The following is a 72,089-nucleotide window of genomic DNA, read 5'->3' on the forward strand; positions in this document are numbered from 1 at the left end:
GACTACAGACCACACTGGGCTTTACAGTCACTGTAGAATGTGGTGTCAGCCAATCAGCATCCAGGATGGAAACAACCTGCAAAGCTAATTATAACTGCCTATGTATGTAAATGTATAGTTACATAAAAACACAGATTTGGGTGCTCTAACCTAGTTAGTCACTTAGTCTACCTTACTAACCAATAGGGTCCATTTGATAGATTTGGTGGTTTATAGCTAAACGTTTTAGTATAGAAAAAGCTAATGCTAACAGTTTCATGTATGTGAATGGGAAATGCTAACAAGATTAGCGCCATATCCATAATCTAGTTAAATATAGACTAGTTAAATAAAAACACATATTTGGGTGGTCTAATCTAGTTTGCCAGTTAGTTGCATAGTTTGTTGCTTGAGGTGACAGGGAGCTGTCAATCAAGTGTGATGTGACCATGCCCCCACAATCCAGAGAAATTGTCTGAGCAGCCAGATGAGCTGTTTTTGCAGTTACATTTTATAATGGTTATTAAAAAAATTTATTCATTCAAATTTGAGTAGTTAATAACACATTTTTCTGTGGTGTGACAAACTCAGAACACATATTCATTATTGCTTTACCTGGATTTAAGTCACTGACTGACCCAAGGGGGGAACTATATCACTGGTGGGTGACGACATGTTTACTTAAAGATTTTTTTTTTTTACATGTTTAATTGTTGTTTTTAATCTATGCCTATTTTATTATTGTGTAATTGTCTTACTCTTTCGATTTTTGATGAATATGTAAAAAAAAAAGAGGACGTACGAAATATACCGTATATCCACAATAACGGTATTGACCTTATTTTCTATGTAAGGGAATATATGTTGAATTTCCGTGCCTTCATGCATGCTGCTGTCACCTGAAGCCCTAATGTGTATAACAACAATGAACGTTTTCTCCACAAATGCATTTGAAGCCTAAATTAATTCAAATGACCCGCTGTGAGGATGCATTCATTAGTGGAATATCAAAGCGAAAATCTTCAAGTATCGGCATGATAGGCTACTAAATAACCTCATTTGATTTGGTGATATAATGTTCCGATATTTTCATAAGGTTGATGAGATGATGAGTCCACAATCCACAGTTTCATCGCTGCTCTGGTCTCATTTGTACCTTACATTTACCTTATTGTGTTACCGTTCACATGGTAACTGCAGTCGCATGTGTCTTGTCGATCCCAGCAGGGATAGAATTTCATCAGGGGGGAGTTCTGACTTGAACACGTCATGGATGGATGATGTTACCTGACGGGATTACCCCCCCCCCCCTCCCCCTCTAACATCTTACCTAGGGTTCACTCATACTCTATTAGGCCATAACTGACACCAGATCCTGTGTGTTGCTGGCAGATCATTAAGAACAGAAAAACATAGGCACACATACTGTTCAGCTACAGTGGTCACACTCATGGGTGAGAGAATCACAATAACAATAACAATTGCTTGAGCAGAGTTTAAAAACATTTATTAGCATTTATTATCCATATCGGTCCATTTTGCATCACTGTTGTTTGTTCAAAGCATGTCTCTGTCTTTGCTTTATTTCCTCTATTTGAAATGTATAATTTTTGGAATGAAAACCATTCAAAAATCAGTCCCAAAGCGGTCAGGTGGCGTAGCGGAGATTGTGCTCGTCACCAATGCAAGAGGCTGCGGTCTCGACTCCCGGAGTCAGCATTGCTTGAGGCTTGGGCTGATTGCTATACTAACTCGTTTGGCTGGGTTAGGGGGAGGGCAAGTCATGGGTGGGAATCTGGCGTTGTGGACAGCGACGCCTACAGGTCAGGTCTGGGCGCTTGCTCAGCGGAGGCAGGACTTGATGAAGGCAGCGTGACCTCCCACGCGTTACACTTCACCAATGAGAGTCCTCGCTGCCAGGTGAAAAGACGGAGGAAGCGTGCGGATGACTTCAGGGTTCCCTTGTACTGACCAGTGGGAGAACATGCGCACAGCAACCAGGTAGGGGAGGGGGGGGAATTGACCCAACGACTAAATTGGGACGGGGAGAAAACAGAGAAAAAAAAAGAGAAAGAGAGGATACATTTTTATTTTATTTAATAAAATCAGTCGGTTATTCCATTTGTACATGACAATCTACAGAAGCCCCCGTAACACACACACAAGATATATGAACAGCAAAGGCAATTAGAGAAAGACATCTTGGCTGAGGGGGAAGACAATTTCCCCTCAGATCTCACACCTGTGCTGCGCTCTGTACGAGGCTGAGGCAGAGGCACATTAGACACCTCCCATTGAGAGGAAGCTCAAATGGAGAGAAGGCGGTGTTAATTTCTTGTATGATACATATACATGTGCATATACAGTACATATACATATACATATATACAGATACAGATACAGATACAGATATACATATACAGGTATACAGATACATACTGGCTGCCAAAGTTAGGTTTCTCTCACTTGCCTCTGAGGTTATGTGGATATTGCCTGGACCTAGACCATGAATAGACCAATCATTAGTCCAGCCTACCTGAATGCAATTCAGTATGATTATCAGGCAAATGTGGACGACTAACATGAATATGATTTGTAGGAGCCTGAATCCTCACCTCCCTATATCACAGCTCGATGGATGGATTGATTGAAACCGTTATTTATCCTTGCAATGAACGTTGACGTTGCAAATGTGGTTTTACCCTCATTTGCAATGTCATCGAGATGACAAGTTCAAACAGTTCAAGTACATACAAAAGGGAAACAAATTTTCATAAATAGGACAACGTACAGGTGGAAAGAGAAAAAAACAAAGAGAGATCATATTAAATGAAAAACAGTTACGTACTGAGGTAAGGAGGTTTGTTGTTTTTAAATTCCCCATAGGATAGTGGGGTATTGCTTCTGTGTGTGAGTTGAAGATCATTCCAGGAAGCTGGTGCATCAAAACAAAAGGCAGACGTACCAAGTTCAGACTGGACTCATGGGACCTCAAGTGTAAGCCAATCATTTGAGCGGGTCAGATAAGGTCCATAATTCCAATCAAGCATCATTGTGATTTATTGGGGCAATTTTCAATCAAATGTCTATTTCATCTTTCTGATAGAGAAGACCAACCATCCTTATCATACAATTGTGTGCCGTAACTATCACAAGTTATGAATCTAAGAGCAGAATGATAGACCGTGTCTAGGGATAAAAGAGTGGACCAGGCAGCGTTTCTATACATTATATCACCATAATCCAAAACTGACATAAAGACTGCTTCATCTCATCAATCATCTTTCTGCAAATCATAGGGAAGCCTTGTTTCTGTATAATAACCCAATCTTTTGTCTCAGCTTTCTAAAAGTACATTTTTCATCAAGCCAAATGCCAAGATATTTACATTCAGTGACTCTTTCAATAGTGGATCCATTTAGAATAGAATAGAATAGAATAGAATAGAATAGAATAGAATAGAATAGAATAGAATAGAATAGAATAGAATAGAATAGAATAGAATACATAAGCAATTATGGCATCACCTGTTTTCACACACTGATCCCATAGAATAGTCATGAGCCACTCTATCAAGACCAATATTACATAGTTTTTGCAGGTGCAGATGATGGTCAACTGTGTTAAATTCTTTAGAAAGGTCAACAAAGAGGGCAGCACAGTGTTTTAATAATAATAATAATAATAATAATAATAATAATAATAATAATAATTTAATAACATTAAATAATTATTGACTAAGATGACACCTGCAATAGTATGTTTTGCTCTAAAACCAGATTGGTGTGGCTTGTTAAAACTGAATCAATTGAGAGAAAAAGCTTGAGTTTGTTGTTCACTAATGATTCCATGACTTTTGCTAAACAGGGCAATTTAGAAATTGGTTGATAGTTGTTTAGGTCCTCTCTGTCACCACCTTTATAAGGGGTCACACATGTGCTGTTTTCTAAACACTTGGGAAACTACCTTCTAAGATGGAAAGATTAAATATATGAGTTAATTGTTCCCGAAATAATTGGAGCAGAGATCTTTATAAAAAAGGAATACAATTTATCCTCCCCAGTTGAACTCCTGGTATCAATGGCTTGCAACGGTTCTAATACAACACTAGGGGTGAAGGGATTAAAGGAACATTTGGGGGCATGATCCATTGAGCACATACTCTACTATCATCAACAGCCAGGGCGGGCCCTGTATAGATCTTATCAAACAAATGCCCTACATCTCCTACATTGATTTGTTAAATGTTAAACAAATAAAATGTCGGTCTGAAATCACACAGTCGTACTTGATAAGCGTAAACAGAGATTTTGTGGGTTTGTTTTTATTCAAATTAGAATTAATTAGAAATTGGCTGAATTAAAGTAGGAGTTGGTGATAAGTTCTAAAAAATAGTGTGACTTGGCTTTTCTCACTGCAGAGGTGCATTGATTTCTAATCTGTTTGAATGACAGCCAATGTGAAGTGTTTTCCTCAGAGTCTGGCATATCAACGCTTGAGGTCCAGAGCCATTTTCACATCCAATAACTCACCTGCCAGGTGTATATCACTATGGTGAAGATCAGTTAAGAAAGTTTGTCCATTAAAGTGTCAAAAATGTATTTGAGTAACCGTAGGGGATTTTGTTTTTATTAGTTTTAGTATACTAAAACCCCGGGACAGTAGTAAAGAAGGCGAAACAGCGTCTCTACCACCTGAGACAGTTAAGGAAGTTCAGAGTATCGGGAAAGATACTCCAGTCCTTCTACTCAGGAGCGGTAGAGAGCATCCTGACCGGAAACATCACTGCCTGGTATGGAAACAGCACGGCACAGGACAAGAAGGCCCTACAGAGAGTGGTGCGCTCAGCCGAGCGTACCACGGGTATTGCACTACCCCCCCTGCAGGTTCTATACAACAAGAGGTGCAAATCCAGAGCCTGCAGGATAATGAAAGACCCTCACCACCCCAATAACAGCCTGTTTCAGCTGCTGAGGTCAGGCAGACGCCTGCGAACCCCAGCTACTAGGACAGAGCGGCTTAGGCTCAGCTTCTTCCCCCAGGCCATCAGAGCCATGAACAATGAACATTGAGTGCTCAGAACATTGAACTGTCCACACACAAGCACACATGAACACACACACGACACGCACACTGTGCACGCTCACACACGAGCAGCCACTTAACACTTTAACATGAGCGGGCACACACTCATGTCGCACACACGCACACTTATGGCCAAAGGAAACAACACTTTAAATTAGAATAACAGGAACAGTGTATTGCACTACCAAAGCTAACTAGCATGTCCCATATGCTCTGTAAATAACTATGTACAGATACCGAGATGTCACTCCATGTTACCTGTTACCTGTTACTGCACAATGTTGTCTTCTTCTTTGATTCTATTATATGTACCACTGTATTGCACATCGTTGCGGGCAAGACCACCCGCATTTCATTGTATACCTGTATGCCGTGACAATTAAAACTCTTGACTTGACTTGACTTGACTTGACATGCAGAGACCTATTAGCCAGAGATGTAGCTAGCGAAGACGGCTGATTCTCATGTCCCCATAAAAATAAATAACATGTTTATTTCCAGTGTTTTTGAGAGTCTCAAAGAGAACACAGTAGTCCCTCTTCAAAAGCTCAGATTGTTCAGCTTTGACATGGTTCGCTCCTACATGAATCACCAGAGTCTCAGCTAGAGTCCCAGGCAGCGTGCGTGGGAGCATGTCGTTAATTTATGTCAGCCACTGTAGCACCGGAGAGGCTCTTGGCTTTACAATGCCTCACATGCACATGACGGACATGACAACAATCAGGGCGGCGGTTGGGGGTAGCTGTTGCATCAACAACCACACGTGGAGTTGTATTTGACAGGGGTCACTCCATTCATCTCCGGCCGCCTTCTTTCCCTACCATTACAACCATTACAGCCAGATAATAGACCAGTTGGAAGAACGGTTTCCACAACTGGTTCACATACCCTGTAAAGGAAATATGTAAAACAGTAACACTTATAGGCCTAAGCCACACATCTATAATGTATTATATGATTGATTATTTATTTTTTATTATTATTATTATTATTATTATTATTATTATTATTATTATTATTATTATTATTATTATTATTATTATTATTATTATTATTATTATTATTATTATTATTATTATTATTATTATTATTATTATTATTATTATTATTATTATTATTATTATTATTATTATTATTATTATTATTATTATTATTATTATTATTATTATTATTATTATTATTATTATTATTATTATTATTATTATTATTATTATTATTATTATTATTATTATAATATTATCATCATCATCATCATCATCATTATTATAATCACAATTATTATTATCATTATTATTATTAATCAGATCAGAATAATAATACAAATAATACTAATAATACTAGGGGAGAACGGGGGACGTTGTCACACTTTTTACTCTAGTGTGAATTGCTCATTATCAAAACATCTTTCAATAGTCATTCCTTTTTTTTTTTTTTTTATCTTTTCCCCCCTCCATTTTCCTCCGATTTTCTCCCATCCCAATGTTAGTCGTTATGCCAATTCCCAATCCCCTTCCTGGTCGCTGCGCACTTACCCCCCACAGTCGGTCTGGGAGAGTGGAGGCTATCACGTGCTTCCTCCGACACACGTCCAGCCAATCAACCGCTTCTTTTCACCTGGCAGCGCGGATTCTCATTGAGAGGGCGTAGCGTGTGGAAGGATCACACTATCCCACTCAAGTCCTATCCGTGCTTAGCAGGCGCCCCGACCGAACTGTAGGAGTCGCTGTTTACAACGACCCGGACCCACCCCGCCAGCTTCTCCCACCCTCTAATACTGCCAATTGTATTAGTGTGAACGGCCAGCCAAGCTGGTGACAACCCCGGAGCTGTGAGCTGGATTCGAACAGGCGAATCCAGCCGCTCCGGGGTTTTCAATAGTCATTCCTACATTAAATTGAAGCTTAAGATGTTGGCTTGAAATGTGTATCCCTCTCATTTTCCAACGTATTGTAACAAAGAGTTAATCACCTATCAAAGACACTCTGACACATTGTGACAACCAACCCCATCATGGGGATGGTTGTCACACACTATGGGGTTGGTTGTCACCATGTGTTTTAATGAGAAAAAATCTTAAAAAGAAGACAAGAAGGCAGAACTAAAATTTTTAAAGTTTAATTGCATTGACAAGTTGACAAATACATAACTTAATGCATCTTAACATGAACATAAACAGGAACACATCATTAGGCCATCCTATATAAAAAAAAAAAATAAGAACACTCATTCACTTGTTACAGTGATGGCAAATGTAGGGTCTGGGCACTCCATGTGACAACCAACCCCAAAGAAAATGTGACGACCAACCCCAAGTGGAATGTCTTGATAGCATCAAGGCTAACAGCCATCTAACAACTAGTTAGCTAGCTAACAACAATCTAAACTATAGCTATCCCTTCACACTTTTTAAGGTTAATAATTGTTTCATTATAAACCAATTGTGTAAAAGCCTAGAAGAAAAATACAGAGGAGCGGAATATTTACAAATGGACATGAAAAACACAAAAAGCCCTCTCACCTCAAATTCAGCTGTTTCACTCCAAAGATGACAATGTAGGTGAACTCTGACCCCAATTCTGGACATTTAAATACCAAAGTATGGGAGACAGGACAGGTGGTGAAATATAATGAATGTGACAACCTACCCGTGTGACAACGTCCCCCGTTCTCCCCTACTACTAATAATAATAATGATAATGATAATAATAATAACAACTATAATGCATTATACATGTAGTTATTAATGAATATTGCTCCCAATGTCTTAATTTATAATGATGTAAATACTAATATATATTCAATTAAATACTATGTAAACAAACCCATAGTGTGGCCACATTGTTCAACAAGTGCCCTATTGCCATCACAGATTATGCCTTTAAGTTGAGTATTTCATGTGCATTTATGTTGAGTCATGTGTTTGACCCTCTCCCTCTTCTCCCACAGGTTTACAGAGGCAGTGTCAGACCCTATATCAACTTCAATGCAAAGGCGGATGCTGACCTTCTCCACAAGGCAATGAAAGGGATTGGTCAGTCTCTCACTTCTCTAACAGCCATGGGGCGTGCATACTCAGTGTCTAAGAAGGGAATACAGTAATTACTCAATTTAGGAATGTGCCTAAAAACCTTTCAGTTGTACGTTTTTATGGAATGTTTTCTCCATCTGAAAGGGTCGAGGCACAGCCTTAAAACTGAGTACAGTATAGAATGGAGCTGTTGACAATGAAGATGACTGACTGCAAAGTCATGCAAAGTCCGGCTGAATTTTTATATCCAAACCATTTCTATATTATAGCTGTCAGTTTGGAATAAGAAAATAAATGGGGTACTGCCACGGTTACTTTTTCCATCTTCTCTTATTTTTTCTCTATGAAGAGGTATATTGGTGTGAAATCACATATTGGAGTACTGGGACAAACTCCTCTCCCTTGTCTCTAGCCATGAGAGGCAGTAGTCAGTCAAACTCTAGAGTATAGAAATACCTCCAGCTAAAGTATTCAGCTGATATTCAGCGGCATTTCCCTTTAATTGGCTTTGTTACGGCTAGTTACTAATATTATTACTAATGTTCAGCCCCTGTGATGCTCTCGTAGTCCTACAGCTAAAATACATTTTATGTTTGGATTACTTTCACATCTGACCAAATTTTTCGTGGATGTTCATCACAGAGTTACGTAATGGCAAGTCCTACTCACAACTTCCTCCTGCCGTTCGTGTGAATCAGTTGGCCCACAGATGACGCATTTGATCGATGTAAGACCAAAAATATACCGCGCTTCATCAGGTACTTGCCCTCATCAGGGCAGCAAGGTGGGGGGGGGGTCATAGCCTGAAGATCCACCGGTCTTGGCTCACCATTGGAGCTCGTATCCATTTCGACCTGGCCCACTGAAGCGTGTCATATCAGTGGCCTTGCAGCATAATTACCTCCAGTTAACTCATCCATTTTGTCCTCCCGAGCAATGCCATTGTCTTTTTCCCCCCCATGCTTGATATGAATTGTTTGTTTACCGGTTTCCTCCTATCAAATGTTGACCTACTTCCCTGCCACGCTTCTATCCATCAATGTAGGATCACTGCCACCAGTCTAAGCATATGGAGATGTTCACCTTCTTTGCAGGGCTATAACTTTTTAAATTGTATTGCTAAATTGACATTACTATGGCCCATTCAACATCGATTATCTATCGTTCAGGATGTAGGAACGTTATACTTTTTCATTCATAGATTCTTCCAAAAATACCTTCTAGAATATAAGTATGTTTTTATCGTTTTCCGCAGTAATTCATAGAACGTGAGTTATAGGCATAAACGCATATATAGATTATCAACTGCCGTTTATTGCCGATACACGCTATATTTAAAAAATCAACTGTACATGATCGTATACGTTATGATTCATCATGCGCGGATGAAAGGCGGGGGGGGGGTCGTTTATAATTCTGTGATCGTCAGTAAATGCTTTATGTAGTATGGGTGATATATTGATCTGATCGGTTTGCAGTGAAAAGAATAAACAATCAAGCTGAAAGTAACGTTACTGTCCTCTTACCGTTCGCCGATGAGACTGGAGGAAAAAGATCCCACTTATTTGACGTCGATCGACTAGATCCATTTCCGGTTTGTATGGCGCAATAAACGCCCAAATCATATCGATTATTGAGTTATGGCAGCGATCCATATGCACGCCAGTGTGTGTCTGTAGTCCCGCAACGATATGTGACTGCCGGACGGATTTCCCAGATGCACCGAGATCACCAGATCCACTTCCGGTTGTAACTCGCCCGATCATCCACCAGGCGGCGGTATTGAGGCGTTGCACTGTTGTGCATGGTCCCACTGTATCACCAGAGGCTGGGTGGCAGAATTATGAATGCCATGGCGGAAAAATTAAATATGATCTCAATAACGTCGTACAGCGTGGTCTGGCAGAATTAGTATGGCCAGCAAACACGTCGTAAGCCATTTTTGGCGGTCAATGTGTTTTTTTATTTATTTTTATTTTTTTATTTCTCTGTTTTTCTCCCCGTCCCAATTTAGTCGTTGTGCCAATTCCCCCCCTCCCCTACCTGGTTGTTGTTCGCATGTTCTCCTACGAGTCGGTACAAGGGCGTCCCGAAGCCGATCGCACGCTTCCTCCGATACGTGCGGCGACAGCCAGTGACGTCTTTTCACTTGGCAGCGAGGACTCTCATTTGGTGAAGTGTAACGTGTGGGAGGGCACGCTATCTCCACCAAGTCCTGCCCCCGCTGAGCAAGCGCCGAGACCTGACCTGTAGGCGTCGCTGTCCACAACGCCAGATTCCCACCCACCAGCTTCCCCACCCCCTAATACTGCCAATTGCCAAGCTGGTAGCAACGCCGAGAGCTGGGCTCGAACCCAGCATCTCCTGCGTTGGTGACGAGCGCAATCTCCGCTACGCGACCTGACCGCCCCGATCAATGTGTGAGGTGGGTCATCGGTTTTTAATTGCATGGTGTCAGTCACTCTCAGTCACTCTCGTCTAGATGGGAAATACACTATCAGTCTTACTCCAGTGTTTGCAACAGCCACAAAATATAGAAAGTACAATAACAAAACTCATACTTACCCGTTCTAGTGTTAGTCCTTAATATCAAGAGCTCAGTCACTCAAATAGAGAATAGACAAGTGTCTCCATTGTTACTTCTGGTGGTGGGGCTGCCCATTTGTTTGCTCTTGGATCATCGATTGGGCCTTTAACCTCTTAAGCCTGAGGGATTCCACCCTTAGGTATGATTCCTTTGAGTCCTTGCCCTGCTGGCCTTAACCCTTTTACTACCACACTACTGATCGTGGATTTTAGGAGAATACAGCAGGGGACACACACGCCACTGTGGATAAATGGGGCTATCGTGGACAGGGTGAGCAGTTTTAAGTACCTGGGAGTCCACATCACAGAGGACCTGACATGGACAACACACATAGACTCTGTGATAAAAAAGGCGAAAGAGCGCCTCTATCACCTGAGACAATTAACACTATCAGTGTCGGCCGTGTTTTCCTTTTTACCCCCTTGAATGCCATCGTCCACTTCAATGTCAGCGTTAAAAACGCATAATTTATGTTTTAAATTATGGCTATGTATCTAATCTGCCCGTCGCTTATCAATGACTTGTTTGCAGTCAACATTGTCGAAACTGATTGTTTTTTAATCGGTTCATATCCTTTTTATAGCATTTCGAAAAGCTATCGTTCTCTCGAAAATGTCCGGAAAATAGAAAGATTCCCCCATAAACGGCATTTATTGGAATATTCTCGAATACACTAGACACGTTGTCATTTGTCGGCCTATTTATGAATAGTTTTCAAATAAACGCTAGATTATCGATAGTATATGTGTACTTATGCACGCTATAGAAGCGGGCTGAAAAATCTATTCTCTCATTTCCTCAACATCACACACAGGGCCGCCTGCGAGAAATGCGAGGCCCTGTGTGAGATTTAACGCGAGCCCCCCCCCCCCCCCAAAAGGTTAAAAAAAAAAAAATATATATATATATATATATATATATATATATATATATTTTTTTTTACAGTCAACATATTCTTAAATAATAGCGCTGCCCGAGGCGGGGCATGATACAGTCAACATATAGCAAAAGAGAAAGCGAGAGAGAGCTCCCGTTCTACAGTCAATATACAGTGTACAGAGAGAGAGAGAGAGAGACACACATTGGAAAGAAATTGAAATGCTATTTGGCCCTAAACAGAGAGTACACAGTGGCAGAATACCTGAGCACTGTGACTGAAGATCCTTGAGCACAGCCTAGCCATTGAGAAAGGCCGCCATAGGCAGACTGTGTGTGTTAGAAAGAGAGAGAGAGAGAGAGAGAGAACATGTGTGTTTGTCATGTGTGTGTGTGTTAGAGAGAGACTAGAGCATGTATGAGAGATTCAAAAGGACAAAGATCAACACTTAAATCCAAGAGAGAGAGAGAGAGAGAGAGAGAGAGAGAGAGAGAGACACATTGGAAAGAAATTGAAATGCTATTTGGCCCTAAACAGAGAGTACACAGTGGCAGAATACCTGAGCACTGTGACTGAAGATCCTTGAGCACAGCCTAGCCATCGAGAAAGGCCGCCATAGGCAGACTGTGTGTGAGAGAGAGAGAGAGAACATGTGTGTTTGTCATGTGTGTGTGTGTTAGAGAGAGACTAGAGCATGTATGAGAGATCCAAAAGGACAAAGATCAACACTTAAATCCAACAAGAAGAGGGTCTATACCAGAGAAACCAAAGCAGCAAGGAGCCAATGGCCGACATCAGCTAAATAGGCTAGCCAGGTACTGTGACACCAGGCCAAACGCTACCCAAGCTACACAAGCGACCAAGACATTCACACACAGCACATGTCGTATCTCCAAATGTTGTGAAGTAGCATATGTTTTGCCTGGAAAAAAACATCGTTATTAACAAAACATTCGGGAGGGGAAGGAAGGAAGAGTGGGGTAATGTCATGACATTTTCATTAATCTTACCTGCACAAAAGGAACGCAGGGCGAAAGGCCGCAACACAGGTCTCCACGTTGACGAAAGGCCTCTCGCTGGCGGGACAAAATAAGCCAGAACCCCCTGCTATTCTCACGGCTAATGTCAATGGTCGACTCGTAGCACAAGCTAACAGCTAACTCTAGCCTAGGCTAACTGATGGCATCAAAGTAACGTGCGCAGCCGGCAGCTAGCCGGCAGCTAGCTACGACGTTAGCTGCTGGCTGCGCACGTTACTTTGATGCTATCAGTTAGCCAGTTAGCTCAACCCGGCTATCGCTAACCATGAGCTAACGCACTACCACTGAAACTACAACATGAGAAAAGCAATACAGGCGCTGACACCAGGCACACACCGTTAGCTACTAGTAGTACTATATTAGCTAGTCGACCAGTTTGGCTCCAGAGAGAGAGAAAGAGAGCATAGGTCCACGGCGGGAATATAATCATAGGTTGACTCACCATAACGCAGTATCAATCCGGCGCCAATGGTAAAGTTGGAAGGAGACTTTCTTGGCCCACGGTGTAATTTCTTCTGATCCATGCGGCTTTTGAAAAGACATCCACTCGCCTCGCTCCTCTGAATAGCGCTGAATTATCTACCTTGTGTGTCTTCTTCTTCTATTTGGTATTACGGCGGACGGGCCGGAAACACTATCCTAAAATCTGTAGAGCAGCAAATCCGCAGAAACCGGAAAACTGCAGTCTGCAGAGCCGCAGAGGCAGGAAGTCAGACACATAATAATAATAATAATAACTTTATTTGTATAGCACTTTTCATACAGAGGTTGCAGTTCAAAGTGCTTCACAACAGTAAAAAATACAGGCATAAGCGAGCATAAAAAGATAGACAGGTAGAATCACAGTGTTTCACATTAGGATCTAGCATCCCAATAGGCTCTCCGCTTACAGTTTTCAGTAACACAAATAGTAAAAAATAGTTTAAAATGATTCAGTTTAAAAATAGTAAAATAAAAATAAAATAAAATAAAATAAAAATTATAAAATAGAACGGATATAAAAAATACAGGCATGAGCGAGCATAGCAAGATATGGCAAGTGACAACAATGCATAAAGTTTACAGACAATCCATGCTGATTGATCTGCCATAAGCAAGTGAAAGTTTACAGACAATCCATGCTGATTGATCTGCCATAAGCAAGTGAAGAAAGTTTACAGACAATCCATGCTGATTGATCTGCCATAAGCATAAGATTACAGTCTGTTCTAACAAACCAAACTGCCATGTATTAAAGTTTACAGACAATCCATGCTGATTGATCTGCCATAAGCTACAGCCAGGACACAGTTAACCTGGTTCTACTAACAGCCAGGACACAGTTAACCTGGTTCTACTACAGCCAGGACACAGTTAACCTGGTTCTACAACAGCCAGGACACAGTTAACCTGGTTCTACTACAGCCAGGACACAGTTAACCTGGTTCTACAATGCTACAGCCAGGACACAGTTAACCTGGTTCTACTACTACAGCCAGGACACAGTTAACCTGGTTCTACTACAGCCAGGACACAGTTAACCTGGTTCTACAATGCTACAGCCAGGACACAGTTAACCTGGTTCTACAGCCAGGACACAGTTAACCTGGTTCTACTAACAGCCAGGACACAGTTAACCTGGTTCTACTACAGCCAGGACACAGTTAACCTGGTTCTACTACAGCCAGGACACATTCTACAAACATGTCTAATGTGAAATATATAAGCATATAAGCAAAACTAGATTTTAGGTCTGTGATGAAAAAGGGCCTCGCGGGAAGGGGGGCCTCGCAAAAAAAAAAAAAAAAAAAAAAAAAATAATAATAAAAAAAAAAAAAAAAAAAATTTTTTTTTTTTTGCGAGGCCCCCCTTCCCGCGAGGCCCTGTGCGACCGCACTACTCGCACACCCCCTGAGGCGGCCCTGATCACACACACACACACACACACACACACACACACACACACATACACACATACGGAACACGCTGTTATCTCAGTGAATACAGCTCTGATTATCCTAAAACTGGTAACATAGACTCCTTACCTTAGATCAGATGTTCTCCAAAAAGATTATTCCAATTCTTGATCGCCATTCCAAATATCGATCGCGTTTATTGATTGATTATTTGCTGCTGTAAATATATATTCCACGCTGCTTTCCAACTCGCGATCACTTCCCTCATCATCAGATCCCTCGCCAGCACAATGGAGCCAGTCGGCTCCCCCCACACAGATCGGCCAGTATAATTGAATGGCCTGCAGTTACACAGGGATAGATGATAGGGGGCGGTATTTTCCCATCTGAGCTCCTAGAGGGTCTGCTGTACCAACGGGCAACTCGGTTGATGAAATATGAATTCAGATCGCTAATAAAAAAATCAAACGACAATTAGCGTCGTCGGCACTCAACAGGGGGCATGATAAGACGACAATACACGTCGCTGGCACTCAAAGTGTTAAGGAAGTTCAGAGTATCGGGGAAGATACTCCACTCCTTCTATTCCGGGGCGGTAGAGAGCATTCTGACTGGAAACATCACTGCCTGGTTTGGAAACAGTTGGGGTAACTGTACATTGGATTATCGACGAAACCTTAAACCTGTCACAACCTTCTGTAGTGTGGTAGTGAAAGGGTTAAGCCCCACCCACCCAACCCCTGCCATGGATGTGGGATGACACTTTGCATTTGTGTACCTGTGTAGCCTAAAGTACCTGTGTAGCCTATACCTGTGTAGCCTAGAGTAGCCTACCTGTGTAGCCTAGACTGAGTACCCGTGTAGCCCTGTAGCTCTCACCTCCATAGCCATGAAGTGCTTTGAGAAGCTAGTAAAGGGCTACATCTGCTCCTCCCTCCCCATCAACATGGACCCCCTGCAATTTGCATACCGCCCCAACAGGTCCACGGAGGACGCCATATCCCATGTGCTGCACACAGCAGCATCACACCTGGACAAGAGGCAGGGGAACTATGTGAGAATGCTATTCATCGACTACAGCTCGGCATTCAATACCATAGTCCCCTCCATACTCATAGCCAAGCTCAGGGACCTGGGCTTGGGCTATGACCTCTGCCAGTGGGTCTTGGACTTCCTGACTGGCAGACCCCAGGTGGTGAGAGCAGGCAACTGCACCTCCTCATCCATCACCCTCAACATAGGGGCCCCCCAGGGCTGTGTTCTGAGTCCCCTCCTCTACTCCCTGTACACACACGACTGTGTGGCTCAGCGGAGTAGCAATACAATCGTCAAATTTGCTGACGACACAGTGGTGGTGGGCCTGATCTCTGCCAACGACGAGAGGGCCTACCTGGAAGAGGTCAAGGTCCTGGCGGGATGGTGCCAGGAAAACAGCCTCTCCCTGAACGTCAGCAAAACAAAGGAGATGATTGTGGACTTCAGGAGGTCGGGGGTCAAGGACTACAGCCCCCTCAGCATCGACGGGGCACCGGTTGAGAGAGTCAACAGCTTCAAGTACCTCGGAGCCCACATATCCGAGGACTTGAAATGGACCATACACATTAACAGTGTGGTGAAGAAGGCACGACAACGCCTCTACTTCCTCAGGCGCCTAAGGAAGTTCCAAGTCAGCCAGAAGATCCTTAAGAACTTCTACTCATGTACAATAGAGAGCATCTTGACCGGCAACATCACCTCCTGGTTTGGGAATAGCACTGCAAAAGACCAAAGCAGACTACAAAGAGTGACACGTTCAGCCGAACGCACAATTGGAGGGGGGCTCCCCACTCTCCAGAACATTTACAACAAGCGTTGCAAGGGGAAGGCTAAGAGAATTATTAAGGACTCGAGCCACCCGAACAACTGCCTCTTTGAACTGCTGCCGTCAGGCAAGCGACACAGGAGTCTCAAGGCGAGCACAGAAAGACTCAGAAGTAGCTTCTATCCCCAGGCCATCAGGCTGCTAAACGAACAATGAATGAACACTACACAACAACAACCACCAAACACACATAGCACACACATCCACACGCACACACTCACTTTAAACAAACACACTGTAGCACCCACTACACACACTTTATAGCACACACCCACTTTAAACAAACACACTGTAGCACCCACTCCCCACACTTTATATTTATGGATGAAGGATTGCACTACAACTCGTACACCTTACTGTAAATTGTACCTAAAATTGTACCTCATCCCATTTCTGCTTTGCACTAGATAGTACTGTACATTAGTACACTGCATAGTATTGTGTATTGTATATTATATGGTAACTCAGAACATTGTACATATGTCTATACCGAACAACTGTGACCTCATTCTTCTTCTAAATTCATGCTATATTATGTTATTATGTTATTTGATACTATCTTGTCTAGCACAGTCTCTGGAGCGTAACAGTAAGAAGCATTTTGTATGAAAGTATTCTGTACTTCTGTATGACAACTATTAAAGAACTTGAACTTGAACTTGAACTTGAACTTGTAGCCTAAAGTACCTGTGTAGCCTATACCTGTGTAGCCTAGAGTAGCCTACCTATGTAGCCTAGACTGAGTACCTGTGTAGCCTAAAGTACCTGTGTAGCCTAAAGTTAAAATTCAGTATGGGATTTTCTGGAGTTATTCACCCTGTTGGAATGCATCAACAGGCACTGATGAAGACACCATCCTGATGCTCCTGTCAGGACGGAGCAACGATCAACGCCAGCAAATCAAGGCAGCGTATAAGAAGGCTTACGGAAAGGTGAGACGAGCCGCTGGGAAGGGAACAGAAAAGCAATGACAGACTACCATTCACTGACTGAGTGATGGCGATAGGCTCATGTCAACCACCTTGTCCTCCTCTCTCTCTCCCCCCGACTTGCCAGAAGGCAGAGCTCTCAGCTTTGCACAATGCATCCTCAGAAAGGCTGTTTACAACTACAGAGTCACTTCTGTAACAATGGTGTTAATGCCACGGAGATAATAGAAAGATGGATGAACACTTCTCAAAATGAGAGGACGTGGGGAAGTGAGCTGTTCTCACAAACAGTCGTCAGCAAGTGACAAATCGCTGGCTAATGGCTTAATTCAAAGCCACAAAGCCAAAGGGATACATTTCATATAATACCATCATGAAGGTTAATAATATGCAGAGGGCATAGAAAGAAAACTGAAAATGTTTACAGCTGGGACCTTGTGAAATTGAATCAATTCCCTGCTGATATGACATTTGAAAATGACACCAAACATCGCTGCACAGCTTCTCATTTCCCTGTGCGCAGCATATGGCTTTCGCTGTCAGTATTTCCCATGTGAAACAAAGATTTAGGAAAATATTAATATCAATAAAGATACTTTATTGGGCCCTTAAGGCGAGACACCCCAGGTGAATAGGCAAATATACTTTCTTTTGTTGATTTTGAGATTTTGTTATATTTTGCTTCCTAAACATGTCTTCTATGAAACTAGTGACAATAAAACGTCAATAACACACCTTTAGTTGTTTATTTACTTCATTTTGCCTTATTGCATCCATATGTGCACATATTTAATGGGGAAGTGCCTCATTTGCATATATAAACATAAAATTCAGAAAACTTGCAATATATTTTTTCTTAGTTTATATGTACAAATAACAAACTGGGAAAGTTTCATAGTGATATCTATTCAAATATTTCTTGTGGTTCTTGTGGTTTGATTAGGTATTGCGTTTGTAAATAGCTGTTTAAAAAAAAATTATGGCATTTTACAATACAGAACTTTGAAGGCATTTTCCCAAAAATGAGTTTTTATGCGTTTTTCTTACACGCAAGGGTAGATGTACCATTCCATAGCACCTACACACACCATACTTTCCACATTTCTTCCTATATATACCTTGCATCTTTTTACAGAGGGGTTTGTTGATATATCATTCATAGCCTGATTTATAGTACATTTAGACCAAAAGACATGGCGAAAATTTATTTTTTTATGACTGTAGTCAGCATTTCCTGATTCATGGGATGATAAAAAGACATATCCACAATCCCTTCTCTAAATAAGTTCACTGTGTTATGTGTCAACATAATCAAACCATTTAAAAAAATCTGGCATTGGTATTTATACCCAAACGTCATATGCAAATTAATGCATATTTAATGAGGTAATGCCTATTTTGCATATATAAACATAAGATCTCAGAAAACTTGCAATACATTTTTTCTAAGTTGTTATGTACATAACAAACTGGGAAAGTTTCATAGTGATATCTCTTCAAATATTTGTTTTGCCTATTCACCTGGGGTGTCTCACCTTAAAGCGACAATGTGTAATTTCCCTATTAATTAATTAAACAAATTTAACAGAATGTTCGTTGCCCCGAAGCTAAAGTGGTCGTCTCAGATACGATGTGCTGGAGCTGCCAAACAGGCATCAGTCCAACACCTCCAGTAAATTACAGCCTCTCCAAGGGGTTCTGAACACACCCACACAGGCTATAATCCATCCTCCCTCTCTTCTGATCCCACTCAAGTCATGCCCCCAAATATGCCTAAATCTGTGATTAACTGCAAATAGAAATCAATTTCCAATACAGCCGTCTTTGAATAATGTTTTGCGCTGTGTTCTGGCTCACAGCTTCCAATGGAAAACCAACGACTGGATTTAGCTATGAGTGTGTATGTGTGTGTGTGTGTGTGTGTGTGTGTGTGTGTGTGTGTGTGTGTGTGTGTGTGTGTGTGTGTGTGTGTGTGTGTGTGTGTGTGTGTGTGTGTGTGTGTGTGTGTGTGTGTGTGTGTGTGTGTGTGTGTAGGTAGGTGTGTGTGTGTGTGATTCAAGAGATTCAAAATTCAAGAGATTTATTCGTCACATACGAGACATGTAGTGAAATGAAGGTGGCCATGCCCGCCTTGATTGTGCAAAAATACAAATAATAAAATAGAATATTAAAATAGACATCATAAAAAGTTATAAGAATAAAAATACAATACAATGCTAAGCGTTAAAGGTCATGAGTACTTTATAATAATATACAAATATACAGTTATGTTTTCTAAAGTGATTGTTTTTTTTGTAGTGTATTGTAGTGTGTGAGAGAGTGCAAGTGAGGATGTGTGGTGTGTGTGTGTGTGTGTGTGTGTGTGTGTGTGTAGATGGTTTTCTATTGTTCCTTTTTACAGTCAGCTGCCAATTTCTTCCTCCACTTAAAATTGCCCGCACTCAAGTTTGGTTTTGATTATTGTCACTTATAAATGTGTAATTTTGAGAAGTGGTTTGAATTGGCCCAGCGTTTCTCACACCGAGGGCCAGAGAATGCGCCTGAGCCCTGGGATGTTGTCGAGTGGTCCCCCCTGGCCTGGTGGGATGTTGTCGAGTGGTCCCCCCTGGCCTGGTGGCTGGGATGTTGTTGAGTGGTTCCCCCTGGCCTGGTGGGATGTTGTCGAGTGGTCCCCCCTGGCCTGGTGGGCTTACATAGCCTTGGTTCATTTTCTAATTCTAGTGTATTTGTTTTAAAGTTAATCCATTTTAGTTTTGAAGCAAGCTGTCCCTGGAGGTAGTGACACCATTACTTGTTGCTCCCCGATACCAAAAGACAACCGTTTCCCTGTTCCCCGAGACCCAAGTGCTGAGGAACGCTGAATTTGTCCTTTGAGGTTCCTTCAAATCAACTGCAGGTATCATTTAATAATGATGTCTCTGCAGGATCTGGTCAGTGCTTTGAAATCAGAGCTCGGAGGACTGTTTGAAAGTCTCATCGTGGCCCTGATGACTCTGCCTAACACCTATGATGCAACTCAACTCCACAACGCTATAAAGGTACTGTTTTAAGGCTCTTCGACTGCTGTTTATGCCATAGAATACAGTAATGATTACTGTTTATGCCATGTAGAATACAGTAACGACTGCTGTTTATGCCATGTAGAATTCAGTAATGACTACTGTTTATGCCATGTAGAATACAGTAATGACTACTGTTTATGCCATGTAGAATACAATGACTACTGTTTATGCCATGTAGAATACAATAATGACTACTGTTTATGCCATGTAGAATACAATAATGACTACTGTTTATGCCATGTAGAATACAATAATGACTACTGTTTATGCCATGTAGAATACAATAATGACTACTGTTTATGCCATGTAGAATACAATAATGACTACTGTTTATGCCATGTAGAATACAGTAACGACTGCTGTTTATGCCATGTAGAATACAGTAACACATATTACCGTTTATGCCATGTAGAATACAATAATGACTACTGTTTATGCCATGTAGAATACAATAATGACTACTGTTTATGCCATGTAGAATACAATAATGACTACTGTTTATGCCATGTAGAATACAATAATGACTACTGTTTATGCCATGTAGAATACAATAATGACTACTGTTTATGCCATGTAGAATACAGTAACGACTGCTGTTTATGCCATGTAGAATACAGTAACACATATTACTGTTTATGCCATGTAGAATACAGTAACACATATTACTGTTCATGCCATGTAGAATACAGTAACACATATTACTGTTCATGCCATGTAGAATACAGTAACACATATTACTGTTCATGCCATGTAGAATACAGTAACACATATTACTGTTTATGCCATGTAGAATACAGTAACACATATTACTGTTCATGCCATGTAGAATACAGTAACACATATTACTGTTTATGCCATGTAGAATACAGTAACACATATTACTGTTCATGCCATGTAGAATACAGTAACACATATTACTGTTCATGCCATGTAGAATACAATAACACATATGACTGTTTATGCCATGTAGAATATAGTAACACATATTACTGTTTATGCCATGTAGAATACAGTAACACATATTGATCAGTGCAGAGAACAGATCCTGATGGAAATGAGTAAGAATATCCTTGAGATGCAAATAGGATTCTTTTGTGCACCAGTGGAACACATCACTAGTGTCCGAGTCGCCTCTCTCTGTGTGTAATTACCAAACATCATTCACGCTCTGTCATTTTCATAAAGCTTTTAACCTTGTTTTTGACCCTATGCATTTGTCCAATTGATTCATCTCCTTCAGGCACAGTGAAGGTCAGGGGTTAAGCCTGATGTACATATTATGAGTACTCTTGAGACACGCCCATTTATTGTCTCTGAATAGGTGGGACTGAGGGACCACTTCCCCACATGTGTGTTTCATATTGAATTATGTTGTGTCTTGTGGGTCCTGGATGGTCGATGCATTATTGTAACACTTGGGAGGTACTTAGAAGATAAGCCATTAAGCCATTTCCCTTTATTTATTTATTGTATACCTAATGGCCCAAGTGAACACTATGTAGGCTACTATCAAACTGAAGATGCAATTGGGATTTTATCATCTGGAAACAATGTGATCTTTACATTGTTAATGTAGCCTATAGCTATTCGTCCAATAATTCTCATTTTGGATGTGATTTTAGGCTGACGCCATATGGGCTGACGCTCTAATTAATCTGCAATTGATTTATATTCCTAACTCTAATATCTAGCTAATTAATTCATGTGCTTTTTTCCATCCCTTGTTTAACCACAACCTTCCTGTGCAGTTGCTTACTGCTTCCTACTAGCAACCTGTCAGTAAATGAGTAGTTTGTTACAGTAGCTATAGCTACAGCCTAACAGGTTGACAGGTTAGCAGGGTTCTAATCATCTTGTTGTGCTTGATGGTCAGGGAGCAGGGACAGATGATGCTGTGCTGATTGAGATCATGGCCTCCAGGACTGCTGTACAGATTAAGGACATTATCAAAATCTATAAGAAAGGTGAGGCAAAATGGAGTAAACTACTACTACAACAACATCATCATCATCAACAACAACAACAACTACAGCAAAAAGATTGGTACATCACATCCACATAGACTAGTTAATTGCTTTTTCTTACATAATAAGTAATTTATTAAAAGATAATATGATAGAAATTCTTCAGTTAAAGGAACACGCCAACATTATGGGAAATGCGCCTCCTGTCTTCTTCAGAGTCAGACAAGAAGATAGATACAAATGTCCTTTCTGTGTGTTCAGTAGAAAGCTATCCGGCTGCAAGCCAGCCTACCTTAGCACAAATTAATGGAAGTGGATATGGACCACTAGGAGAGGTGTTTTTAGCCAACAGCTAGACTAGCTGGTCCATATCTACTTCCATTCAATTTGTGCTAAGCTAGGCCAGCTTTCCACTGAACGCACAGAGAAGAAATTGGTATCTATCTTCTTGTCTGACTCTAGAGAAGACGGCAAGCGCATTTCACATAATGTTGGCGTGTCCCTTTAAGACACCAATCTGTCTCCACTAATGCATGCCAGCTTCATTGCCTTTCCAATGTGTTCAGTGATGATAAATCAGCTAAATCCAAGTCAAACTGGCAGGTTCCAGGCCCAGGTCATGGAACATTACCAATGTGACTGCTTCTCCCTATGGCTCAAGAGGATTTCCCTTTTTGAGCAATATAGACCAAGCAATAAAACAAGAAAATCAATGCATGTAGCAGATAAAATCCATGAACTGTATACACTAATAGACAGTATACCGCATGAATAGCCTGGACACACTATGTAAAGGTGATCCTATATTTCTTCCACACGGTACATATAAGTAGAGTCTAGTCATCTTTATAAATCTATGTCTCTTCAGCCAAGCGAGAGCCAAGGCAGGAGGAGCTAAAGGCGGGGAGGCTCGGCCATCCGAGACGGACACAAGAGAAGCACGAGCCATCATGTTAATCAAATCTGTGCCGTCGGAGGCCTTCTTCTGCGAAAAACAGGCCGTGTCCCATTTGACTTGAGTCGATCGCGACCACTAATGTGTGAGAGATGAGTGTAAACAATCTTCTCGTCTCCTCTTTCTCCCCCGAAGAGTTCGGTGGCAAGCTGGAGAAGGACGTCTGCAGTGACACCACGGGACACTACCAGAGGCTGCTGGTGATCCTGCTGCAGGTAAACGGAGGAAGAGAAACGAGCAGGAAGGTGGAAAGACGGATCTTTCATTTCCTGATAATGAGAGTGACATTATAAAGTCATGAGGAGAGACGGATAAATGTGAGGGAGGGGGGGGGGGGGAGGTGTGTAGGAGGAGGAGGAGGAGGAAATGTAATCTTCATGGGTTACTTAGGTTCTGAGAAGACAGTCGGCAGACGGGAGGTCACCATCCTTTCTCCTGCCATGATACTCTGGAACTAACACGTCACTGTGTGTTCCTCTGTTTTGTGATTGTGAAGGCGAGCAGAGACGAGGGAGTAGATGAGGAAGAGATCCAGAAAGATGCCAAGGTAAGAAACCTTAAAATAACAGCGGCCAAAAAAGTTAAACAACGCCAGAGGACAAAACCATTCCTCACTCTCAGGTTGGCATTTTCTTGATGGTAGTTCAATTCCCAGGTGGTTTCATTTTGACGAATGGCTCAAACTTATTGACGGTGCTTCCAAACCCCACGCGTGAAAGTTGTTTATCGGTTCCATAAATACATAAATCAATAAATGAAAAAAATAAAGACTGGAGGGGGGAACAAACAAAAAAAAAGCAAAGACATCAACCACAGGAAGGAGGAGGCGTTGTGCTAAAGATCAGAAGTGATTAGATTTTATCATCTTCTTGCAAATGTCAACATGTTAACAGTATGACCGTATGAAACCATTACACAAAGAGCTGGAGAGCTAAAGGGCAGAGAAGCCTTAAACCCACCACAGCTGTTTGATAAATGTGCCATGAGATAAATTGATTTAGGGACATCCACTTCCTGGCACGGAAAATCCTGTTTCTTCAGAACCGTTCCTCATTACACTGTAAATATTGAGTTTTGATTTGTGTGTACCAACATTGAAGGCCAGGTTTGATGATTATATATATGTATATATATATATATATATATATATATATATATATATATATATATATATATATATATATATATATATATATATATATATATATATATATATATATATATATATATATATATATATATATATATATATATATACATATATATAATCATCAAACCTGGCCTTCAATGTTGGTACACACAAATCAAAACTCAATATTTACAGTGTGTATATATATATATATATATATATATATATATATATATATTATATACATATATAGTTGTCTATCGTAATGATGACAATCTCTCTTGACAAGTTCATCAATAATAACATTATTGTAATTTGTGCACATTTAGCTGAAAAACATTTAGGGTAAAACTCGAGTGCTACAATCTTGAGTGCATAGTAGTAGAGACATATTAGCATAGTAGGTACAGTAGTAGGCAAGGTAGATTCCTTAGTAGCAGTGTATACTGGTAAAAGACAGTACAAAGGTTAGTCGCTTTTTTAGAGGTACTATATGAGCAATTAGAAAGATAGATAGATAGATAGATAGATAGATAGATAGATAGATAGATAGATAGATAGATAGATAGATAGATAGATAGATAGATAGATAGATAGATAGATAGATAGATAGATAGATAGATAGATAGATAGATAGATAGATAGATAGATAGATAGATAGATAGATAGATAGATAGATAGATAGAGCGTTTTAGGTTGGTTTTAATTGTAGGCACCAAGCAGACAGGTTTGACAGTACAGGAATGTACAAATAGAGGCGAGCAGGTGCACTCCTCGTGCAGCACAGGAGCGTCCAGGCAGGTGGTGTCTCGGGAGTGGTGGTCCTGGGCACAGGGAGAAATATTAGGACAAGGCAGGCAACAAGGACAGAGTAGCAAGGCTAGTGTGCGTCGTCGTACCTAGGTTGTTAGGTTAACACTGCGACGAGGAAGAGCAGGATCCGTGTGGGGGTTTGTTGATGAGGGAATCCCTCACAGCCGCGCTGATTGATCTCCCTCTGGCAGCGTGGGAATGCAGGGGTCGGATGCTGCCCATATAAGGGTGTGGAAGGATGAGGGGTGAGGAAGGCTCTCGCCGTGATTATGACATCTACTCTCTCCACCTGCTGAACAGAGGAGGGTTGACTGCCTCCCCGCGCCGGAAGTCAACTATAATTTCCTTTGTCTTAGAGATGTTTAAGAGCAGGTCATTCTCTCCCATCTATGTTTGAAAGTTTAGTTGTTAAGGATTTCCAAAAACAAGCTACTGGTGGGCAATCCCAAAACATGTGCATATAAGTGCCAGTGGTCCCCAGAGCACACAAAGTGCACCGAGAGTCGGCCACCAGTCCCATAGCATACAGCTTCCTAGGTGTGAGATACGTCCTATGAATATAATTAAAATGTATTTGCTGGTGATTAGGGTTGCGGGAGGCTAATGTAACAGTCTCCTCCCAGTCAAACTCAGAGTCTAATTCCGTGATGTCCCCTCGCCAGACTGTATCCAATAATACGATTTTATATGTGGATTTGATTAAGAGTGTATACAAATCTGAGACAAACCCTCTTGAGGTTGTTCTGTCCCTGATAAGCTTAATAAAAGGGTGTGGGTGTAGTGCTTGAGCCCACGGTACCCCATGCGCCCTGAGCGCCGACCTTAGTTGTAAGTAGAGGAAGAAGGACACACCGGGGACATCGTAAAATTCTCTAAAAATAAGGACCTTAAAAATAAAAGGTCCTGAAACGCGCGAAGGCCGGTTTTATCATATATATCTCCCAGAGTATGAACTCCCCTCCTCTCCCATTGAGGAATATTAATGGGTTTGTGCCCAACAAGTAGTTGTTGGTTATGAAAAATTGGAGAGTCGAGGTGCCATGGGCATTTGACAGCACAAGATCTCTGTACATTACGCCATGTTTGAATCACATGGGATATGATCGGGCCATATCGTAATTGGCATTTTCAGTCTCAGCGAGTACAACAGAAGTACAACTTCAAATCGGGGATTGCCAAGCCCCCATCCTGTTTCCTACGTTGAGTGGTAGTTTTTTTTTTACTCTTGGGTGTTATTATTTTAGGATTTGTATGCTGCTGGTGAGGGGAAGTTTGGCACAGATGAGGAAAAATTCATCACCATCCTTGGCAACAGGAGTGTAGAGCATCTCAAAAAAGGTTTGTGTGTGAGTGTGTATGTGTGTGTGTGTCTATGTGTGAGCTTGCACATGTACAGTATATGTTCTGATGTGCATATGTGCTATTGTATTATTTTACTATGAAAGAAAGGCTTGACAATAGAGTGATAAGAGTCATTGACATCCTAGTGTTTTGTCTGTTCTCATCAAAGTGTCATTGTATTGTTTGGCCTGTAGTGTTCTCTGCCTACAAGGACCTGTCTGGCTCTGATATAGAGGACAGCATTAGAGGAGAGACCATTGGGAACCTGGAGACATTACTGCTGGCTGTGGGTGAGACATCTCTCAACAGATCATAAACGGACAACAGAGAATGGACCCTTTGGAACAAGGGCAGCTTTTCATTTGCATATTTGAGTCAAAAAGATAATCATTCAAAAGAACATTTACATTTAGTAATTTAGCTGACGCTTTTATCTAAAGCGACTTACAAAATGTGAACAACAAATCAGCAGGTGGGGTACATCTCTGGCAGCTAAGGGTAAGTGGTGTTTGTCTAGCAGTGCCAAACTTGAGTGCTACACTTTGAGTGCATAGTAGTATAGACATATTAGCATAGTATTAGGTACTGTAGTAGTAGTATAGACATAGTAGCATAGTAGATAGTAGTATAAACATAGTAGCATAGTACATAAGTAAAAGACAGTAAGAAGGTTTGTTTTAATTTAATTATATATTTATTTATTCTTTATCCAGATATTGATTGAAAAAGTCGGTTCATGTTTGACTAAGTAGCAAAAATACCAAATAAAATGTAGAAAACAATACCTTTATCAAATGTAGAAAATAATACCTTTATAAAATGTAGAAAACAATACCTTTATAAAATGTAGAAAATAATACCTTTATAAAATGTAGAAAACAATACCTTTATAAAATGTAGAAAATAATACATTTATAAAATGTAGAATATAATACCTTTATAAAATGTAGAAAATAATACCTTTATTAAATGTAGAACATAATACCTTTATCAAATGTAGAAAGCAATACCTTTATCAAATGTAGAAAGCAATACCTTGATAAAATGTAGAAAGCAATACCTTTATAATTAGATTAGGACAGCAAAATAACATTCAGTATAAATATGAAATGACCGGCTGAATGTCTTTTTTCCTTCCCCAGTGAAGTGTGTCAAAAGTGTCCCGGCCTACTTTGCAGAGGCTCTTTATGGATCTATGAGGGTATGTCATCATAATGCATTTGTGGAAGAATTTAAATGAATATGTATTTTCATATTGAGTTTGCATTTTACATTTACAGTTTTTTCTTTTTTTAAAGAAAGTAAACGTTTTTTATTTTTTTAAGTATTATGATTGAATCAATTGGGAGAATTAGAAGAACTGTTTTCCTTTTTGTATCTTTCCTTTTCTTTTGACTTATTTAGCCTTACTGTATGTGCACTTTTTTTCAAAGATTGGTTTCACCATACACAATCAATCACTGAAACATACACGTATATCCTAGAAAAGTAGTGAGTTCCTCAGGTCCAATGACCTGTTGTGTGTCCTGCTCAGCGCGCCGGGACCGATGATGACACCTTGATGAGGATCATGGTGTCCAGGAGTGAGACAGACATGCTGGACATCAGAGCCTGCTTCAAGAAGACATATGGAGCGTCTCTCTACAGCACTATTCAGGTACAGTAAGCTGAGAGGCAATACGATACACAATAAAGTATTATGGTATTTCTATCATTGTAGTGACGATACATGTTGGAAATACCTCAATATTACCATCAGTGATTAAGTTTAAGTTGGAATAAACCATCATATTTCTTAAGTACAAATGTGATGCCATGGCAAAACATAATATTTTTGACCATGGACAATTATTTATACAATGGCCTGTACCATGGTAAAGCTGAAGTTACGATCAAACTGCCATAATGCTTTTTGTAAGGGATTGCAAGTATATTTTCCTTGCCCTTATACTGGACTGATAAACAAATGCTAACTCCTGGAAATATGGAGAAAGAGTTTGCATCAACCGTTTAATAAGTCAATCCAATATGCTATTTTGTTCTTTATTTACACAAAATATGTTCCATGGACCCTACAAGGAATTCTGTTGTAATAAGCTGATGCATATTGATGGAATTTTTTTTTTGCAAACTTTTTGCAAGCTTTTCAATCGCGTTTCTGTCCAAAAATATGTAAAGTAATGTTTCAAAGCTTATTGTAAGATGCCAGTCTATACCTTTATCCTTGCGGAAGATACTGACCTCATTGTATCATGTTGCAGTCAGGTACTTTCTCCCAAATCTTAACATATGCCACCCCCTCCACAAGTGCCACCCACCTGTCACCCTCTTGAGATTCATTAGGTAAATCTAGGTCACATGCCAGTAAGCAGGAGACCCAAATGAGTGACAGGTACTTAACTTTACCCAAAAGCTAGCGTACCATTTTAGACCACGTGCTTCGCTGTCCACGAATCCCTGAGTCTGCCACCTTTCTTTCTGTCGAAATAATGAGTTACCTTCCTACACACACACCACGCATGCATGCACACGCACGCACGCACGCACGCACGCACGCACGCACGCACGCACACACACACACACACACACACAGGATCATCGAGAGCAAGCTCTCATTTACAATGATGTCGAGAAATACAGGCACATAATAAATATGAAAAACAGGGTAGAAACAGATTCAAGTCAATCAATTAAACATTTAAAATGATTAAAAACAACTGCAGACTGTGGTGAAATCAAAAGCGCAGTTTGTGACAGCTTTTGGTAAGATTGATCATGTACTGGCTGTGTCCATCTGTCATTGCTAGTCTTTCTCTGATAGTTTGTGGTGTTTATCTGCCTTACAGGAAGACACAACAGGAGACTACAGGAAGGCTCTGCTGTACCTCTGTGGTGGTGATGATTAATAATGGCTCTGTTTATCACGTGTACACTGGCGCTGGATGATGATGCAGGACGGCGCTGCTGTACTGTTATTGATTCATGGTTATTGATTCTTTCTGAGATTGCTATTGATTCATTTGGCTTTCATTAGTTGACTGTCGTCTCGATTTATAACGTTATTTTCGTAGGGAACCGTATAGAAGAGCCCATTTGTCTCCTCTCCTTTTTTTGTCATATTTACTTCAATGTGTAATAAAATATACAGAGCTCAGCAGGAAGAGTATGCATTTTATTTTTCAGCAAAGATAGTCGACGACTTTCATTTCCAAAATGAAATATCCAATAAATATAAAATGTCACTCCTACAAAAGGGTTGATGGCATGAAAATGAAATGCATGCTACTATTTAAGATATTAGCTATTCTAAGACCTTTGCCATCAATAGAGTGACATCTTAGAGGATGTGTTCACCTGTCTTTTGGAAATATTGAAGACGGAGCACAGGGAACTATCTCCTTTCCTAAATGGACATTTGGGGTAAAACACCAACTGTTCGACTTCATTCATAAGGCTCTGACACTCTTAACACTCTGACACACTGCTGACACTCTTAACACTCTAACACACTGCTGACGCTCTTAACACTCTAACACACTGCTGACACTCTTAACACTCTAACACACTCTTAACACTCTAACACACTGCTGACGCTCTTAACACTCTGACACACTGCTGACACTCTTAACACTCTAACACACTGCTGACGCTCTTAACACTCTAACACACTGCTGACACTCTTAACACTCTAACACACTGCTGACGCTCTTAACACTCTAACACACTGCTGACACTCTTAACACTCTAACACACTGCTGACGTTCTTAACACTCTAACACACTACTGACACTCTTAACACTCTGACACACTGCTGACACTCTTAACACTCTAACACACTGCTGACACTCTTAACACTCTGACACACTACTGACACTCTTAACACTCTGACACACTGCTGACACTCTTAACACTCTAACACACTGCTGACACTCTTAACACTCTAACACACTGCTGACACTCTTAACACTCTAACACACTGCTGACGCTCTTAACACTCTAACACACTGCTGACACTCTTAACACTCTAACACACTGCTGACACTCTTAACACTCTTAACACTCTGACACACTGCTGACACTCTTAACACTCTAACACACGGCTGACGCTCTTAACACTCTAACACACTGCTGACACTCTTAACACTCTAACACACTGCTGACACTCTTAACACTCTGACACACTGCTGACGCTCTTAACACTCTGACACACTGCTGACACTCTTAACACTCTGACACACTGCTGACGCTCTTAACACTCTAACACACTGCTGACACTCTTAACACTCTAACACACTGCTGACACTCTTAACACTCTGACACACTGCTGACGCTCTTAACACTCTGACACACTGCTGACACTCTTAACACTCTAACACACTGCTGACACTCTTAACACTCTGACACACTGCTGACGCTCTTAACACTCTGACACACTGCTGACACTCTTAACACTCTGACACACTGCTGACGCTCTTAACACTCTAACACACTGCTGACACTCTTAACACTCTAACACACTGCTGACGCTCTTAACACTCTGACACACTGCTGACACTCTTAACACTCTGACACACTGCTGACACTCTTAACACTCTGACACACTGCTGACGCTCTTAACACTCTAACACACTGCTGACACTCTTAACACTCTAACACACTGCTGACGCTCTTAACACTCTGACACACTGCTGACACTCTTAACACTCTACACACTGCTGACACTCTTAACACTCTGACACACTGCTGACGCTCTTAACACTCTAACACACTGCTGACACTCTTAACACTCTGACACACTGCTGACACTCTTAACACTCTAACACACTGCTGACACTCTTAACACTCTAACACACTGCTGACACTCTTAACACTCTGACACACTGCTGACGCTCTTAACACTCTAACACACTGCTGACACTCTTAACACTCTAACACACTCTTAACACTCTAACATACTGCTGACGCTCTTAACACTCTAACACACTGCTGACACTCTTAACACTCTGACACACTGCTGACACTCTTAACACTCTAACACACTGCTGACACTCTTAACACTCTAACACACTGCTGACGCTCTTAACACTCTGACACACTGCTGACACTCTTAACACTCTAACACACTGCTGACACTCTTAACACTCTGACACACTGCTGACGCTCTTAACACTCTGACACACTCTTAACACTCTAACACACTGCTGACGCTCTTAACACTCTAACACACTGCTGACACTCTTAACACTCTAACACACTCTTAACACTCTAACACACTGCTGACACTCTTAACACTCTAACACACTGCTGACACTCTTAACACTCTGACACACTGCTGACGCTCTTAACACTCTAACACACTGCTGACACTCTTAACACTCTAACACACTGCTGACACTCTTAACACTCTGACACACTGCTGACACTCTTAACACTCTAACACACTGCTGACACTCTTAACACTCTAACACACTGCTGACACTCTTAACACTCTAACACACTGCTGACACTCTTAACACTCTGACACACTGCTGACGCTCTTAACACTCTGACACACTGCTGACACTCTTAACACTCTGACACACTGCTGACGCTCTTAACACTCTAACACACTGCTGACACTCTTAACAATCTAACACACTGATGACACTCTTAACACTCTGACACACTCTTAACACTCTGACACACTGCTGACGCTCTTAACACTCTGACACACTGCTGACACTCTTAACACTCTAACACACTGCTGACGCTCTTAACACTCTGACACACTGCTGACACTCTTAACACTCTGACACACTGCTGACGCTCTTAACACTCTGACACACTCTTAACACTCTGACACACTGCTGACGCTCTTAACACTCTGACACACTCTTAACACTCTGACACACTGCTGACACTCTTAACACTCTGACACACTGCTGACACTCTTAACACTCTTAACACTCTAACACACTGCTGACACTCTTAACACTCTGACACACTGCTGACGCTCTTAACACTCTGACACACTGCTGACACTCTTAACACTCTGACACACTGCTGACGCTCTTAACACTCTAACACACTGCTGACACTCTTAACAATCTAACACACTGATGACACTCTTAACACTCTGACACACTCTTAACACTCTGACACACTGCTGACGCTCTTAACACTCTGACACACTGCTGACACTCTTAACACTCTAACACACTGCTGACGCTCTTAACACTCTGACACACTGCTGACACTCTTAACACTCTGACACACTGCTGACGCTCTTAACACTCTGACACACTCTTAACACTCTGACACACTGCTGACGCTCTTAACACTCTGACACACTCTTAACACTCTGACACACTGCTGACGCTCTTAACACTCTGACACACTCTTAACACTCTGACACACTCTTAACACTCTAACACACTGCTGACGCTCTTAACACTCTGACACACTCTTAACACTCTGACACACTCTTAACACTCTAACACACTGCTGACACTCTTAACACTCTAACACACTGCTGACACTCTTAACACTCTGACACACTGCTGACACTCTTAACACTCTGACACACTGCTGACACTCTTAACACTCTAACACACTGCTGACGCTCTTAACACTCTGACACACTGCTGACACTCTTAACACTCTAACACACTGCTGACACTCTTAACACTCTAACACACTGCTGACACTCTTAACACTCTAACACACTGCTGACACTCTTAACACACTAACACACTGCTGACACTCTTAACACTCTGACACACTGCTGACACTCTTAACACTCTGACACACTGCTGACACTCTTAACACTCTAACACACTGCTGACACTCTTAACACTCTGACACACTGCTGACGCTCTTAACACTCTGACACACTGCTGACACTCTTAACACTCTAACACACTGCTGACACTCTTAACAACAAGTTTAAATGTAACATTTACAACCTTTGACCTTAATTGTACATGTGCAAGAAAATGCAATGTCGCTGTTGAATTATTAAACCCTCCATGTTGGCAATACTCTTGCTCTCATTAATTACGAATGAACTGTTGATCCGGACTTGAATTGCAGCATGATGACTATTAGTGATCAATAAGTAATGATACTCTGTTAGCCTTGTGTAGACTCCATCAATTACAAGTCTTATCTGACATGTAGCTTAGAGCTAATTCAACTGGGTCCTCAGTTCAAAGGACATGATAGAGCTTCACCTCATAGATGTTCTACCACAAGGTGGCAGAAACATATAAAATCAGCTTTGCTTACTTTGGTTTCTCACAAGTGTTACTCCTCCAAGACAAACTAATGCCAGACTGTTAGCCTATATACTTAAGAAATATTTAATTATGTCAAAGGCTCATGATAAGTGTTTGAAATCTTATATTAATCATTCTATTCAATTATATATATATATATATATATATATATATTTTTTTTAAATGTTCTTTATTTCCAATTTTTTATTAAACAGAACACAACATAATACAGTGACAACAATAATACACAGGACATCACAGGACAGTACTTCAACAATAATAATCATAATTGTTGTGAAGGGCCAGATTAAACCAAATATATATATTTATTTATATATATATATTTAATTGTATTTGTATATTCTCTAATATTCCTTGATATCCCTTGTATATTCCTTGTACAATATGCATTGAATATCCATTCTAGCCTACTGAACATCCCATAATAGTCTCCATTCTACTATTGGTCGAGACCTTGGTGCCAGGCTGCCATACCCCCTAGACCCAGTTCAAACGTACCGCTCAACATGTACGAACAAGTCCTAGTTCCGCGTAGGAATCTGGCTACCGCACCACTAATGGGACTATTTGTTCATAGTGCGTATATATACTGCGCTACTAAAGTAGGACTTCTTTTCAGTCCAGTTTCTTACCCTCCAATAGAGTCACAGACGTAAAGCCTCCCCGCGACGCCACGTGTGGGAGTAAGGCCAAGTTCGCCTACCATCGGTATTGAGACATCGTGTATATTAATATTTGAATAGTCATATTTGGCACTATATCGTCGAGTTGGACGTAGTCTATTAAGCTAATAATAGTCTGTTAATATATAGTGCTTCGTGCGGTGAGAATACTACCATAGTCAGCACCCCATCGTTTCGGGCAGAGAACTGGCTGCTTATCCAGGGTGGTTGACCCCACGTGAAGCTGCACCCGAGGAGCCCCAGAGCCGACGAGCGAGTGGACCTGTATACCGGATTATTCTACCGACGACAGCCCGCCTTCCCAGGCACGGATTATGCTTTGTATACGTTGATTATTCCATGGATAAAGACCCCCGACACTGCCGTGTGTTGGAACCCCCCCCCCCTGGAGAGGACGCAAGGTGAGGAGACGCTCTGCAAGACGAGGTCGCTTCACGTCTCTCCTCCGTGGACCGGAGGACGCCGGCCCACAAAGAGTCCATCTGCTTTCATCTGTGGTCCAAGGATCGCCGGCGCATTGAACGGCACTACAGTGGGTTCACCTGGGATACCCTTGGCCGGATGAGGCGGCCGGACTCTACCCCCCCCCCCCCTTCCTACTCCTGTCGGCTTACAAGCGACCGGATTAACCCCCCCTAGTGTATCCAGTCTATAATCCAAAGTATCATTGCTGTTATTCCTTAACTATTCCAGGTCGTATATGTACCACCTGCGCCTTCAGAGATTGGACATTCTCTATTGATATACCGACGAATACTCTTGCCATAAAAGTGCATACTAATTCCCATTCATAAATGTGATTGATTTGATTAAGTGCTTGCTCTACACACCATCGCTGTGTAGAAATAAAGACCTATTTCTAATTCGTACATTTGTGTTGGATCCGTTTCATCTACGTGACAGTGTTCATCATAATATATTTATGCCGTGTACTGGGTGGCCGAATATTAAGTACAAAGGTAGTGGTAGTAAGTATCATATCTAGTAATACAGTCAGGGAATTGTACCCCTCAGTTACAATTGGTCCTTCGAGCCGGATGGTAATCAGTGTAATATTAATATAGTGTTATTAATATTGAAATGGCCTATGATGAACACTCCACGAAACGATCCTCCTAACCAACGCCCGCAGCGCGAACGACGGCTCCCTCAGTACTTAGAGGCTTACGCTGTCAGTCAACAACCTAGTCTTCTACTAACAGTAAACGCGGTAAAACTAGAAAGTAAAAGTATGTCTAACCCCAACGCCCAGACTACCCCGACCATAGAGGCCCCTACGGGTTCTAATGTAACTGACCAAGTTCACGGTGGGGACCAGTGGGAACCAGACATGACTTCACACCCTGCCAGTACTGAAGAAGTAGTCCCCGATGAGTCCCGGGAGGAATACAACGCTACCGAGAGAGAACTCGGCACGGAAGAAGACGGGGAGAGCACCGTGGAGATAGAGCTCCAAGGCTCCGCAAGGAGTACCCCGAGGGAAGGCTCCCCTATACAACCGCCTTCTCCCAGCGAGGCAGAGAGGACCCTACAGCAGGCCTTCCTCATCAGCCTGAACGCCGCTGCTGAACGCGACCGACTGCAGATCCAGCAGCGGAGCGAAGAAGAGCATATACGTCTAGAAATAAGACGCATTCAGAGAGAAGAGAATGTGGCCCGAGACCGAGCAGACAGCCAGCGAGCAGCTGCTGGTGCTCTACGGGACGCAGAGCGCGACAGACAGCAAGCGCAACTAGTAGAACAGCTGATCAGACGGACAACACCCTCTCCCTCCGCCAGAGGCTCCAGGAACTCGTCTAGACACACCTCCAGGGCGGCATCCCCTAGCCGAGTAAACAACCCTGAACTTGACCAACAGACGAGGTCTATACCCCCCACAGACCACCTCCCCCCACCGGTCCAAGCGAGACCTAGCAACCGGGAAGGAGCAGCATATCCTGTGGAGAGGCTAAACCAGAGACTACAAGCACTGGATGACCTAACTGAAGACGAAGAGGAAGAGGAGGAGAACCACGCCCGACGACAGCACAGTACTCTACCGGACCAGGAGGTCCGGTACAGCCCAGGCTATACTCCCGCGGAGCTGCGCTACAGACCCCCGACTCTATACACGGGTGAGCACGACGCACGACCCGCACCGAGGAACAGCACCTGGACAAGCGGGCCATGGTACACTGCCGGTACCAGCCCATACCAAGGAGCGGGAGGAGACTCGCCTAGGAGGCCTCTCCCCCAACGCTCGCCGATGTATCCACAGTCAGCGTCATACATTGGCACGCCTATGGTACCCGACTTCACCCAAGAGAACCGGGCCCAGTATACAGAACTCCGCATGTGTCTGGAGACCATGTTGGTGGATGTATTGGATGAACGCCATAAATACGCCATCCTACTGAAGCACTTAAAGGTACCCCGCGCACATAATATAGCGCTCGCCTACGCGACTTCCACCACCCCATACACAGCAGCGCTGGTAGCATTGGACCAGAGGTATGGGCGCATATGGGATTACGTGATCCAGGAGATCCGACACATCGACCGCTTACCCCCAGCAATAGACAATCGAGCACTGGACGACCTGTCCATCAGAGTGCAGTCCCTGGTAGGGATGTTGGGAGCGCAGAGAGAGAAGGGGAGGCATGAACTTTACGCCAACTCAAATGTGGAAAGGATCTTGGAGAAGCTGCCGCCCGCTCGACAGGAGCGTTTTAGGCGACAGAGAGACCACCGAGACCCGAATGGCCCCGAACCGAACCTCCTCGACCTAGCAGACTTCCTGGCGAGAGAAGTCAGCAGCCTACGGCTGGATACATTCGGACGGAGCACCCCTGGCTCCAGAGAAGGAACCAGACGACTAAATGATGGAAGAAGATCGGTGACTGTGATGCACCAATCGGAGTCAGTACCGAGCAGCAGGAGCCACAGTACCCCCTCCAGAACGGAGAAGTGGAAGATAGTGTGCCCCTACTGTGAGAAAGAACACTGGCTAGCGCAATGTGACTCCTTCCCCAAGCTGAACGCGGAGGAAGCAAGTCAATGGATAAAGTCCAACAAGCGCTGTTTTCGCTGTGCGCGCTCACACATGGCAGCCGAATGCCGCTTAAAGAAAAGGTGCACCAAGTGCGATGGAGCCCATCTGGACATACTTCACGACAGTAACAGACGGCGCCCTTCACCCGCACCATCCAGCAGCAAAGCGAGCGTCATGTACATCGATCCCGCCAGCAGCAGTGGAGCCCGAGTACTCCTAAAAGTAGTGCGTGTGACACTAAGCTACCAGAATAAAGTCCTGGACACTTACGCCGTCCTCGATGACGGGTCAGAGAAGACCCTTCTGCTCGCCTCCGCTGCGGCCCAGCTAGGGCTGCGGGGAAGCGAAACCCAAATGACAATTCGGACAATAAGACGAGATTTGAAGACGATAAAGGGCGAGAATGTCTCATTCTCTATCGCAGCAAGCGGCCAGCCTGAGCGACGGTACCAGATTACAGACGCTTTCACCAGCCAAGAAATAGGACTGTCGCGGTACACATACCCCGTCGCCAAGCTGATGGAGAAATATGTACATCTGCGCAAGTTACCGATCCCGCTCATAGACAATGCTATGCCGACCCTGTTGATAGGCTCCGACCATGCAGACCTCATTGTCCCGATAGACCGGGTTCATACCGGACCCCGAGGCTGTCCTGCAGCAGTCGAGACCCGTTTGGGATGGACTCTCCAAGGCCCGCTCGCCAAATCTCTCAACCGAAGTACAGCCACTAGATGTCTCCACTCCCGAGTCACAGAGGGAGAAACCGCACTCCTGCAACACGTAGAGCGGTTATGGACCTTGGAACAAATGCCCTTTAAGAACGGAAGGAAAGACATTCGCTCTAAAGATGACATTTACGCCATTCACCTCCTCGAGACAGGGACCAAGAGAGTCCCGGTCAACGGCGTGTTGAGATACGCCACGCCACTCCTGCGGCGAGAAGGAATGCCTACTTTCCACGCCAAGACAGACGCCACAGAACGGTACCTGCTGAACACGGAGCGGCGCTTAGCCAAGAACCCCGCCCAAGAGAGTGTATACCGCGCTGAGATTGAGAAGCTCATCACAGCGGGACACGTCACAAAGATGGACATTAAAGAGGCTGACCAGACCACTGAATCGTGGTACGTGCCTCACCACAAGGTCCATCACAACGGTAAAGACCGCATAGTATTTAACTGCAGCTACCAGATCGGATCCCAAAATCTGAATAAAGAGTTACTGCCCGGTCCCACACTCGGCCCCTCCCTACTCGGCGTTCTACTCCGCTTCCGCCAGGAAAAGGTGGCCATCAGCGGGGACATTAAAGGAATGTTCCTGCAGGTGAGATTAGTAGAGGAGGACAAGCCCCTGTTACGGTTCCTATGGAGAGAGAAGCCAGGAGATGAGCACCCAGCCATCTACCAATGGGAAGTCCTCCCCTTCGGAACGACGTGCAGCCCCTGCTGTGCTACATTTGCACTACAGAAACATGTAGCAGAGAACCCAGCAGCGGACGAAGAGGTCCGACACAGCGTAAAGAACAGCTTCTACGTAGACAACTGTCTACAAAGCCTTTCAACCCAGGAAGAAGCCGAGGCTCTCCTGATTAAACTCCGCGCCTCATTGATCAAAGGCAGCTTTGATCTCAGGCAGTGGGCCAGCAGCGATCCGCAAGTACTGCACAGCCTCTCCTCCGAGGACAAGGCAACCAGCAGCGAGACCTGGATGGCTACAATCCCGGGAGAAGCCCAGGAGATGACCCTGGGATTGGTGTGGCGATTCAAAACAGATTCGCTTCACTACAGACACAAGCCCCTGACTACGGAGCAGGGAAGGCCGGCGGCGGCGCCGACCACCAGACGGAGTGTGTACACAACACTCGCCCGACAATATGACCCGCTAGGATGTATTCTACCGTACACCACCAGGGCAAAAATGATTGTACGAGCATTGTGGGACAAGGACCAGGGCTGGGACGACCCCATTCCCGCACCTTGCATCCACCTGGAGAGAGTGGGAGATGGAGCTCCACTCACTCCCAGGCGTTAATATGCGCCGAAGCTACTTCCCACCCACGGTGAGGCCAGAGACATGTAAAATGGACTTACACGTCTTCAGTGACGCCTCAGAGGTCGCATACGGATCAGTAGCCTACTTGCGGGCCCAAGAAAAGGGGGGAGAGATCTACACAGCATTTGTCCTCGCCCGCTCGAGAATAGCCCCACGCAAGCAACAATCTATCCCACGCCTAGAGCTCTGCGCAGCCCTAGCCGGAGCGCACCTAGCCACGCTCATCCAACGTGAGCTCACCATACCGGTGTCTAGAACAATCCTGTGGTCAGATTCCACGACAGTACTCGCCTGGATCAAATCGGACTCATGCAAGTACAAAGTCTTCGTGGGAGTCAGAGTCACCGAGATTCAAGACTTAACCGAAGAGTTAACCGGAGAAACAGAGTGGCGCTACGTTGATACAAAACAGAACCCAGCTGACGTCATCACCCGGGGGATGCCCCTGGATGACCTCACCCGTCACAATGCTTACAGTGACGGCCCCGCATTCCTAAGACTCCCGGAAGGACAGTGGCCCACGCCTATCCCGAGGGAAGCCAGTCAGGAGGAGGCTGAGAATAAGAAGCCTGTGTTCTGTGGATTGAGCACTGTTATCTCCGCAGACCCCAACACACTCCTGATGGGGCGGCTAGATCCTGCATTACCCCAGACAATGTACCGGCCTGAAGAAGCGAACGGCCGACGAATGTGGAGGTACAGCCAAGTATTAGCCGACAAGTTTTGGAGCAGTTTCCTACTACACTACCTACCGTCTCTACAGACCCGCCAGAAGTGGGTAAAGGAGAGAGACAATTTGACAGAAGGAACAGTCGTCATGATTATTGATCAATCACTGCCCAGAGCTATGTGGCCGGCCGGCCGCGTAAGCAAAGTGATCACCGGTGCCGACGGCAAGGTCCGAGCAGCTGAAGTGCTTGTCCAGGGTCGCACTTACACCCGTCCCGTGGCGAGGCTCATAGAACTGCCCCGACTCCCAGACACAATCGATGATGACCATGACCCTATAACCCTATGACTTTGTGAAGTTGACTGACCCCTACAGCAAACCCTTATGTGTAAATAGACAACGCGATTAATCTGTCTCTGCTTAACTGATTAGGTCTGGGACCAATCAGGGGGTGGCTGTTGTGAAGGGCCAGATTAAACCGAATATATATATTTATTTATATATATATATTTAATTGTATTTGTATATTCTCTAATATTCCTTGATATCCCTTGTATATTCCTTGTACAATATGCATTGAATATCCATTCTAGCCTACTGAACATCCCATAATAGTCTCCATTCTACTATTGGTCGAGACCTTGGTGCCAGGCTGCCATACCCCCTAGACCCAGTTCAAACGTACCGCTCAACATGTACGAACAAGTCCTAGTTCCGCGTAGGAATCTGGCTACCGCACCACTAATGGGACTATTTGTTCATAGTGCGTATATATACTGCGCTACTAAAGTAGGACTTCTTTTCAGTCCAGTTTCTTACCCTCCAATAGAGTCACAGACGTAAAGCCTCCCCGCGACGCCACGTGTGGGAGTAAGGCCAAGTTCGCCTACCATCGGTATTGAGACATCGTGTATATTAATATTTGAATAGTCATATTTGGCACTATATCGTCGAGTTGGACGTAGTCTATTAAGCTAATAATAGTCTGTTAATATATAGTGCTTCGTGCGGTGAGAATACTACCGTAGTCAGCACCCCATCGTTTCGGGCAGAGAACTGGCTGCTTATCCAGGGTGGTTGACCCCACGTGAAGCTGCACCCGAGGAGCCCCAGAGCCGACGAGCGAGTGGACCTGTATACCGGATTATTCTACCGACGACAGCCCGCCTTCCCAGGCACGGATTATGCTTTGTATACGTTGATTATTCCATGGATAAAGACCCCCGACACTGCCGTGTGTTGGAACCCCCCCCCCTGGAGAGGACGCAAGGTGAGGAGACGCTCTGCAAGACGAGGTCGCTTCACGTCTCTCCTCCGTGGACCGGAGGACGCCGGCCCACAAAGAGTCCATCTGCTTTCATCTGTGGTCCAAGGATCGCCGGCGCATTGAACGGCACTACAGTGGGTTCACCTGGGATACCCTTGGCCGGATGAGGCGGCCGGACTCTACCCCCCCCCCCCCCTTCCTACTCCTGTCGGCTTACAAGCGACCGGATTAACCCCCCCTAGTGTATCCAGTCTATAATCCAAAGTATCATTGCTGTTATTCCTTAACTATTCCAGGTTGTATATGTACCACCTGCGCCTTCAGAGATTGGACATTCTCTATTGATATACCGACGAATACTCTTGCCATAAAAGTGCATACTAATTCCCATTCATAAATGTGATTGATTTGATTAAGTGCTTGCTCTACACACCATCGCTGTGTAGAAATAAAGACCTATTTCTAATTCGTACATTTGTGTTGGATCCGTTTCATCTACGTGACAGTGTTCATCATAATATATTTATGCCGTGTACTGGGTGGCCGAATATTAAGTACAAAGGTAGTGGTAGTAAGTATCATATCTAGTAATACAGTCAGGGAATTGTACCCCTCAGTTACAATAATAATGACAAGACAATTAGAAATAATAAATACAGAATACAAAATACAGAGTAAAATTTAAAACACCACAAACACCACAAAAGACATTAGACATTTCCTCTCCATCCTCCTTCCATCTCATAGCTATCAGCTTCTTGGCTGCTGTCTGTAACGCCTGCCAGAATGATTCTTTTTTGTTGTATGGATGCTGGTCGTAATGATATATCGTTTAGAAGTAGTGTGTTGCTGCCGTGAGTGGAATTGTTATGTTACAAATGTTTGAGAGTTTAGTTGTTATGGATTTCCAAAATTGGGCTACTGGTGGGCAATCCCCGAACATGTGCATATAAAGCCCTTAGAGAGCACAAAGTGCACAAAGTGCACAGCGAGTCAGTCACCACCAGTCCCATAGCTAACAGCTTCCTAGGTATGAGATACGTCCTATGAATATAATTAAAATCAATTTGCTGGTGATAAGGGTTGCGGGAGGCTAATATAACATTTGTCCAAACGTCATCCCAGTCAAACTCAGGGTCTCAAATCAAATCAAATCAAATTTATTTGTAAGGCCCGACAACACACGTTAATGTCCCCATGGGCCGGATACGTCTTCTTTAAACAAGTCAAGAAGAAAACATCACAATAAGTCAAGAACAAAATTAACTCTGGGATGTCCCCTCGCCAGATTGTATCTAATGTAAATTTTTTATATGTGGATTTGATTAAAAGTGTATACAAATCTGAGACAAACCCTCTTGTGGTTGTCCTGTCTCCGATAAGCCCGACAAAAGGGTGTGGATGCAATGCTTGAGCCCACGGCACACCGTGAGCCCTGAGCGCAGACCTTAGTTGCAGGTAGAGGAAGAATGATTCGCCGGGTAGATCATAAAACTCTTTTAGGTCCTGAAACGCTCAAAGACCGTTTTTCTATCATATATATCTTCCAGACTCTGGAATCCAGAGTATGAACTCCCCTCCTCTCCCATTGAGGAATATTAACAGGTTTGTGCCCAACAAGTAGTTGCTGGTTATGAAAAATTGAAGAGTCAAGGTGCCACAGGCACTTAACAGCACAAAACCTCTGTGAGGATTCGGTGGCGGTGGGGACCCAATAGCAATCACAGGAACGAGGAAGAGAGACAGGCAGGACACAACGGGATGTAGTCAAAAGGCTTTACTTGTATTTACACAAGGCTTAAACTACAACAAAACAAAAATAGTACCTCAGCATAAGCTGGCAGATTACACGATACCAAAAACCCGATAACAGGGTACAAACGTGGAGAGCACGGAAGAGTGTTGCGTGGAATCACAAACATTGATAAGATATGATATGATAACAATGATAACGAACCGACAGGGGAGTAACAGGAAAGGACAGAATATATAGGGAGACTAATTACTAACAAGACACACCTGGACAGACACACAGGCTGACAAACAATGACACCAAATATATGACAGGACTGACTAACAATACATACAAAATACAAAAGACAACACACTAGACCAGACCAGGAAACAGAGTGGGTAACAAAGACAACACTACGGAGAATACATTGAACATTAAGGACATATGGAGGATACACACATTAATTGCCAGTAGCAGTGGCAGGAACGGGAGTGTTATGGTTTGTAACCGACCCCAATCGCACAACACAAGACAGGTATGAGAGTAAGCCAAGAACTGGGCATTTATTGAAAACACACAGAAACGGCACTGTCCCTTTAAGGGAGAACACAAATTACTGGATAACAAGAAAGGGAAAAGGCACAGTGCCTTTAAGAGGCGAGCTGGCTAAGGGGAAGGCTAAGGGAAGGCTAACGGAAAACAGGGCCGGGGCAAGGGACAGGGCAGGAAAAGGGAGGACTAGGAGGACTGGACAGGGAGGACTAGGAGGACTAGAGAGGGGAGACAGGGACAGAGGCCCGCGGAGGCGGGCTGGGGACAGGGAGGACTAGGAGGACTAGAGTGGGGAAACAGGGACAGAGGCCCGCGGAGGCGGGCTGGGGAGAGGGAGGACTGGAAGGACTAGACAGGGAGGACTAGGAGGACTAGAGAAAAACAGGGTAAGGCCTTGGAACAGGGCGAGGGCTGGAGCTGCATAACGGACAGAGAAAACAGGGTAAGGCCTTGGAACACAAGCATTAATGAATGTTGCTGCTCTGCAGCTTCTCCCGGGATGGTTCGTCTGAGGAAGCAGACGGTGGACGTCAGAACCGCTCTGCAGATCTCTCTCGGCAGATCTCCGAGGGTGGTAAACGGGACCGAGAGGGAGAGAGGGAGCGGGTTAGCTCAGAGTTCAGTTGGGAAACAGAGCAGGTGACAGGAGAGGTGACTTGTCCCAAAAACAGAGTAATCCAAGTGACAGAATCTTCGGTGTATATAAACACTGTGAGCGAAGTCCCAAAATACAAATCCAAGTGAATAATATCTTCGGTGTGTATACACACAGTGAGCGATGTTAAGGCCAAAGATTATCCCAATGAACTATCCAAAAAGCTGACGCTGGGTGAGTGACAGTCTGACAAAAAGCAGGATATCTTCAGTGTCATTAAACACACGAAAAACGAATAGGATCAAAGACAGTCATAAAAACTCACCCAGGCGCTGTGCGTAAAGAGAGTTGGATCAAAACGGGGCGAGCGCGTCGCCACGGGGAACGGTTGTCCCAGCGGAGGTCTGAGTGGTGCGCGACTGCTTGGAGTACGCGCCGGTACGGAGGGCGCATCTGGCGCCGAGGTCTGAGTGGTGCCCGTAGAGTATTAGGAAGCGATGCGTGTCTGGAGTGAAGAGCGCGTCTGCTGCGCGGAGGTCTGGATGCGCGCCTGGAGTGAAGAGCGCGTCTGCGCGGAAGAGCGCGCCGGCTCGGAGAGACGCATCCTCCCGTAGAGTATTAGGAAGCGATGCGCGTCTGGGCGTCTGCTGCGCGGAGGTCTGGATGCGCGTCTGGACGTCTGCTGCGCGGAGGTCTGAAGTGGAACACTGGGATACCTCCCGTAGAGGATTAGAGAGCGTAGTAACAATGTCTCCATCCAGGCAAACGGCGACAGGTGGCCAAAGCTTGCACCCCGTCTCACGCCGGAGATAAAACAGCAGACAGAAACAGAACTCCCGTAAGAGCCTGTAGACAGAGAACCTCCCGAAGGAGTTAGGTGATAGAGATATGATACGGAATGATACGGCACGACCCGACAAGGGACAGAGGGGAAGAGCCAGGTACTTAAAGCCCACAGGGGTGCTAATTAGAATACACATCAGGTGCGGGAGGTAATTGATAATCGAACTAAAAGTGTGTGTTCGGCACCAGACCAATCAAACACATAATGACAGGTAGTCCAAGGGTGTGGTTGCTGAAGAGCAAACGAACGCGAGGGTGGGGGCTAGTGAGGAGAGGAGAATGCAATTGATTAACAGAAAAATAAAGGAACAGAGCGAGTAGGCTTAAAGGAACAGAGCGAGTAGGTGAGCAATGGACAAAACCTCACAGTACCCCCCCCTCCACGGGAGCCACCCGGCGACCCTAAAATACAGACAGAGTGGCAGGGGAACAAAACAAGGCAACAAACAAAAAGTACTGGGCCAAGCCAGCAGGGGAAGCCACAACAAAAGTGGGGCTAGCAAAAGAACAGGGTAGCTGAGGGGTAACCATGGTAGCTGAGGGGCAACTGGAGGAGCTGAGGGGTAACCAGAGGAGCTGACGGGTAACCAGAGGAGCTGAGGGGTAACTAGAGGAGCAGAGGGGTAACTAGAGGAGCTGAGGGGTAACAGCCAAGGGCAATGATAGCCACAGGGCCTATGCTAGCTGTACCGCTACATTAACATAGAGGCTGCGCTAGCTGCCGGAGCTAGGCTAGCAGACAGGGCTGGAACAGGGGCACTGGAGAGGGGAACAGGGAAGGGGCTAGCAGAGGGAAAGGGTAGCTGCCAGGGCACTGATCGCTACAGGGCCTATGCTAGCCGTACTGCTACATTAACATAGAGGCTGCGCTAGCTGCCGGAGCTAGGCTGGCAGACAGGGCTGGACCAGCATGAGAGAACAAGCTAGCTGGAAGGACAGTCCTAGCTGTGGGGAACTGACCTTGCTAGCAGAAGGGGCAGTCCTAGCAGTGGGAGAAAACTGACCTTGCTAGCTGAAGCGGCAGTCCTAGCAGTGGGAGAAAACTGACCTTGCTAGCTGAAAGGGCAGTCCTAGCAGCGGGAGAAAACTGACCTTGCTAGCTGAAAGGGCAGTCCTAGCAGTGGGAAAACTGACCTTGCTAGCTGAAAGGGCAGTCCTAGCAGTGGGAGAAAACTGACCTTGCTAGCTGAAAGGGCAGTCCTAGTAGTGGGAAAAACTGACCTTGCTAGCTGAAGGGGCAGTCCTAGCAGTGGGAGAAAACTGACCTTGCTAGCTGAAAGGGCAGTCCTAGCAGTGGGAAAAAACTGACCTTGCTAGCTGAAAAGGCAGTCCTAGCAGTGGGAAAAAACTGACCTTGCTAGCTGAAAGGGCAGTCCTAGCAGTGGGAAAACTGACCTTGCTAGCTGAAAGGGCAGTCCTAGCAGTGGGAGAAAACTGACCTTGCTAGCTGAAAGGGCAGTCCTAGCAGTGGGAAAAAAACTGACCTTGCTAGCTGAAAGGGCAGTCCTAGCAGTGGGAGAAAAACTGACCTTGCTAGCTGAAAGGGCAGTTCTAGCAGTGGGAAAACTGACCTTGCTAGCTGAAGGAGCAGTCCTAGCAGTGGGAAGGCTACACAAAAAGTGGAGGCCATGCAGAGGGACTGGGTTAGCTGCCAGGGCATGGCTAGCTACAGGGCCCATGCCAGCAGCAAGGGCTACATTAACATAGAGGCTGTGCTAGCAGCCGGGGCTAAGCTAGCAGACTGGGGCCAAGCTGGTAGTAGAGGCCTAACAAGCTGCAGGGGAGCTAACGAGGCTAACAGGGAAGCAAACAGGGGAGTCAACAGGCTAACAGGGGAGCTAACAGGGGAGAAACAAAAAAAAAGGCAAACTCAACCACACCGTCTGTGCTGGCTGGGGTCGTCGATTGGTCGGGTCGTACTGTTATGGTTTGTAACCGACCCCAATCGCACAACACAAGACAGGTATGAGAGTAAGCCAAGAACTGGGCATTTATTGAAAACACACAGAAACGGCACTGTCCCTTTAAGGGAGAACACAAATTACTGGATAACAAGAAAGGGAAAAGGCACAGTGCCTTTAAGAGGCGAGCTGGCTAAGGGGAAGGCTAAGGGAAGGCTAACGGAAAACAGGGCCGGGGCAAGGGACAGGGCAGGAAAAGGGAGGACTAGGAGGACTGGACAGGGAGGACTAGGAGGACTAGAGAGGGGAGACAGGGACAGAGGCCCGCGGAGGCGGGCTGGGGACAGGGAGGACTAGGAGGACTAGAGTGGGGAAACATGGACAGAGGCCCGCGGAGGTGGGCTGGGGAGAGGGAGGACTGGAAGGACTAGACAGGGAGGACTAGGAGGACTAGAGAAAAACAGGGTAAGGCCTTGGAACAGGGCGAGGGCTGGAGCTGCATAACGGACAGAGAAAACAGGGTAAGGCCTTGGAACACAAGCATTAATGAATGTTGCTGCTCTGCAGCTTCTCCCGGGATGGTTCGTCTGAGGAAGCAGACGGTGGACGTCAGAACCGCTCTGCAGATCTCTCTCGGCAGATCTCCGAGGGTGGTAAACGGGACCGAGAGGGAGAGAGGGAGCGGGTTAGCTCAGAGTTCAGTTGCGAAACAGAGCAGGTGACAGGAGAGGTGACTTGTCCCAAAAACAGAGTAATCCAAGTGACAGAATCTTCGGTGTATATAAACACTGTGAGCGAAGTCCCAAAATACAAATCCAAGTGAATAATATCTTCGGTGTGTATACACACAGTGAGCGATGTTAAGGCCAAAGATTATCCCAATGAACTATCCAAAAAGCTGACGCTGGGTGAGTGACAGTCTGACAAAAAGCAGGATATCTTCAGTGTCATTAAACACACGAAAAACGAATAGGATCAAAGACAGTCATAAAAACTCACCCAGGCGCTGTGCGTAAAGAGAGTTGGATCAAAACGGGGCGAGCGCGTCGCCACGGGGAACGGTTGTCCCAGCGGAGGTCTGAGTGGTGCGCGACTGCTTGGAGTACGCGCCGGTACGGAGGGCGCATCTGGCGCCGAGGTCTGAGTGGTGCGCGTCTGCTTGGAGTGCGCGCCGGTACGGAGGGCGCATCTGGCGCGGAGGTCTGAGGGGTGCGCGTCTGCTTGGAGTACGCGCCGGTACGGAGGACGCATCTGGAGTGCGTCTGAATGCGCGTCTGGGGTGAAGAGCGCTTCTGCGCGGAAGAGCGCGCCGGCTCGGAGAGACGCATCCTCCCGTAGAGTATTAGGAAGCGATGCGTGTCTGGAGTGAAGAGCGCGTCTGCTGCGCGGAGGTCTGGATGCGTGCCTGGAGTGAAGAGCGCGTCTGCGCGGAAGAGCGCACCGGCTCGGAGAGACGCATCCTCCCGTAGAGTATTAGGAAGCGATGCGCGTCTGGGCGTCTGCTGCGCGGAGGTCTGGATGCGCGTCTGGACGTCTGCTGCGCGGAGGTCTGAAGTGGAACACTGGGATACCTCCCGTAGAGGATTAGAGAGCGTAGTAACAATGTCTCCATCCAGGCAAACGGCGACAGGTGGCCAAAGCTTGCACCCCGTCTCACGCCGGAGATAAAACAGCAGACAGAAACAGAACTCCCGTAAGAGCCTGTAGACAGAGAACCTCCCGAAGGAGTTAGGTGATAGAGATATGATACGGAATGATACGGCACGACCCGACAAGGGACAGAGGGGAAGAGCCAGGTACTTAAAGCCCACAGGGGTGCTAATTAGAATACACATCAGGTGCGGGAGGTAATTGATAATCGAACTAAAAGTGTGTGTTCGGCACCAGACCAATCAAACACATAATGACAGGTAGTCCAAGGGTGTGGTTGCTGAAGAGCAAACGAACGCGAGGGTGGGGGCTAGTGAGGAGAGGAGAATGCAATTGATTAACAGAAAAATAAAGGAACAGAGCGAGTAGGCTTAAAGGAACAGAGCGAGTAGGTGAGCAATGGACAAAACCTCACAGGGAGTAACGGGAAAAGTCCACTAGAGGGGGGTGCAGGGCAGGGCCTCTGAAGTGCAGGGCAGGATCCCTGAACTGGCGGGGGAACGAAGCCAGGCTGCTGGACAGACGGATCCTGACAACCTCTACATTATGCCATGTTTGAATCACGTGGGATATGATCAGTCCATATCGTAATTGGCATTTTGATATAGGGGTATTGGAGTATACTACATCCTGTAATCTTTGTGGTGAGACCGCTGCTGCTTCTAAGGAACGCCAAGACACAGCAATTTCAGGGTCAAACAAGCTTATCAGGGGCCTCAGCGAGAAGGACCAGAAGTACAACTTAAAATCTGGGATTGCCAAGCCCCCATCCTGTTTCCTACGTTGAGTGGTAGTTATTTTTTTTTTCATATATTTTTATTTCATTTTTGGATGAAAGGCACAGGTACAGGCATACAAAGAAATTCACATAAAACATAATTTAAATTCTTTGCCAACTACAAGCATTGGCTTGCCCCTTGCCTCATTTAAAAAAATATTTCTACCCCCAAACCCCTGCACCAACCACTGTTGACATATATATATATATATATATATATATATATATATATATATATATATATATATATATATATATATATATATATATATATATATATATATATATATATAATAAATGATTAGTTGTAGGCCTATTTATAACAATTAAATACATTATAAAAATCGATTTTTTTTTATTAACAACAAAATTGTAAATAATAAAAAATAATACTCTCGGGCGTTTGTTATTCGAAATTAATTGAGATATCATAGTTTTAGTCTTGCGCCAGTGGTCTATTGGAGGAGGCAGGGGGAGCATTGAGCTGACAAAATTTATCCTAGGTAGTATGTTCATTTTAATTATGGATGCTCGGGCCTGTAATGAGTTAGGAAGGCTCAACCATCGATCCAGATCCTGGTGTATTTTAATATATACCTGTGAAGTTATATTTAGTTGTCTGATTTAGTGTCTCTATCTCTATGCCTAAGTACTTAACAATGGGGATGTCATCCGGTAGTTGCACCGCTTTGACCAACTCATTATGAGGTAGACAAGGTGATTTGGGCCAGTTAATTTTGAAGCCTGACTGTTACAAAGGGTCAGATTAAACCGAATATATATATTTATTGCTTGAGATCCTATGTATAATATTTGTATATCGTTTGATATCCCTTGTATATTCTTTGTATATATACACGGAATATCCCTTTACCTAGGTACAAGCCAGACCATAATATTCGTTCTCCTATTGGACAGCGACCCCCTAGGCGCCACGGCCATACCCCCAATGTCTAGTTCAAAGCCACCGCCAAGGCTTGTCTCAACATGCCCAGGTTTGCGCAGTAATACGAGACAGAACTGAGGTTGGCACTAGATTATTCATCTTACGTATAAATACGTTGCAGGTGGATACAGCAGTTAGTTACCCTCAAACGAGTTAACCCAACAAGTTGAAGCCTTCATCACGAGTCAACGACCAAGTGAAGTGAGCAACCTTGCGTCTAAATAGAGCACTTAGAACCGCGTGCGAATAGGATAGTAAAAGTGTCAGAGCTTAGTGAAATAACGTCAAGTTCGACCTAGTTAATGTGAAGTACCGTGCACAGGAGAATCTACACCGGTGAATGCAGAGCCTTTTCCGGCTGGATTATTGCTTTGGTACTGTGGCTGCTGGAGCAGAGAACCGTCTACCCCCACTGCTGTGTGGGATCAACCCGTGAGGAGCATCACTCGAGCCCGTCTCTAGGAAGAGGCTGGCTGGCTTTCATCCATGCTGTCCCGCATACTTGGATTATAGCTGCTGCTTTTGTCTGCCGATCGAGGGGAGTATATGTACCGCCTCCCGTAGCTGGAGCTTATTGATTCCTCGTTGATCCAGACTTTTGCTCCCGAACATTCCTCTCCCCTGCTGGCTTACAACCGGAGGGAATCCCCTTAGTATCTCCAGCTGACCTACGAGTGTACTTTATATAATTCTTATGCTACCGGTGGTATTAATTATCCCCTTCGTAATATGCTCATGGACTTACGCTCTTGACCTATTCATGCACATTCTTCGCCTTACAAGCGCAACTCTAATTCTCAATAATGTAAGATAATATTGATGCTCTTCTAATAAATATTACAAACAGTACTTTCCTTGTTAAGCCGTGTTATTGTGTGGGTGTTCATCACATATACCTGTGTACTGTATGGCCAGTAGTAATGTACATAACTCAGTAGTGGTTTAATGATACCATACTTATTCAATACAGTCAGGGAATTGTACCCCTCAGTTACACTGACAATTTACCGTTCATCAATTTAAGTCATCAATTATATTAAGTAACTTTGAGGCTGATTGCTATGGGTCTTCCATAAAAATGTTTAAGTCATCCGCATAAAGAGCAATTTTGTGTGCTGTCTCATTGATTATTATAGGGGCGATTTCTTCTGATTGTCTAATGAATTGGGCTAATGGTTCGAGGGAAAGCGTGAATAGTCCGGGGCTCAGAGGACAACCCTACCTAGAAGAACTAGAGACCGGGAAGAGTGTGGAGCATATTAATTCATTATCATTGCTGAGGGAGGCATAGAGCACTTTAATCATGTGTATAAATTCCTTTCCAAGGCCCATATCCTCCAGTACCGCCCAAAGATTCAATTATAGTTATGGCTCTTTTAAATCAATCAAAGACAAATGCGCTGCCAAATTGCAACAAAAAAAAGTGAACACTATTAATGCAATAAGCATGCAATGGTTTGCTTAATAAGCAAGGCTTGTACCTGATGTAAACTCATTGAGCATCTTGGAATAGGACTGCTGATCTGATGCTAGCAGTGGTGGACGAGGTACACAGTTCCTTTACTTAAGTAAAAGTAGAAATACCCAGATAGAACAGTATCTCCATTCAAAACTATACTCTATACTAACTATACTGAGTATACAGTACTAACTATACTAAAACTATACTCAAATACTACTAGAGAAGTATTTGATATTGGATGTACTTAAAATGTACATTGACCTCTAAAGGTTATAGTGGTATGTGGTCCTTATGCTGCTCTGATTATGTCCTCTTGAAGTTGGAAGGCTTCAAATTTGAAAGTATATAATCTTTATAGATTTTTGCCATTTTTTCTATATGCAAACCTTTTCTTCAAAGTAACTAATAACTGATGGGTCCAGATAAATGGTAGTGGGGTAAAAAAGTACAATATTTCCATTGAAATGTAGTGGAATAAAAGCAAATTTTCCCTGAAATGGAAATACTCAAGTAAAGTACCTCAGAACTGTACTTATGTGCAAAAGATATTACGTACAAATACGTACTTTGCTTCACTGGATTTTAGTGATGAATCTTTCAAATACTGATCCACTGCCAAATTGATATAACAAACAAAAGAACAGAGAAACGTCCAGAAAGTACACTATTAACGCAGTAAGCATGCGATTAATTAATTACTATTAATTAATTAAAGGCTGGTATTTAAATGAAGATCTGGGCAAGTACTCACTGAGCATCTTGGCATAGAACTGTTGATCTGACTTAATTTCATCATTATTGAAAGGTTTTATATGGTCATGTGAACTTCTAGATCAGTTTCTCTTTTGAGAATAAGTATGCAGTGCATTACAAACTCAGTTGATTATTCACACAAGCACAGGTGACCATTCAGACCACACGTTGACAGGTCAGTCTAGCCCTCAGAATCACCTCATAATCATCATTACATAATTCATAACTCCCAGATTTTTTTTTTTTTTTTTTATCTTTTCCCCCCTCCTTTTTCCTCCGATTTTCTCCCATCCCAATGTTAGTCGTTATGCCAATTCCCAATCCCCTTCCTGGTCCCTGCGCACTTACCCCCCACAGTCGGTCTGGGAGAGTGGAGGCTATCACATGCTTCCTCTGACACACGTCTAGCCAATCAACTGCTTCTTTTCACCTGGCAGCGCGGACTCTCACTGAGAGGGTGTAACGTGTGGAAGGATCACACTACCCCCCTTAGATCCTATCCGCGCTGAGCAGGCGCCCCGACCGAACTGTAGGAGTCGCTGTTTACAACGACCCGGACCCACCCCGCCAGCTTTCCCACCCTCTAATACAGCCAATTGTATTAGTGTGAACGGCTAAGTGGCGCAGTGGGCAAGGCGCTCGCCACTAACGCAGGAGATGCTGGGTTCGAGCCCAGCTCTCGGCATTGCTACCGGCTTGGCTGGTCGTTCATACTAATACAATTGGCAGTATTAGGGGGTGGGAAAGCCGGTGGGTGGGGATCGGACGTTGTGGACAGCGACTCCTACAGGTCGGTTGGTGCGCCTGTACAGCAGAATCAGGAAGTATCGGGGGCAGCATGAGCCTCCCACGCGTTATTCCTCGCCACTGAGAGATGAAAAGATGCGACGGCTGCCTCCTCGTGTACCAGAGGGGACACGTGATGCAAGGCTTCGTCCACATTGCAGCCGACCAGTGGGAGGCATGGTCTAACAACGTTCGAGACAGGGGAGGGTAGAATTGGATAATACGAAATTTGGATGGGAGAAAAATAGAAAATGGGGACAAAAAGTAGATAAAAAAGAAAAGAAAAATGAGATCCTCCTGTGAGCTCCTGTGACTCCGTTCTGCTGTACCGACTCTGCTGCCCGTGACTCCGTTCTGCTGTACCGATTCTGCTGCCGGCAGGCAAATGTATTTCACTCATGTTGTGAAATATAATAGGAGGATACGATGGCCCAATGGAACCGCTGCATTTCTTTTCCTGGTATCTCTCAGTTTGAGTTCACGTCGTTAAGCCGGTGAATTGAGCATGTGTTCTGATAAGCATAACTAATTTACTGTTGCTTGTCGTGGGGAATTACAGGAAGATGAACAGCCTGGCTGCTTAAAAGGGAGAGAAAGGCACTCGGGGATAACTCCGACTCAAGGTTGTTTTTGAAGTAATTTTCAAAGTACTGCTGATGACTTTGAGGCTGGGCTTTTTTTATATTTAAATTTTTTACAGAGAATTGTGATTATTCTGTTCAAAGGTTATTCTATGCCTAAGAAAGTCAATGGGACATGAGCAGAATTGCTACAATTCCTAGTAAAACACTATTCTTTTTACTTACACTGCTTATTTTGACTTACACTTCTTTCGTGTAACGTCAGAGGTCCAACTCCGTATCTTGTAGCCATGCCCTTAACTCTGGTCCCACATCAAAGAGGCTGGCTTCCGAGGGTGGTTTGTATAGGGGGCAGATGGTCAGGATGTGGTCAACAGTCTGCTCAGGGTCTCCACACTCACATGCAGCGCTGTCTGCCAGGCCCCACTTCTTTAATGATGCTTTAAAGCGATCAACCCCAGATCTTAAACGGTTCAGCAGAACCCATTGCCGGCGTGGAAGATCGTCTCCTGTGGCGCCATCTCCTGGATCCCAGATGTGGTGGTGGATACGGGTTGGCCCAGCACTCTCCCACTCTCTCTTCCAGGCTGCCGCCAGCCATCCATTTCTGGATAGGTCCTCAGTGGTGGAACGGAGCATCTCTTGTGCCACCTTGTTGTAGGGGTGGCAGGACTTGAGTCTGCTCATAGGTGCTGTTGTTGTTGTGGTGTTGTGTAGGATGTGCCAGTCATGCTTCACTGCCTTCCTTGCTAGGGCGAGAGTGGCAGCCTCTCGTCGTAGGCCAGCTGGTGCGATTCCTGCAAGGACTGGCAGCAGGAAGACGGGTGTAGCCTTCAGGCATCCAGTGATGATCCGGAGGGCGTTGTTAGTAGCCGCATCAACTTTTTTAACGTGCAGGCTTCTGCTCCAGACTGGGGCACAGTACTCTGCTGCCGAGAAGACCAGGGCTTGGGTGGATATCCGAAGGGTCTTGGCAGTGGCTCCCCAGGTTGTACCTGCGAGGCGTCGGATCAGCGCAACCCTTGATGTTGTCTTTGCCCTGACATCTTCGAGGTGTTGTTTGAAGGACAGTGTCCGATCCAGACGCACGCCAAGGTAGTTATATTTTGTGAGCGCAGTCTATCTTGACTTATTGTCTTCTACTATTGCCATGCCCATACCTGTACCTCCCCTCCACCCCCTCCCCCATGCTGCTATGATGCCTGGATTTCCCCAATGGGATCAATAAAGGAATATCTTATCTTATCTTATCTTAAAAACCTGTTAACCACAACAGACCTGTGGTCAGTTTCAAATTGACCAATTGGCATTCGAAGCCAGGTGTTCTGTGCACAAGACCGCCTTGACCTGATACAATGATAAATGGACTGAATTTATATAGCACTTTTATCCAAAGCGCTTTACAACTTATGTTTCACATTCACCCTGGATGCAGAGGCAACCATGCAAGGTGCAAACCTGCTCATCTGGAGCCGTTAGGCTCAAGGACACGTCATCACGCAGCTGAGAGGAATCGAACCGGGGACCTTCAGATTACCAGACGACTGCTCTACCTCCTGAGCCACTGTTGCCCCTAAACTAAGCTCTGTGCTTCACATTTACATTTTGTCATTTAGCTGACGCTTTTATCCAAAGCGACTTACAAGTTTTGTACAACAAGACAGCAGGAAGGGTACAACTCTATCAGCTGAGTAACAATGTTCATCAAAGTGTTGAGTGCTACAGTGTAGGTTAGTATATTAGGACAAGTGCATGACAGTAAGGTTAGTTAGAGTTAGTTTTTTTTTTTTTTTTTTTTTTAGATAATGATTGATGAAGTGTGTCTTTAGTCGACGGCGAAAGATTGGACGGGTTTCAACTGTCACAAAATAGCTGTGTACGTTCATGAAGCCTATAGAGGAAGAACCCTATTGATTTTATTGACCTCATGACCGTTCCCCTAGCGCCATGCACCGTTAGGCCAAACTTGAAATATTCAAGCGGGCATATATCCTAACTGGTACAGTCACAAAAACACCCAAAGATGCAGCCCCCCCTCCTTCCCCCTACTACCCCTAGCCTGTTGACACGATTCTCAAAACACCTGCTGTGTGGCATCTGGGTACAAACATCTTCAAATATCTCATTTAGATAATTAATAGGCCAGTTACTCTTTGTCTGATTTGCAGTCAGTTTTGAGTCATTGGACTCATGGTGGCACTACTCTCAGCTGCTCCTCAAAGGCTTGTTCACTTGTATTCGGGTGGTTCCGGGGATATAACACCTGCTGTCGGCCACTGACAGCATATGTCTAGTTATTTTTTCTTTTTTTTGTATCTACCTTTTTCTCCCATTTCCAATTTTTTTCCCATCCCAATTTCGTATCGTCCAATTCTACCCTCCCCTGTCTCGAACGTTGTTAGGCCATGCCTCCCACAAGCCGGCTGCAATGTGGACTAAGCCTTACATCACGTGTCCCCTCCGGTACTCGAGGAAGCAGCAGTCGCATCTTTTCACCTGCACAGCGCGATCTCTCAGCGTCGGGGGTCTGCGTTTGGAGGGCACGCCGCCCCCGTCGCTTCCTGATTCTGCTGCGCAGGCGCACCAACCGACCTGTAGGAGTCGCTGTCCACAACGTCCGATCCCCACCCATCAGCTTCCCATCCCCTAATACTGCCAATTGTATTAGTATGAACGACCAGCCAAGCTGATAGCAATGCGGAGAGCTGGGCTCGAACCCAGCGTCTCCTGCATTGGTGGTGAGTGCCCTGCCCACTGCACCACATAGCCGCCTCTAGTTATTTTTTCTAAGAATATAAACAACTCTTGTTGTTGATATGTTGTTGATATGAACTATTCTTTGTGCAGGTGTATTTTTATGATTTGCCTAAGAAAAAGAACAGTATATAAATCAACATAGGGTATATGTATATAGCAGCCTCTTCCTCAGCCACCTCCACTAACACTGTGTCTATAGCCTCTTTCTCAGCCACACAGGACTGTGGAGTTTAATTTCACATCAACAATTACTTCAATCGCTTCCGTGACGATCATACATATTCTACCAGAAGGAGCGGTACAGATTTTATACTTCCTAAATTCAACACAGTAATGAGCACGAATACTTTTTTATATTCTGCTGCATTGCGGCAAGCTTCAAGTGGCCCTGAAAAGCATAGAAGAGGGGGGACGCTTTAGACGTGCCACAAAGAAATGGCTAGCCAGTGTAATGGTAGAGTAGCCACGTCTAGGAAGGAGAGGGTAGGGCGTATCTGTCTAGAGTCTCTTGTTAGTATGTGTATAGGAGTTTAATACAGGTTCATGTTTTATGGGGATGTTCTATGTTTTATTATGATGCTCTATGTTTTATGTTGATGTCTGTCCATGTCCAAAATCAGGGACCATGATGGAAATAAGTGCTTGCACTTCCTCATGTTTTTATCCCTTGGATTCTGTCTTTTACTCCACAATAAAAATCAATCAATCAATCAATGGAATGATTGCCAGGCTCCATTAATTCCTTCCTAGTAATAATTTATTCACCAACTCTAAACCTATTTACTAACCAAACCCTGGCTGGCATGCATTTGTATACACACTCATGCATGTACAAAAGAATGCACACATGCATATGCAAGCATGTTTTAGATTTTATTTATGTCCACATAAATACAAAGTACCTTAAGGACATAAACACTAACAGTGCAGCTAGCTCATTGTGAGTCATTCAATTACGTTTGTGAATAATAGCACACACACACACACACACACGCACACACACACACACACACGCACGCACGCACGCACGCACGCATGCACGCACGCACGCACGCACACACGCACGCACACACACCTACACGCGCACACACACACACACACACACACACACACACACACACACACACACACACACACACACACACACACACACACACACACACACACACACACACACACACACACACACACACACACACACACACACACACACACACACACACACACACACACACACACACACACACACACACACACACACACACACACACACACACACAGAGTGGCCCATATCAGCTTAGAATAGTGGCAGGGAGTATTGTCCCTATGTTCGGCTTTGACCAATGCCCAAGTCTCTCAGCTACTTGGCAGGGACCAGAAGGAATCAGACCACCTGAGTAAACATAACAAGGCCTTTGGCGCTGCCCACCAGCAGGGCATGGAGACGTCTGTGGCAGCACTTTTCATTTAATTTAATTTCATTTCAAACCTTTATTTGTTCTCGAGAAAGGCTTTGAGGTTTCACTCATTCACAGTGCTGTCAAGATTACAGACATTTAAAAAATAATAATAAATAAGTAAATAAAGGTAAGAGAAGTAGGGGCGCCCAAGTGGCAAACCATGTAACGCGCTGAGTCGCGGCACGGCCAACCCGGGTTCGATTCCCGGACCCGTCGTTATTTGCCGAATGTCTTCCCCCCACTCTGTCTCCTGTTCCTCCTCTCTCTCTCTCTCTCTCTCTACTGGACTGCCCAGTAGTAAAAAGCGATAAACGCTAAAAAATAAATCTTAAAAAAAAAGGTAAGGGAAGTAATGCATAGGACAAAAACACGGAAAATTAAAAGGACATTTGTAATATAAGCAATATATGCTTACAGTACATGACAAATGGTAAGCATGCATTGGCCCTGATTGTACAGTGTTTGGGGAGTGTAGGGTGTGTAGGGTGTGTAGGGTGTGTGTAGAGAGTGTAGGGTGTGTAGGGAGTGTAGGGTGTGTAGGCCTGTAGGGAGTGTATAGAGTGTAGGGACTGTAGAGAGTGTGTAGGGTGTGTAGATAGTGTGTTTGACTGGGTTATGCTAGCATCACAGTGTATGGATTATTGTACTCTATCCTTTTTGGACTGACATCCTATGCATTCATCACACACACAATACAATTAGATAATACAAGATGTATCGTTCCTAACTAAAGATGTATGGGTGTGTTACGAGTGTATTGAAGAACAACACGTGTTATTGTTATATTATTATCATAACCTAAACATAAACTTTAGTATCATTAATATCACTAACACTCTCTCACTCTGGCAGACAGACAGACCCAGGTCACACAAACCCACCCTTGACCCGGAAGAACATAGTTAACCCCTGCATCCACGCCCAAGGTCCCAGGTCAACTGTCCATCAAATGGATACTCCTCATCGAAAAATTATTAAAATCAGACGTAGACGGACTGACATGACAGATCAATGTAGCTGGGCCCTAATGCCTTAAAGATACAAATGATGGAATACTGTATGTGTATCAGCATAGTAAAAAATTAAATGTGTCTAGCTTTTGTATTTATCTATTTATTTTGATGTATCAACTGTTGAAATGGGAATTCATTCATGATCAATTTAGACCCTGCAGGACTTTGAGTCCAACACACCTCTTGTGTTGTATGTGACTGTTCTATCAGAATGTAATTGTTCTGTCTGGTGAGCAGCAATCAACCAATCAATGAATCAATCAATCAATCAATCAATATATCAATCAATCAATCAATCAATCATTTGACAGGTAACGTACCACTACTCATGAGACAGGAGACAGTTGGTTGGACACCAGGGGTTACTAAAGTCATTTAGACATGTGTCTACTCAATATAATCACTGTGAAAACTCAAACCCAGAGGCTGAGAAAGATTAGGGCTAAGATTATCTGTGTGGTATGAGGTGTCCCTCTGGCTAGACAGGCTGGGGCAGATAGCAAGCTGGGGCAGATAGCAGGCTGGGGCAGATGACAGGTGCTCATGGCGTGGCACGTTCTGATCCAGCTCATGGAAGATGAATTAGCACTATGGGTGATCAGTGAAACCAGACATATTGACATTATACAGTATACCTCCTTTCTTCAGGATCTGTATTGGCAAGAGCTGAATACTGTACTCTCTCTCTCTATCTGTCTGCCTATGAAATCACCAACAACCAGGTGCTTATGGGGAATGGAATGAAGTTTATTTCAGAGAGACAGAGTCCCGACATGCAAATTGCACATAAAATACCACCAGATCAGAATGTCAGTAACTTAAATAGTGCACAAACAAAGCGGTTGCACCATGAAGATAAGTTACAACATAACTCCAAGTAACAACTAATTACACATGCCCTAGGCGAGGGAGAGCCCCTTATCTCCAGGAGCATTCATACCGTGGTCTGGGTAACCTGTGTTGATGTTGTGTGGAAGTGGAATTTACATTTATGTCAACCTGAGTCAGTGAGTGAGTGAGTAAGTGAGTGAGTGAGTGAGTGAGTGAGTGAGTGAGTGAGTGAGTGAGTGAGTGAGTGAGTGAGTGAGTGAGTGAGTGAGTGAGTGAGTGAGTGAGTGAGTGACATTGCATGCAACTCAACAACCCAAATAATGAGTATAATAACTTGCGCATAATACAGTACATAATGTGTAGATTCTCCATTGTGCATTTGGTATTATGTCATGATATATAATGTGGATTTATACATTATATACATAATTTCATTGTTACCATGAGGGCATTGGTCAACCTATAGTCTTTATACACTCTGCAGTGAGTAAGTGGGAGATCTGGTCTCAACAATATGTGCTTCCCTTTGTGCTAATTGCAAGGAATGATGTTAAATGTAGGCTAATCCCTAGATTACTTCCCTAATAGTATTATCATTCAAACATAATAGAATAAGTATAGATTTTGAAGATTCAAATGATGTGACAACACAATACAACTAGCCTATTTGATATACCTGTCCAGGCCTTAGAGAGCTAAGAAATCATACACAAGGCCATCCACAACCTCGCCCCTCCATACCTGTCCGACCTCCTCCACATCAACATTCCCACCCGGTCCCTCAGGTCTGCCTCCTCCATCAACCTGACCGTCCCCCCAGCCCGTCTGTCCACCATGGGGTCAAGAGCCTTCAGCTGCTCTGCCCCCCGCTTCTGGAACTCCCTCCCCCCGACATCAGGAACATTGACTCCATCATCCCATTTAAAACCCACCTCAAAACCCACCTGTTTAGGCAGGCGTATGTCTTATTTAATTTTTTTAATGGATTGTGATTGTAAATGAACTGTTTTTAAATTGTTGTACGGTGACCTTGAGTGTCTTGAAAGGAGCCTTATCAATAAAATGCATTATTATTACAAATATCTTCCCAAATAAATTGCTCTGTAATCTTAGAAACAACTAATTGCAGTTTGAATTTGCATGTTCAGGGTTAGCTTTTAAGCTTTTTCTGGTTAACAGTTCACTATGCAGTTTTGGTGGAAGGGGGATTTGTTCACATTTGCATAAGCTGCAAAAAGTGTACAAAACACATTTACTATGTAATCCATGGAATTATTGTATTTTATGTCAAAACAAAATAATTTTGAGGCACTGTGAATCAAACGTAAGCTTTCTTTGAATGCTTGTAGACTAAATCGCAGGCCATACCATTGTACAACAACTGCAGTGAAACAGCAACTTCTTCAGGGCAGGTATTAGTTCATACTTATTTCCAGAGCTTCATATCCATGGATTCAAACGCCTCACTGTCACTCCCAATATAGTTGGCGTGGTGCTCTGTGTGGTAGTGCATTGTGTAGTCTGGGTCAAAGGTGAAAAGATTCCACTCCAGCATCGTACATGAGTTATTCAACCTCTAAGATAAGATAAGATAAGATAAGATAAGATAAGATAAGATAAGATAAAATAAGATATTCCTTTATTGATCCCCTTGGGGGAAATTCAGGCGTCATAGTAGCATGGAGGAGGGGGAGGAGGGGATGTACATGTATGGGCATGGTAATAGTACTGTAGATAAATAAAAACAAGATGAAATAAAAACAAGCATTGTAAACAATATAATTAACTCTAATATAAGCATATGAGCAAGGTATGGGCTTGGTAATAGTCGAAGACATAAATATAAGCAATACAGTAGGAAAGTAAAAAATAAGCAAGTGTAAACAATATAATTAAGTCTGAATATATAAGCATATGAGCAAGTAAGCAGTGTAATCAAAGGTGCAAATGAGGGTCTGTACTGTATGCCCTATCATGTTTCGGCCTACAGAGCCCTCCATGGGCAAGCCCCCCCCCCTACATTAATGAGCTCATCGATCCACTCTCCTCCAGCCGGTCACTGCGGTCATCCCATCAGGAGCTCCTGGTGGTGCCCAGGACCAGACTCAAAACAAAAGGGGACCGAGCTTTTGCGGTGACTGCCCCAAGGCTCTGGAATGCCCTACCCTTAACCTCTTATCAGGCGCCCCCAAAATTGGCCATTTTAGTTTTCGTTTTTGAGGACTGCATACTTTTTTTGCAAACCAAAATACTATACTTTATACTTATACCACATGCATGAGCCTGAAAGATGACATTCTGAGGTTTCTGATACAATAAGGAAAACTCACCTTTAGTGCTAATGAAATAGAGTAACATAGGTCTGAACTTGAGTTGTAGAAAAACTTGTTTTTCTGTAGTAGTTAGTAGTCCCGAAATAGTATTTCCCCAGAAATTCGTATAGCCTGAAGCCTTATGTAGTACGTGTCCAAATTTCATAAAGATCCGTTCAGAAATGAGTGATTAGGAGTGATTTTGGTAAACTGTGTACAAAAGAAAAGCTCAGTTTTCTCAATTAATTCTGTGGTTTTTCTCTTCCTGTTTTCGCTCGTGACTTTTCACCTAGATCCCTGATTCATACATCCCCATGTGGGGTATCATTGGAAAGCCACACTCATTGGCTGTCCAATAATTTTCGAGATCGCCAAATGATTGACCGAACTCGATACCGTGTACTTCGCGCGTACTTCCGTGTACTCGAGAACCGCTGAACGGATTTTGTCACCTGAAAGGGCTATCGACAGGCAACAAATGGGGCTTTAATTCGATATATTGTATTAAAAAATATGCACCCCCAAGCCACTAGAGGTCGCCATAGTGCCGGTGGGCAAATCGTCCTCAAGACGGCCCACATGTGGGCCCCCGCCTGAAAACCGCTCCCTCAGAGCTCATTTTTAAAAGGCAGCTAAAAACTTAATTCTACAGGCAGGCTTTCTAAACACCCATAGCCATTTCTTTCTGTTTATGTCTTTTTTTTGTTGTCTACTCTGTTGTTTTAGCTCATTTAAAAAATGTTTCTTCTCTTCACATGTTTTATTTCTTGTATTTTTTTTACTGACGTTTTAAAATGCTGTGAAGCACTTTGTGCACTCGTGCTGAGAAGGGCGCTATACAAATAAAGTTTTACTTACTTACTTACTTACTTACTTACTTACTTACTTACTTACTTACTTACTTACTTACTTACTTACTTACTTACTTACTTACTTACTTACTTACTTACTTACTTACTTACTTACTTACTTACTTACTTACTTACTTACTTACTTACTATCAGTTATATTATATGTTACAATAAATATGGTCAATAACACTTAGAATCTGAATATATACTATGAGTAAGTAAAGTATGCAATATACACAGGTGCAGTACTCATAAGGTACCCTAACTGTGAAAACAGCTTATGCTTTTCTGACTAAACATGCAAGATAATGACCAGAAATTGTCTTGAGTTGATCTGGGGTTGAATCTGTCGTCTAATATAATCAGGTAAATATGTTCTGCACCAGAAGGCAGTGGAAAGTCTCGGAATGGACAAAATTATCATGACTTGTCACATACATTACATACAGTAGATGTAATAATAGTATTCGTACATTATGAAATCATAGAGCTAAGTAGATCATGTTTCATATAATAAAGACACCTAAAAGTCTGGATAAGCCGAAGTCCATCTGGCCCCAGACACAGACGAAACATTCACTTATCATCCTTCAATCGGTGCAAGCGGAGACTCTGCCACGAGGAAGGATTCCTTCACTCGGCACAAGATGTACACGATATTGAGCACAAGTCGTGTGTCATGTTGAGTGAAGTGTGTTTTTATGATCCCTCAAGGATATTCTGTAGTAGAGATTGGAATGGAATGACGAGTGGATGCCTGATTGCCACCTCACGTGTGCCTCAAACTGTTTTGTCAGTGATTTTTTTTGTCAGTCTCGTGATTGCGAGTGTGTTGTTGATTGCGAGGGTTCATTCTCGCTACTTGTTTGATTGCTGGTTCAGTACTGAGCTGTACATTTTTAAGACATTATCTATGGATAGCAATGTTGCCAATAGGAGCTCATAAAGTATTTTTTAAACATTATGAAACCTACGAGGCCATGCAAAACGAGCCAAACTCACGTTATTCATTCTAGTTAATGAAGATGACCTTTCTTTATCTCCTCACTTAAAGTTGACCAGGTTACTTTAGCCAGTTGATTGATATGCACAATTTTACATACGTCTCATTTGTCAGAATTGTAGCTCCACACATTTCTCACGGCCACCCATGGTGATGGGAAATTGAATGGGTATGAATTATGAATTATGTCGATTGATTAAAATATTGAATTGTAATTAACTGCATGATTGTCCATAGTTAACTGTGATTGATTGTATATTAGTGACACATTTCTTATCTGTTCAAAGCGTTTAATACTCTTATCGACATGGGAGTGGACAGCTATGCTTGCTTTATGCAAATATATTTATTAAATAAAAAATTACAAATATTGTCCAGAAAAACAAAGGTACTGCTTTTAGTGTAAAATAAATATCCTGTAAATTATCACAACATGGCAACGGCCAATAGGCAACAACAGATGGCCATATTGACCTGCTAAATGTAACATTACTCAGTAATATGAGTACTCACACAATGTAGTGTCCAACTTTACTCTCATAAAGGTTCAATAAAACATACCCTGTTTTTTTAAGCATTAAAAACAAATGATGGTCCTCAATGCATCGCAAACAGACACATTGTACAGGTAAGTTAAATTTCCCATTACTCAAAGATCATTCCCTGGATCCCTCGCACTTCTAACGCAAATTACACAATGTGATTGTGTCCTATCTTGCGTTACCTGGCGGCACGGTGGTGGCACAGGGGTTAGCACTGCTGCCTCAAAGCAAGAAGATCTTCTTTTCTGTCTGGAGTTCGCATGGGTTTCCTCTGGGTACTCCAGTTTCCTCCCACACCATAAAGACATGCACGGTAGGCAGGGACTACAGATGGAAACGAGCTAATAAGCAAAAATCTGGCACATTTACATTGATGTGGAAACTGAAGATGTTCATTAACTCATTCCCTGCCAACCACGTATATATACGTTATTTGATCGTTTTTCGATATTTTTATTTATTATTCATCCGGGGACCTCGGTGTTACCATAGGGAATGAGTCTGAGATCGACAAAGTGCAATACCGGCCGTATCCAGCTAGATGGCGGTATCGAGCACCCTTTGTAACCTTGTATCTTGGCCTGTGCAATGGCCAAATGTCTCCGGAGGCCGAATGGAGCGGTTATAACGATCAGATTGAGAAGCGTCAAATGCTCCCGATGCATGATGTGTGGTGGATTATGTTGGCGACACGATCGACACCAATACTGGGACTCCCGATCAGATAATTGGAATATTCTTTTTGGGGTACATCCTAGTGAAGGTAAGGGCTATATGATATCATTCCTGCATTGATCCAACCATGTCTTCACTTCGATCGCAACATGTGTGTGTAACGTTACTCCGTTACGATCGTTGGTGACGATCAAAGCATCAAAAACGACCCCCCCCCCCCCCTTTCATGCATTCATGATGAAACATAATACCTATGATATAGATTTGATTTGGGAATAGTAGCGTGTACAGGCAAGAAACGGCAATGTTTATAGTAGAATTGACGTATAAGGCTATTACTCAGCCTTTCGGGAATTACCCCAGACCATGCTATAACTATACTTATATTCACCACGGTATAACACAGGAACGTACGGATGACATTTTTTATTCTTTTTCACATATTGAACAATAGATAGGTGATGTCAAATGGGCCATAGTATTGTATCCATAGCTATAATATAGAATATAGTATTATACCTCTACAAACAAGGTGACCACTCCTATCTTTTAAAGCGTGGCAGTGCTAGAACGGGACCCGTCTAATCCCCGGCGGAGTTAATGTGACAAACTTAAACTTAAACCTTGGTAGGTCAGAGACATACTTTTATGACAACCTCACCAAGCCCTAACCCTAACTACACCTTAACCCTCCTGTTATCCTTAAATCTACTTTACACCCTTTAACTTTGGGGTCATTTCGGGGTCATTAAACCTCCAGAAGATGATCATAATCAAAACTATTACCGAAATGTATGTTTCAGGTGCTTTATATTTCTTTATTGACTACCTAAATAACCATTTAAATAAAGAATTATCCCCACTCCCCCTGTTGTGAAGGGCCAGATTAAACTGAGAATCTACCTTTATTGTTTGATATACTTTGTATATTATTTATATATATACACGGAATATCCCTTTACCTGCGTTCAGACCAGAGTAATATTCGCTCTCCTATTGGACAGCGCCCCCAGGCGCCAGCGCGCAAGCCCCCAACGGCAAGTTCAAAGACAACTGCAGGCATGTCGGAACATGCCCGGAGTCAGCGTAGTGATACCAGACAAGGACTGAGGTTGGGACTAGATATTCACTTAAGTATAAATACAGCGCAAGGTGCGCACACCGTGCTTAGCTTAGTTCAATTCAGTTACGTTCAGTACCTTACCCACCTTCACCACGAGTCAACGTGCAGTGAAGTGAGCAACCTTGCGTCTAACAGAGCATTGAGAACCGCGTGCGAATAGAATGGTAAAAGTGTCAGAGTTTAATGAAGTAACGTTAAGTTCGACTTAGTCTAATGTGAAGTAAATAGTCGTTCATTTATTGTATATCGTGCGGCCACAGTTCTTTCGTGTGTAGCATTACCCAGCGGTTCGTCGTGTCTTTAGCTAGTGTACTTAACCAGGCTGTGTGGCCTAAATACGTCGCCCACACCCGAGGAGTCCTAGGCGGAGAACCGTTGTACACAGGAGAATCGGCGTCTGCGATTGCAGAACCATTACTGGTTGGATTATATTGATTTGGAACGTGGTACCCGGAGAAGAGCATCATTGATTTCCACTATCGTTTGGGATTCAACCTCGTGAGGATTACAACTCGGGCCGGCCTCGTGGACGGGGCTGGCTAGCTGTCATCAATGCTGTCGAGCATCTGGATTACAATTATTACTTTGCTGCTGATCAAGGGAGTTTACAAGGACCGACTCCTGTACCTGGAGTCTCTTTATTCCTCATTGAATCAGACGGAGTACCCGAACATTCCTCTACCCTCCAGGCCTTACACCCCCGGAGGGAACCCATTGTCTCCAGTCGGTACCAGTGTTGCCCTATATAGTTGCTACTATACGACAGGTGGTGTCAACTTAGACCCATCGTAGGATTCCTGCTATTCTTAGTGACTCATGCTATTGACTGACTTTACGTATATTCTTCGCCATACAAGCGCGACCCTAATTCTCATTCTGTAACCTAACGTTGCCTAATAATAATAAATTACCCTCAAATACTATTTCTTTGTCAATGCCGTGTTCTTGTGGGTGTTCACCATCTATATTTGATGTACTGTCTGGCCAGTAATTAAAGTACATAACTAGCAGTGGTTTAATCTATCACAATCTTTAATACAGTCAGGGTTTTGTAACCCCTCAGTTACAATTGGTCCTTCGAGCCGGAGGGTATCAGTGTAATATTTAATATAATATTAATATTGACATGGCCAGCGGTGAACACTCCCCAAGCGGCTCCCCTAAGCTAGAACGCCCGCAGCGCAAACGTCAGCTACCTCCATATCTGGAGGAATTCGCTTTCGTTCTACCCCCTAGCTTATCTAAACAGACGTTAAATACGGATAAATCGGATAGTCTAAGCATGTCCAATCCTATCGACTTGGCGACCCTGCCAGTAGAGACCCCAGTGGGTTCAAACGAAACTGACTCAGCTCACGGGGGGGACCAGGTGGGACATGACGTGACTATACCTCCAGACAGCGTCACCGGGATAGACCCCGGAGCGCTCCAGGATAAAGAAAGCGCTCCAGGGATAGAACCCGACACACAACCAAGAGAAGAGAACCGCGCCCAGGAGATAGACCTCGGAGCGCGCCAGGAGAACAGATCTCCAACAAGCCCTGTCAGCACCCGATCATCTCCGTCAGTGTCATCCCCCAGCGAGGCGGACCAGAGACTGGCGCAAGCCTTGATCGCCACGCTGACAGCCTCAACCGAAAGAGACCGACTCCAGGGTGAGCGCGACCGGCTTCAAGCAAAGACGCTTAGTGAGCGCGAACACTCTGCCACGGAAAGAGAGCGCCTCCACGCGCAACTCCAAGCGCAAGCCCTTAGTGAGCGCAAACACTCTGCCGTGGAACGAGAGCGCCTCCGGGCGCAACAATTAAGTGAGCGCGAACACTCTGCCGTGGAACGAGAGCGCCTCCAGGCTCAACAGATGAGCGAGCTCGAACAACGAGAGCGCCTCCAGGCGCAACAATTAAGCGAGCGCGAACACTCTGCAGCGGAACGAGAGCGCCTTCACGCGCAACTCCAAGCGCAAGCCCTTAGTGAGCGCGAACACTCTGCAACTGAACGAGAACGCCTCCAGGCGCAACAAAGGAGTGAGGACGACCACATAAGACTGGAGGAGAGGCGCCTTCAGACGGAAGAGAACATCGAACGAGACCGCGCCAATGCACAGCGCGACGCCGCCAATGCACAGCGCGAGGCAGAGCGCGACCGGCTGCAGGCGCAGATGATAGAACAATTGATCGCCAGGGCGACACCCCCTCTCTCCGCACGGAGCTCCCGGAGATCATCACGACAAGGGTCTAGGGCACCTTCCCATACCCGACAAAGCGACCCGGGACCCGGCCAACAGGAGGAACCTGTCTACGTCTCCGAGCCCCCTCCCCGACCGGTCCATACGAGACCCAGCCAACAGGAAGAACCGGCCTACGTCGCCGAGAGACTAACTAGAAGACTCCAGGACCTAGAAGAGGAAGAGGAGGAATATCAAGCCCACCAGCACGAACGTACTCTGGACCAGGAGGCCCAGTACAGCCCCGACTTCAGCCCCGAGTCACTGCACTACAAACCCCCGACCCAACTCACGGGTGAGTTTGACGTACAGTCAGCACCGAGGAACAGCACCTGGGGACCCGGCCTCTGGTACCCACCAAGTACTAACCCACGACCACACGTACGGGGAGACTCGCCCAGGAGGCCTCTTCCCCTACGCTCACCAATGTACCAGCCATCCATGGCATCGTACCTTGGCACACCGACGTTCCCAGACTTTACGCGCGAGGACAGAGCACAGTACACGGAATTACGCATGTGTTTGGAGACTATGATGTCCGATGTCCCCGACGAGTCGTACAAATATGCCATCCTCCTCAAGCATCTCAAGGTGCCCAGAGCGCATAACATAGCGCTGGCATATTCCAACTCAAGCACCCCATACTCCGCGGCTCTGGTGGCCCTCGACCAACGTTATGGACGCATATGGGATTACGTGATCCAAGAAATACGGGATATCGACCGCCTCCCCCCAGCCAAAGACAATAGAGCACTGGATGACCTCTCTATCAAGGTACAATCCCTCGTGGGGATGCTGGGGTCCCAAAAGGAGAAGAGGAGATATGAACTGTATGCAAATTTTAATGTGGAGCGAATACTGGAGAAGCTCCCTCCAGCCCGCCAAGAGCGTTTTCGGCGGCAGAGAGACCACCGTGATCCCAACGGCCCAGAGCCATCCCTCCTAGACCTGGCCGCTTTCCTCGCAAGGGAAGTTAGTAGCCTACGACTGGACACATTCGTGTGGAGTGGATCTAGCCCAAGAGATGGACCTCGGAGGTCCAACGATAACCGCCGGTCAGTGACCGTTATGCACCAGGCCGAGTCAGTGCCGCAGCACAAGAACCACAGCACCCCCCAGACCAAGGGGAAGTGGAAGATTGTATGCCAGTACTGTGAAAAGGAACATTGGCTGTCTCAATGTGACACCTTCAAGAAGCTGACCGCTGACGAGGTGAGTCAGTGGATCAAAGCCAACCGCCGCTGCTTCCGCTGCGCGCGCAGCCATATGGCAGCTGAGTGCCGCCTAAAGAAAAGACGCAGCAAGTGCGATGGCGCCCACTTGGAGGTCCTACACGACAGCAACAAGAAGAAACCCGTACCCCCAAGCAGCTCGAGAGTGAACGTCATGTACATAGACCCTGCGAAGAGCGGGAGCTCCCGAGTGCTCTTGAAGGTGGTCCGAGTGATCTTAAGCTACGAGGACAAGGTCATGGACACTTACGCCGTCCTAGACGATGGGTCAGAAAAGACTCTCCTCCTCGCATCCGCCGCAGCCCGGCTGGGTCTGCGGGGGAGCGAAGAAACAATGACAATCCGCACCATTAGAAGAGACCTGAAGACCATAAAGGGTGAAAATGTCTCCTTCACGATAGCAGCGGTCGGGCAGCCCGAGAAGCAGTATAGCATCACTAACGCCTTCACCAGCCACGACATAGGCCTGTCACAGTACACCTACCCCATCCCAAAGCTGATGGAGAAATACGTGCACCTACGTCAACTACCTATACCGCTCATCGACGACGCCACCCCGACCCTGCTCATAGGATCCGACCACGCACACCTCATCGTCCCAACGGACCGGGTCCACATCGGGCCCAGAGGCTGTCCAGCAGCGGTCGAGACCCGCCTGGGTTGGACACTACAAGGCCCCCTCTCCGGGTCTTCCAACCGACCGACAGCCACTCGCTGTCTCTACACGAGGATAAATGAAGACACCACCCTCTTACAGCACGTCGAGAGGCTATGGACACTAGACGCGATGCCCTTTAAGAATGAAAAGAAACTCGTTCACTCAAAGGAAGACACTTATGCCATAGCCCTCCTCGAGCAGAGGACAAAGAGAGTCGAGGTCAATGGAGTGATGAGATACGCAACTCCACTCTTGAGGCGAGAGGGTATGCCCACCCTCCACGCCTCAAAAGAAGCGACAGAGCGATATCTACTGAACACCGAGCGGCGTCTAGCCAAAGACCCCACTCAAGCCACTGTGTACCGCGCTGAGATCGACAAGCTGATCACAGCGGGACACATAAAGAAAATTGACATTCAAGAGGCCGACCAGACGATTGAATCTTGGTACGTGCCCCACCACAAGGTCCACCACAACGGCAAGGATCACATTGTATTCAACTGCAGCTACCAGATCGGACTACAGAATCTGAATAAAGAACTCTTGCCCGGCCCAACACTCAAAATACTACTACGTTTCCGCCAAGACAAGGTGGCCATCAGCGGCGACATCAAAGGGATGTTCCTGCAGGTGCGACTAGTGGAGGAGGACAAGCCCTTGCTGCGGTTCCTATGGAGAGAGAGGATCAAAGATGAGCAACCATCCATCTACCAATGGGAGGTCCTCCCCTTCGGAACCACATGCAGCCCATGCTGTGCTACGTTCGCACTGCAAAAACATGTGACAGAAGACCCTGAAGCTGACGAGGAGGTCAGACAAAGTGTAGAGAGGAGTTTCTACGTGGACAACTGTCTGCAAAGCGTCTCGACGCCAGAAGAAGCCGAAGCCCTCCTGCTCAAGCTCCGCGCCTCACTGATCAAAGGCGGCTTTGATCTCCGGCAGTGGGCCAGCAGTGACCCTCAAGTACTTCGCAGCCTCTCCCCAGAGACAAAGGCAGCAAGCAGCGAGACCTGGATGGCGACCACCCCAGGTGAAGCACAGGAAATTACATTGGGCCTAGTCTGGCGCTTCAAAACAGACTCGCTCCATTACAAATACACACCCCTGACCACGGAGCAGGGAAGGTCGACCCCTCTACCGACCACCCGACGGAGCGTATACAGAACACTCGCAAGTCAATATGACCCGCTGGGGTGTATCCTACCTTACACCACTCGGGCGAAAATGATTGTACGAGAGCTGTGGGACAAGGAACAGGGTTGGGATGACCCCATACCTGACCACCTAGCTTCCACCTG

General features: G+C 44.5%; 1 protein-coding gene across 1 annotated transcript; it reads left to right on the plus strand.

Moving 5' to 3' along the window:
* The first annotated feature begins 8,067 nt into the window (after positions 1–8,067).
* Positions 8,068–29,518, plus strand: anxa5a (annexin A5a). The gene is made up of 11 exons (XM_084331887.1): positions 8,068–8,095; positions 17,190–17,284; positions 20,206–20,319; positions 22,217–22,307; positions 23,398–23,477; positions 23,759–23,809; positions 26,449–26,542; positions 26,740–26,835; positions 27,688–27,746; positions 28,080–28,202; positions 29,392–29,518. Exons 1-11 carry the CDS (start codon positions 8,083–8,085, stop codon positions 29,449–29,451), a joined length of 876 nt encoding a protein of 291 aa, XP_084188013.1. The 5' UTR covers positions 8,068–8,082; the 3' UTR covers positions 29,452–29,518.
* Positions 29,519–72,089: the final 42,571 nt, after the last annotated feature.

Source organism: Notolepis coatsorum (assembly GCF_963971535.1).
Source record: "Notolepis coatsorum genome assembly, chromosome: 16".
In the NCBI taxonomy this organism is placed as follows: Eukaryota; Metazoa; Chordata; class Actinopteri; order Aulopiformes; family Paralepididae; genus Notolepis; species Notolepis coatsorum.

Bases quoted from the DNA above. Each gene is read 5' to 3' on its own strand.
- anxa5a (XM_084331887.1), top strand. The intron at 22,308-23,397 runs GTGAGGCAAAAT...TCTCCCCCGAAG, and splicing joins TATCAAAATCTATAAGAAAG to AGTTCGGTGGCAAGCTGGAG. The intron at 27,747-28,079 runs GTATGTCATCAT...TGTCCTGCTCAG, and splicing joins CTCTTTATGGATCTATGAGG to CGCGCCGGGACCGATGATGA.